The sequence below is a fragment of the Helianthus annuus genome, chromosome 4 (assembly GCF_002127325.2).
Source record: "Helianthus annuus cultivar XRQ/B chromosome 4, HanXRQr2.0-SUNRISE, whole genome shotgun sequence".
Classification (NCBI taxonomy): domain Eukaryota; kingdom Viridiplantae; phylum Streptophyta; class Magnoliopsida; order Asterales; family Asteraceae; genus Helianthus; species Helianthus annuus.
This window is the reverse complement of record NC_035436.2, coordinates 116,197,704-116,269,792: the sequence shown is the minus strand read 5'-3', so window position 1 is coordinate 116,269,792 and position 72,089 is coordinate 116,197,704. Positions and strand designations below refer to the sequence as shown.

General features: G+C 38.7%; 4 long non-coding RNA genes across 5 annotated transcripts; 3 read left to right on the top strand and 1 right to left on the bottom strand.

Annotated features, from left to right (window-relative positions):
• The first annotated feature begins 37,750 nt into the window (after positions 1-37,750).
• Positions 37,751-39,552, top strand: LOC110916498. The gene is made up of 5 exons (XR_002579806.2): positions 37,751-38,021; positions 38,110-38,201; positions 38,400-38,475; positions 38,566-38,645; positions 38,734-39,552. It is a non-coding gene; the product is annotated as an uncharacterized LOC110916498 (long non-coding RNA).
• A 358-nt stretch (positions 39,553-39,910) lies between these two features.
• On the top strand, positions 39,911-41,325 carry LOC110916499. Its single transcript, XR_002579807.2, has 6 exons — positions 39,911-40,143; positions 40,231-40,414; positions 40,502-40,557; positions 40,635-40,679; positions 40,876-40,955; positions 41,107-41,325. It is a non-coding gene; the product is annotated as an uncharacterized LOC110916499 (long non-coding RNA).
• Positions 41,326-51,321: 9,996 nt separating this feature from the next.
• Positions 51,322-51,653, top strand: LOC110917687. The gene is made up of 2 exons (XR_002580779.2): positions 51,322-51,382; positions 51,458-51,653. It is a non-coding gene; the product is annotated as an uncharacterized LOC110917687 (long non-coding RNA).
• Positions 51,654-54,964: 3,311 nt separating this feature from the next.
• Positions 54,965-56,077, bottom strand: LOC118491670. 2 transcript variants are annotated; one of them, XR_004891834.1, is made up of 4 exons: positions 55,927-56,077; positions 55,736-55,851; positions 55,197-55,474; positions 54,965-54,980 (listed from the first exon to the last, which is right to left on the bottom strand). It is a non-coding gene; the product is annotated as an uncharacterized LOC118491670 (long non-coding RNA). The 2 variants fall into 2 exon arrangements; XR_004891835.1 differs by having other exon boundaries at positions 55,197-55,452.
• Between the last annotated feature and the right edge of the window lie 16,012 nt (positions 56,078-72,089).

The following is a 72,089-nucleotide window of genomic DNA, read 5'->3' as shown; positions in this document are numbered from 1 at the left end:
TTATTCTTAACGCAGCATAAAAGCTTCCAACGCCCACCATCTTTATTCGGAAAGCAGTATAATCAACATGTACCGAAACAAGCCTGAAGATTTGATTTACACAATGTCATAGAGTTTTTAGTTGAATATGGAACATCCAAAGAGCCACAGTTTTAGACCGAAGGTGAGAAAGCAATATATACCCCAGGGTATTCAATTAATAACGAAAGAATCGTTCGGAGGTACATTGTGATATGAAATGAATCTATGTACCATTGTTTTGACACGCAACTGTGTTGAGACTGCTTTAATCGTGAATATCAAATGGATTTTTAAATAAGAAGACTATTAAATCCGTGTATGAAGTGAGTAACCAAATTAGCGCAAGCTTCAATTCTTTGAAGGTATCACCGAAAGGTGTCGAAACCAATCAAACGATTTAGTGGAGTCGTAGAACAACCAAGTCTACTACGTCTCGAAACAAAAGAATCTTTGCAGAAATGCTCGAATATGATGCCCTCAATACATCATATGGCGTCTCGAATCAAACATGTGAAAGGGATAAGTTTAAGCTATTGAACTTAGTTTCAGCGTAACCCAACAATAAACGTATGTGTCAACGAAGGAATCTCGGCATGGTTACGAAGATAAACCATGAATGTATCTTGAAAGAAATGAAGTCTCAAGAAAGTGTGTTGACTTGGTAACAAAAGAGCCAACAATTACAATAAAGCAGGTCATTCGGATTACAAATCTGTAACTAAATTTAGTAAAATAATTTTGAATTTCAATGAAGCGTTTGTTTGAATCGGAACCTCATGCGTAGAAAATGGTGCATGTGTGTCATAAAAGTTTCCGAGTCTTGAAATAATGAGTATTTGCTAAAATGAAGAAATGACCAAGTATCGAAGCAAAAGTGTGCTCGCTCTCAGCGAAGAAAATTGGCGCGATGCAACTACCATCAGGGGGTAGAGGTGCAAACATCTACTCGCTAGAAGCAAAAGTGATGATCTCAATAAAAGAAATTTAAGTACTTTCTGTTTGGCTGACTGAAATGGCATACATGCCAGGTTAACGATGTTTGATTGAGTAAACATATGTGGTTCTTAAGTGACAACCTTTACGAGGTTGGACCTGGGTTCCCAAGACCCTAAGTACATGTTTTCTAGATTCCCAGAGTTTCGTATTCTGTGTAAAATTGTTCTGTGCATCGTGTAGGAAACACCATTTTTGTGTACGTTTAAAACAAGTTATTGTCCCACACTTTCCCTGGTGTATTTTCTTCTTGAATTTTCAGCTACTTGATCATCGATCAGTCGGGAAGTACTGGTTGGATCCTCGCAGTTAGTCAAATAAGTAGTTCGTCAATCCATAGCAAGAGTCGCTGACTCTTGTTAGCTAGCTCGTCCGGCTCCTAGTAGTTTGATGTTCATTTGAAAATCATCGCCCTTTCTCTTGACGAGCAGAACTGGGGTTACCCTAAAACGGAAATTTTGGTCTGTTATCTTCCTTCTCTATCCACTATTGAAACTACATTGTCACTCCTTGCATTTCCGAAAGTGTAAGTCTCTTGAGTGCATTAACTACAGACGCGGCGCCCGAAATCAAATCGATGCGAAATTCGACTTGTCATTGAGGAGATAATTCTGGCAAGTCTTTGGGGGAGACTTCAGGACATTTCCTTGTCACAGGAATATCTTCGTGTTTTGGTCCTTTGACTCTCTTGTCCACGACATGAGTCAAGAAAGCAACACATCCTATTCGTAACAACTTTTATGCCTTCAAGCAATTTGCAATATGTAAAGGCGTACCCCGCTTCATGAGTCAAGATCGTTACCTCGTTCGCCATTGGGACGCGGATGTCAATCTCCGCTCGACCACTTGACAACCAATCTATCCAATTACCTTGTCGAAGCTTCCCTATTCCACTGGCAGTAGATCAAGCATAAACTCACGTTTGTCGTTTCCAATTTCATCGTTGGCTTCTACTAGCTTCCCGTTAGCTGGCACTATCGGGTGCGGATTATCTAACTCACTTGTTACTAAACCAAGTATACTTTCAAACTCTAAAGATGCGAAGCTAAAATCTGCAACAGTATCTAGCAGCACAGACGCCTAATGTTGAGTAATACGGGACGTACCGATATCCAAGCTTGGGTTCCTGCCGTGCTCCCCTAGCTCTGCTACTGAGCTTTTATCTTTGTGCCTGATTCTTCTTAGGACAGTATTTTCTGAAGTGTTTCTTGCTCCCACAGTTAAGACAACCTTGAGCACGTTTCTGTTTGTCACTCGCTCTGCCTTGATAATTGTCATTGTCGTTGTTTCCTCCGAGATTCTCGCTAGCATCTTGTCCTTCACTTCTATGTTCAGTATTTTGCCTACAATTTTCTTTAGGATGCCCCCTCTTACCACAGTTATCACATTTTCCATATTTACATCGCCCGACATGATAACGTAGACAATTGTCGCATTTAGGTAGGATACCCATGTAGTCTTTTCCCTTTTTGGCCTTCTTCTCGTTACTCTCCCGAGTAACCTTTTTGAAATTTACGAGCTTTCTCTTGTTATCCCCAGATGACTCTACGGGAGTCTCATTTTTCTCTTCCGGAGTGGAAAATTTTCCTTGTCTAATCGCTTCTTCAGTGAGTGCCACACTCATGTCGATTGCTTCGATGATTGTTGAAGGCTTAGATGTTGTTACCAGGCTTAGGATCTGAGGTGCCAGTCTCCCGATGAAACGTTCTATCTTCCTAAATTCTGGTTCCACCAAACGCGAAGCAACTTGTGATAATTCGCCAAATCTCTGTACATAGTCGGCTATCTTTGGACCTTCCATTTTCAAATTTCACAATTCAATTTCCAACTTCTGGACTTCTGCCCTAGAGCAATATCTTTGACGCATCAGTTCTTTCAGTTCGTCCCACGTCAAAGCATTCGCAGCTGTCTCGCCCATTGCCGGAACATGAAAGTTCCACCATGACAAAGCCCCATCTACAAATAGTCCAGCTACGTACGCGACCTGATGTTCTAGGGCACATTTGCTCAATCGTAAAACATAATTCATTTTCTCCACCCAACGCACAAAAGCTAAGGCACCCCCAGTACCATCGAATTCTCGAGGTTTGTGGTTCAAGAACTGCTCGTAAGTGCAGCCGTTGGGTGGGTTATTTCCTGGGGTACCTCCACCGTGTTCGGAGCGAAGGGCCTCGAGTTGTGCGATGGCTTGCGAGATGCGTCCTTGCAGTCCCGACTCTGCTATTGTTGGCAGAGGGTTATTGGTATCGACGTTCCCTTGTATTGGCATCTTCTAAGAAGAAGATTGGTTAGGTCAAGTCTTATGTGTTCAGGAACGGCATATAGTTGTTTAGAGATCAGATGTACATACACATAATAGGTTATCATACCAACCAATCAAGCAGTAGAAAAATCATAGTATAACCAAGTAATTTCAATAATTATGTTTAATGAGAGCATAGCAAGTAAGCACGTAGCGTTATAATTTTAGCACACACATATAGATCAACAACGTGCTTAACGAAGACATAGCGACTGAGCTTTCGCTGGTCATGGGCCACAAGGTATTGTCGCGTGTTTAATGATGATTGGGTTCTTATTAGTCCCAGGCCACAATTGTGTTGTCTTCCAAAATGTATCACATCAACAGGGACACAGAGTCACCCTTCCCTTGTCCATTAAATATATTAGTGTATCAAAATTACGTAGTCAGATGTGGTCTTCAAAAGTCTCCACAATCTCGGTTTATCATTAGTGTCCTTACCCAAATGTAGTGTAATCCGTGTAATCCAGAAACCATCTATGCTAGTGACTGAGGTGGAGGAGGAAAGAAAAGTAAACTGTTAACATGCGTGAATTCCCCCTCGAGCTTGTATACCCATCGAAGTAATTAACTGATCTGTCGCTCGACAGTAAAGAAACGAGCATCAAAAACCTGGGAAAGGTGTAATAGCAGCAGGCGAGAGTTCAAAAGGAATCTTTGATGAATGTGGAGAACCAAAGTATACTGGCAATAGACAGGGTGGAGGACGTGTTGTTAGCTCAAGCTCCAAAAACTCTGCGGCTTATATCATCAAACTGTAGCTGATGTTACAGGAGCATTCATTCCGTGTGCAGCCTCCATAATGTGAGGGATGGTAAGGGTCTAAAATTGGCATAGTGTGTTATAGGAACCATCGAAATGGCTCGTTCAACGATGTAGAGGTGAATGTAGCAAACGGTGTGGCCTGCGAGGTTGTAGACAATGCTGCTGTAGCAAAAGGGATCGTTACGCGGGTGCTGACCTGAAGTACCTCCCCGAGGTGCGGGTAAGTCCTAAGATAAAGCGATAAACATGCCTAGTGCAATGGACGTCGGTCTCCATAGGGTAAAAGGAGCATCATCAGCGGTTGTAGGTGCAAAATCAAACGTCTCAACCGGTAAGGAGATCGTCAGGTGCAGGTACTGGGTCGGATATAAGGGGTGTAATGCCTGGTAAATCAAAAGAAACAGGGTCATGATCAAGTAAGGGTGCAGGATCAGCAGGTACGACATCAGGCTGATCTAGAAGGAACAGGAGCTTGCTCAGGAGCAGGCTCTGGGTCGTGTAAAGGTGTGGTGCCTCGGGCAGGTGAATTGTGCAGTAGTCATAGTGGCGTCGTTGTCTGAGTCAGTAGTGGAAAGCTGTAATCCGGCCGTCCGTAAGGCTACATATGTCATAGACTCAAAGGGGCCTGAAGTCGAGCACATGCTAGATTCAGAGGGTAGCTTGTTAACAGGGGTCTTAAGAAGTGAAATTAGTAACAACGTTCTCAACTAACTTTCCATCATCATAGGTGTTATCAGAAGGAACATCAATAACATGCCAACATCATCATCAACTTTTCGTTGAGTAGCCTACCTTCGGAAGGAATGTCCACAGGAGGCGCATTGTCGAGGGTCGGAGCCATGGTGTGCTCACCATTGGGGTGACCAGTGATGAAGTGGTCATGGACTGAAACAAGAGTGATAGGAGGATTCTTGTTGGAGAAGTCATCAGCTAGGGTAAATCGTCACCAAAATCTGGTAGTGCGGATGGTTGCAAGTCGTCCTCGCCCTATAGTTGGTGATTTTTATAAAATGGATGATGATTTACAAATGGGCTTACATTTACAAATGGGCTTACATTTACAAATGGGCTTATATTTACAAATGGGCTTATATTTTCAAATGGGCTTATATTTACAAGTGGGATTATATTTATAAATGGGCTTATCAAAATACTTGGGCTAAGCCCAGTAACATAAATACATGGGCTAGGCCCAATATCAAAAACTCATGGGCTAAGCCCAATACCAAACATATGGGCCAAGGCCCAATAACATTAAGCCCAATAACCTTTAGGCCCAATACTATTTAGGCCCAATACTATTAAGCCCAATAACATGAATACATGGGCTAAGCCCAATGTCAAAACATATGGGCTAAGGCCCAATAACATTAAGCCATGGGCCCAGCCCAATGACATATAATTGATGAAAATACAATTATACAATTTATTCATACAAGACATGAAATCAAAAGGACAAGACCCGATGATACAACTCACAAAATACAATATTTCATATACATATATATACATTTGGTGAATTATATATATATATATATATATATATAAACAGTTTAACAAATCATACATCTAAAACACAGTTCAACAAACAATAAAGACATACAAGTCTTACACATATTTAAGACACAATACTTGTACTCAAGTCATTACAAAGACAGAAGTGTCTAACAAATCTAGGACCTTTGTAGGTCATGATACAATTCAAGACAACGGCCAGTGAGGTTACAGTTATATATAGTTTACGGAACGCAATTCTGTGAGTTCATGTCCCCCATTCATTTTAAATGCTTTATAACTTTACAACTATTGGGGAAAATACATGTTCAATTGTATGTTAAGTCATGGAATGAAACACCTTAGATCATGTGCCATTAGGGTCATACATCTAAGCACCATTAATCCAGTTTGGACCTAGGTACAGAGGGTTAGATCTAACGGGTTTTGGCGAGCCCCACTCTCGGTCGTGGACCCATACAGAAGAGTCCATTTGTGTCCCAGTCGATAGTAGTCGACACGAAATCGTCTAGATTTGGATTGCTTCCTAATTCGTCACACATATTAATGTCCTCGCGAAACATTAATGATCAACGATTTCATTGACGCTTTACATACTACATCATTACATACAGATACATCTTATACAACTCACATTTTATGGATACAGTTTATACAACTCACATTTTATGGATACATTTTATACATCTCACATTTTACAGATACATTTTATACAATTCACATTTTACAAGATACATCTTATACAACTAAACTGCATGAACTCGCCAACTTTTGTTGATGTTTTCAACATAACATGTATTTCAGGGAATTTGTGGACCATGCAGACATTTCAATCAAGGAAAGCAAGTAACAAGACTCCATGCCACAATTTGAAAGGGTTTGCCCGTTATATACCGCCTCTTTGCGGTGATATAGTGGTCAAAGCCTTGACATTTTAAGACATACATTTTGATGTATAAAACAATGACAACTAATTTTCATTTGATGGTTTGTAACCAATACATTTAACTTATGTTGCGTTCTTTTGAAACGATTATGACAATGGCATTGGAGCTTGTTTTTATTCATTTAGTATGTTCACTTATATTGTTATGCAATGAGAACCAATCAGATCACACCTCGCGCTTCCGCTATGAGCGGGTGTGCCAGGTTGGTATCAGAGCATCGATTGTAGTGAACAAGGATTCTTTCTCGAGTCTAAGTTTACAATCACTAGGGACCTCTCACGAAAACCTCTTGTTCATGTTGAACAGATTATAAATAAAATTGGACAGGTCAAAAGGTTTTAATTGCATAAACATTTTTCAAGGTCCACTACAACAAAAATTCACTTCACATAAATCAAGCGAGGACATTTCCACGGGTGAAATCTATGAGAAATAGACACATTACATTAACAGACTATGTTCCTACAATACATTACATTATCAGTTTACGCATTATAAACGGTTTACAAGTTCAGTTTATGCAAGATAGAACTCCTTGTTAGATAGGAATTTATGTGATTATATATAAATGATTTATATATGTGTTCTAAGGAATATTGTAGCAAGAACAAAATGCCTTCGACTTCGAATTCCATTGTCATCCTTGACACACATAACATGGTTAAGACACGACATCTTTTACACAAGATATGATACTCTATTTTCAAACATGACATATTTTATACAATACATCTTCCACGAGAATATCAACCTCACGTCTATTGCAGAGCTTATGGCGAACATGGTTCCTAAGTAAGACCATAAAGTATTGATCCCGTGGAAGATGGTTGCTTTCTCGCCGATGCTGAGATGCCTGACTTCAGTAGTGACGATGAGGCAGAGGTGGCGGCCTTGGACAACAATTCCATTAGTGGGACGAGGTCCCTGTGGCTCATACAAATCATAATTGACGACACTCTTGTCCAGACAAGGAAGATGAAGTACTCATCTTAAAGGTGCCTCTCCAGTTGTTATTTTAACAAATTCTCTCTATTCCTATTTCATCTAGCGTCGTGCCGTTCTGCGAGTAATGATAACGGACGTTGACACGTGAACTAGCATGAAGTTTCCTTTTATGTTGAAGGTATATAGACAATAGTGTACTCTCTCTGACTGATCGCATGCTCTGAACGAGAGAATTCTAGGGTGACCATGCAAGACAATTTATTATTACAGGGGCCCATGTAATAACAACTTGTAGTGCATGGAAATCCTGGTGGACTCTGCGGGTCAAGCTAATGATCACTGTTCATTCAAGAATTTTAAACTGTTACTTAAAATTCAGTCTTTTCTATCCAATAGAACACTAACCGAGATGGTTACTATTACACCCTACAATACAATACAGGAAGACGATACGTATTCATTCGCGTCTAAACATTTGATCTATAACACGAGTTGTTCGAGACTAGTCATCTAAACAAACAAAACTTGTTAACCACTCATGGAGGATCTTTCCTCAACATTCTAGAATTCTTGTACATGAGTTGGTTTCTTGGTGTCTATGGCACCTTATCTTACTTATTGGAAATGAATACAATAAATTCCGTTATTTAACATTTGTCCTATCCAAAGGGATTGTATGGCATGAGCCATGCTACAACTCCCTCATTGCATTCTATTTGACATCGATGAAGATCTTAATGATCTTGTTGGAGCTCGTGAAGCTCAAGCACTATTACCATATTCGTCACATGGGCAAGTACGACAAAGGAATTTCTCTACTTCGGATGATCAAAGCCTATGTAGTATGGAATGCATACTATAGGGACGGAGGCCACTGGTTGGTTTCCCCTCCTCAACAAATTATTTTGTTTTCCACTTATACATATGACCAGTACACGCAAGAGGCGCTACGCATTTTGGTTGCGGTTATCCACATTATCACCTATTCAAACATGTATGAACAATATGATCTTGAGGTCTCCATGACTGATTGCAACCTTCATTATTGGGCGCATGATAGACTATATTATCCAAATATATGTCTAGATTCTTTTATTGTTGTATATTAAAAAGATCATGGCGCCAAAAGGAAGGTTTACACCCAAAAAGGATTAACAAATCAGCATCTTACTGATTAAGTCGAACAAGAGTTCTTATGGAACAACACGAGGGTGCAGAGATTGCACAACATAAAGTTAATCAAGACGACACTAGTGACGGTACTGGTGGTACTGGTAGTTCAAGTGATTTAAATCCCGATGGATCAGGAATGAGTAGCAATGCCACACCAGAAGATGCGACCACACAAGGCCTTAATTTTAAGACTTTTTGGACTGTAAGCGGCAATACCTCGTTAATACGAGAGGTGCGGTAGGTTTTGTCTGCCACGTAAAGATAATGAAGTCGGTTAGTCATACTAGGAAACGCATTCCTGAGTAGGCAATTAGATACACAGAGAGTCTCCTGCTGAACGCAACCTTAACTTGGTGGAATCTCCAGGTACAAACGCTAGGAAGGGATACAGTGAAGAGGTTGTCGGGAGAAGAACTCAAGGATCTTATACGAGAAGAGTATTGCTCGCTGATTTAAATTCAAAGGTTGGAAACTAATTTCTAGAACTCGATCATGATTAGAGCCAATGTTGTTGGTTACACTCGATGCTTTCACGATATCTCAAGGGTTGTTTCCATACTACGTAACACCCGAATTCAAACGCATTGCGTGTTACATATGGGATTTAGCCCCGGAGATCCGAGGCATGACTGCATCGTCCCACCCTACCTCGATCACTCAAACAGTAGTTACTCGACACATTTCCAATCAACCAACGTTTCACATCCATGTTATTTGATACTGGTGCCAATTTTAGCTTCATCTCAACATTTCACATACATGAGATTCATGGCTAGGGACAGGACTGTCCTAGCTACAATTAGGGATTGGGTTATCCTACATCTAAACATATGGATTAGGTTATCCTACATTTAAACATAGGGTTCCTAAAACTTTATAGTGAAGTCCTCGCCACACAGAATTTAAAATGTACTTGGCCTAGAGCCAAGTAAGCTAGACGTCCCCTCATTCTATAGAATCGACATACGGTAAACTAGTCGAGTCAGGGAAAGTTCTTAGAGGATATTCCTTGGAACTTGGCGAGCGAAGATTCCGTATCGATCTCTTACCCGTTGAGTTGGGTAGTTTCGACGTAGTGGTTGGCATGGATTGTTTATCCGATAACCAAGCCGAAGTCTTTTGTCATGAGAAGGTCATTCGCCTACCACCACTAAACAAAGAGACACTTGTTATTCACGGAGAGAAGCACGACACACCATTGCGGATCATTAATTACAAGAAGGCACAGAAGTTCTTACGGAAAGGTTGTATTGCCTTTCTAGCACATGTTGTCGACAAGAAGGTCATTGGCCCACAACTGACAGATATTCCAGTGGAAAAAGAGTTTACTGAAATGTTTCCTGAGTACTTGCCGGGACTATAACCATATCAACAAGTCGAGTTTCATATCAACTTGGTATCGTGAACCGCACCCATAACCAAATCTCCATATCGATTAGCACCTTTTGAAATGCAAGAGTTATTCACACAACTTCAAGAGTTGTTGGATAAAGGATTCATTAGACCAAGCTTCTCACCTTGGGGAGCTCCCGCTTTGTTTGTAAAGAAGAAGGATGAAACACTCAGAATGTGCATCGACTACAGAGAGTTGAATAAACTCACCATCAAGAATCGGTATCCACTATCGAGGATTGGTGATTTATTCGATCAATTGCAAGGTTCAAGCTTCTACTCCAAGATAGACTTACGATCGGGGTATCACCAATTACGAATTTAAGAGGAAGGCGTACCGAAAACGGCTTTTTAGACTCGTTATGGTCAATACGAGTTTCTCGTTATACTTTTTAGTTTAACGAACACGCCTGCGGTCTTCATGGACTTAATGAACCGCGTGTGCAATCCATACTTCGACAAATTCGTCATAAGTGTTCATTGACGACATTTTGATATACTCACGATCGGCGGACAAGCACGAACAACATTTGAGAACCATTTTAGAAATACTCAAGAAGGAGACACTAATGCGAGATTTGGATTCATGAAGTACAATTTCTCGGGCAGATAGTGAACGAGAAAGGCATTCACGTAGACACCTCGAAGATCGAAGCAATTAAGAACCGGGAAGCACCCACAACTCCAACTAAAGTCCGACAATTCTTGGGATTAGCAGGGTACTATCAGAGATTTATAGAGAATTTTTCTAAAATTTTCTCAACCGCTAACCTCCCTCACCGAAATCGAGAAACAAGAAGAATCATTTCAACCTCAAGGATAAGTTGTGCGATGCACCAATCTTATCACTACCCGATGGTACTGATGACTTCGTAGTTTACTAGTGATGCTTCGCATCAAGGATTAGGTTGCGTACTTATGCAACGAGAGAAAGTTATCGCGTACGCATCACGTCATTTGAAAGTTCATGAAAAGAACTATACCACTTACGACCTCGAGTTAGGTACGGTGGTATTCGCTTTGAAAAATGGCGACATTACTTATATGGTACTCAGTGTACTATTTTCATGGATCATAAAAGTCTTCAGCACTTATTCAATCAAAAGGAACTAAATATGCGTCAGCGACGCTGGATTGAATTGCTGAACGACTATGATTATGAAATTAAGTACCATCCGGGCAAGGCGAACATTGTAGTAGACGCCTTGAGCCGCAAGGAACGAGTTAGAACATTAAGAGTTTGAGTATTAGAGACGACGATTCACACGGATGTTACCACACGAATTCATGATGCACAACAAGAAGCGCTCAAGGAAGAACATATTCGAGTAGAAACACTTTGAGTCACATAAAAACAATTAGTGCCGAAAGAAGATGGAACTTTATACTTTATGGGTAGAATTTGGGTTCCACTCTTTGGCGGTCTTTGAGATGCTTGGCTTGCGCGAAGGGCAAGGCCGAATATCAGAAACCCTCGGGCTTGCTACAACAACACGAGATTTCCGGTTGGAAATGGGAACGAATATCGATGGACTTCATTACGAAATTACCTAGGACCTCAAGAGGCCACGGCATGATATGGGTAATCGTTGATAGATTGACAAAATCCACACACTTCTTGCCAATTCAGGAGAAGGATAACACAGAGAAACTAGCGGAACTCTATCTCAAAGAAATAATGGCTCGTCTTGGAGTGCCTATTTCAATCATTTCAGACCGAGACAGTCCCTTTATTTCAAGAATTTGGAAGCTATTCCAACAGACCTTTGGATCTCATTTAAATCTAAGCACGGCCTTTCATCCACAAACTGACGGCCAGAGCGAACGGACAATCCAAACACCCAAAGATATGCTTCGTGCGTGTGTTTTGGATTTGGGCAGCAACTGGGATACTCATTTACCTTTGGTTGATTTTTCCTACAACAACAGCTACCATACAAGTATACCAACTGTACCATTTGAAGCTCTCTATGGTCGAAAGTACCGCTCTCTGCTATGTTGGGCGGAAGCAGGCAATAAACAACTAAGTGGTTCATAATTAGTCCAAGAGACTACGGATAAAATTTTTCAGATTAGAGACCGTATCAAGACGGCTCGCGATCGAAAGTCTCGACTTGGAAGGGCCTAGCAAGGTTCGGTAAGCGTGGACAGCTTAACCCACGATATGTAGGACCATTTGAAATTTTAGAGAAGATTGGCACCGTTTCCTACAAACTGAAGTTACTAGAAGAACTAAGTAGTGTACATGACACATTTCTTGTGTCGAATCTTAAGAAGAGTCCAACACAAGAAACGGTTATCCTCCCGGCAGATGAAGTTCACATTGATGACAAACTCCAATTCATAAAGCACCTGCTAAGGTCATGGACCGGAAGGTCCAGAAAATACGAAGGAGTCGTAACATATTAGTAAAAGTTCGTTGGAACTCTCGACATGGACCCAAATATACTTGGGAACGTACAGATCAAATCAAAACCAAAATACCCCCGCCTGTTTGAGAATACTCCTGCAAAGGATGACTCAGCTTGAATTTCGGGACGAAATTCTCAATAACAGGGGGAGAATGTGACAACTGCCACTTTTCCGTAACTTTCTTACACTTAAAGTACTCATTTTAGCTACATTTTTATGCATTTTGAACACTCGAACTGCGTATTTCGTGACATACACTTAGAATACTCATGGAATACTTACTTAGGATGCATATGATTCATTTTTATTCAGTACATTTGACACAGTTTAAACAATGCATCGAAACTACTAGAAAAGCACCTCGTAATCAAGTATTCCGACGAAAACGCAGGATCCGCAGAAACCATCTAAATGACATCTTTAGGACTCAGACGAAAATCCAACATCTAATATACATTAAACCCTAACTAGGAATTCAAGGGTTTGATTTAAAACCTTCCCGCAGTCCGATAACACTAAAAAATGCCCGAAAAGCACTAAAAGCGACGATTTCAACACTTTTTCGCAGAAATTCTGCAGAAATCAGCCATTTGATATTTTTGCAACATATAAAAGTGCTATTTAACATAGAATTCATATGAGGATACCTTCGGGTATCATCCGAACCAATAACTATATCAATTCACACAAGTTACACAACTTAGCATTCAAATAACGTCTAACCGAAACAATTCGAAATGAATATCCGAACAATATGAAATCTTTTTTTTTTTTTTTTGTGACCATCTAGTGTTAATTGGATCATTATGGTCTAGTAATGGTCATTTAACACCCTTTAAACACTTAAACACTTACCCATACAAGTTTCCTAACTTTTCACCTAAAGTTCTAACACTTAAACAAAAGAAACCAAGTTGAAAAGCAAACATGAGGTACCCCCCCCCCACCCAATTCGGTTACAACATGTGGGACCCCCCATTCTTTGCCCACTTGGTGAAATATCCTAGATATTTACCTCTTGGTTGCAACTTGTGCAAGTTGGTGCAAGTGGTGAAAGTCTTACAACTAGTAACTTTGATTTCACTAAGCACATTACCATAACATTTCACCTTTCTTTTTATACACATAAGAAACTCTCTCAACTATCATCCTTTATCCAAGAACACCCACCAAAATCTTTCACCATTTTACACTTCTTTGATGATCAAGATGGAACTTGAAGATACATAGTATGATCTAAGGATACTACAAGAAGAAGCAAGCTTTTCCATCCATTCCATAGCTTCCAAACACAAGATCAACAATTTTTTTCTTTTCTTTAATCATCATCAAGATCATCCCTAGCCATTAGTGCTAGAAGTAAGCTTCTAAAATCTCTTTTTCATACTTATTTATGTATTATTTGTTTAAGGAACATGTAATAAACTAAATAATCATACAAAATAATATGAAAATACAAAGAGGCAAAATAATAATCATGATATAAAAGTTTGTTTATTTTGTGATTCAAGGATGATTACTTCCATATTTGATCTAGTTTTGATGATTTGCATAGGAATAACTTGTTAGATGATGTTTAAAAACATAATCTAACAAGTATACATGAAAATGTTTTAAGGGTTTTGTTAAACACAAATGTTTAGATGGATGATTATAATCTTTGATTTTGTTAAAAGTATATTAGGTTTTTCACTAAAAATAATTCTTTTACAAAGTTATAAAAAGAAACATACAAGATGGGTTTTGTAAAAAGTTTGTTAAAACTAGAAGTAAAGCATGGATTTCGAACTAGTTAACATATGTTATGATCATACCAAAACCCTACATGTTATTTATTTCATCTTGTTAAGATTTTGGAATAAATCTCATATGTTTTTATTAAGAATAATATGAGAAGATTATTGGTGATTTTTATAAGAAAAATATATGTTTTATTAAACATGGCTAAGCATATATTTCAAAGGAAATATGGCCATTTTTCTAAAAAAAATCATGTGTTATAAAAACTATCATCTTTGACAAAATCTTTATTAGATTAAAAAGATTTTAAAGAGTAGTTTTTATAAAAGCAAAACTAGTTATAAATATATATTTTTTTTGAGAAAATATATATTTAGTTATCTTAACAACTTATGTGCTATGTGTTATTTGTTTGTATTAGTTATATGTATGATAACTAAGAACTTGAATATAACGGTACAAATAAACACAAGACACATTGTAACTAAAGTCTTATAAGACTCCATAAAAATACACCTTAAAAACAAGTTACGGACGATCCGAGCTTTCGGACACAACTTATGGAAAAATCAGCCAACGGAAGAATATATAAACATATCGCCATCAAGAGAAGTTACTACGACATTTGGGCGATCTTTCAATGCGGATGAATACACTACCGTTAACAAAATTTGGACATTTAGAAACTAATAAAAACTATTAAGTCTTTTTATTAACTAAAAACCCTATAGTTGGTGATTTTTATAAAATGGATGATGATTTACAAATGGGCTTACATTTACAAATGGGCTTATATTTATAAATGGGCTTATCAAAATACTTGGGCTAAGCCCAATAACATAAATACATGGGCTAGGCCCAATATCAAAAACTCATGGGCTAAGCCCAATACCAAACATATGGGCCAAGGCCCAATAACATTAAGCCCAATAACCTTTAGGCCCAATACTATTTAGGCCCAATACTATTAAGCCCAATAACATTAATACACGGGCTATGCCCAATGTCAAAACATATGGGCTAAGGCCCAATAACATTAAGACATGGCCCAGCCCAATTGTGACAACTGTGTTCTGTAACCAACGTACAATGTAAAACAATGTTGATTATCAATAAAACAATGTGTTTTGATGTTGTATTATGTGTAATCGTGTTTATTAATTTTACAATTTGATTCGATTCCGATTTCAAGCTTTAAATCACTTTCTGAAAGGTTATACACAAACTGGTGCTTAAACCCAATCAGTTTAACGCGACGTACCCTCCGGAACTGTGATGTAAGCCAAACATACCCTAAATATCCTTTATACAACTCAGAAATAAGTTTCGAAGGATTCGGTATGGCAAAAACATGTTTATTTGAACTAAGGAACTAATTACGACAAAACTGTGAAACGAACGTTGGTGACCGCCCGGATAATATTTAAATCCCAAAAATATTCTGTCATGATTAGAAATTTTATTTTAATTAGGTCCGTGTTTAAAAATAAATTAAAACGCTTAAAAACGTTATTTTTCAAGTTTAAGCGCGTACTGCATGTTTCTGCGCAACACAGTACTTCTACTGTAAAACGCCGACAACGCAGCAAATCTTGGCAACTGAAATTTATTTCAGTGATATTTTGGCGAGATTATTTTTATAGAATAATAAAAATAATTTAGAACGCCATAAACCGGGATTTAAACGCTAGATAAAATACCCGGTATCCAGTTAAACACCTGATTTTAACCTACATGAATCTTTTATAAATCTCCACCAAATCTCTACATATCACTCCATATCTTTCAAAGATCACAAAAATATTTTGTCTAGATTTCTCAAAAATTTGATTTGATATTCTTGATTTCTTTTGATTTTCTTTAGATATTAGAAGATTTTATGTAGATTTTTTTGCTTATAAATACCACCATATCTTCACTCAACACTCAAATCTCCTCTCTCTCTCCTCCCTCCCAACCGTCCCCATCTCTCTCTCTCTATCTTCAAATCTTCAAAACTTGTTCTTGAAGATTCAACACCATTTCTAGCCATATTCAAGTTAGTATGAAGATCTAAAGGGGTTTCCAAGGTGCATTCAAGTAAATTCAAGCTTCCTATCATCAAAATCTCATCACACAACCTACTTGAATCTTGAAGGTATAACACTTATGTTTAAATCATACTTTTGATTCTTGGTTGTTCTTGATGATTAAACTTTCTCTTGAATCTTGGGATTTTCACTAAACTTGAAATCTAAAAAGAAATGGGTTTTGAAACAAATAAGAAATGGTGGTGTATATATATGTATAACCGTACATATATATATATATATATATATATATATATGTGTGTGTGTGTGTATGAGTTTTGTGCTTGATTGTTGTTAAATACTTGTTTAAGTGTTACATGTTCTTGAATGATGGTAAAAATGCAAGTATTTGGTGATCTATGTATGATATGTTAAATGTTCAAGTTCATCAACAAATAACATGAATAAATCTCATATTTGATGCATCTAAACCCATATAAAATGTTGATGCTACGTTAGTATGCTTTAGGCACTTGTACATGAAGATACATGTTGATTTAAAGCTTAAGAAATGGTAAAAAGGGGTTGTATGGAAAAAATGTTTTAGATCAGGTTATAAGTGTAACATTTGTGCTTGTAATCATTGAGAACAGTTCAACTATCAATATCCCAATGTTTGTTTGGTTATGTTTTACATTTTTTTCATGTTTTGACTTTTGTTCAATTTCAAACTCTACATCGCTTTCTGGAGAATTATACGCAAATTGGTGCGTAAACGTACTCAGTTTAATGCAACAAATACTCCGGAACATCAACATATACTCAACATACCTTTAATAACATTTACATAACTTAGAAATAAGTTTTGAAGGCTTTGGTATGGCAAAAACAAGTTAATTCGCTTACAGGGACTAAACTTGACAAATTGCGAAAGTATGCTAATTTGAACTGTAACAGACATTCCGGAACATGTCCATAAGTTAAACGTACCATAAATATCCTTTACATAGCTTAGAAATAGGCTTTGAGGGGTTTGGTATGCTAAAATAAACTTTTGGATCATTCAGGGACTAAAAGTGTCAAAAAGTGCATAAGTTTGCACTTTCGCGCATAACTTACGTTTTGAATACATCCGGACATCCAAAAATTTATGTAAGCATCCTAATATTATGCCTTAGTGTTTGGCATGAGAAAAATCCATTCGTCGCGCAATTTGGATCGTTTTTCGCGCTTATGCGCATTCCGTCGTAATTAAGCGAACATCACGATCGTACGGCCAAACGAACCAACATCCGGCATATTTTTGAGCATGTTTCATGTCCTCAATGTTTAAGCATCATCTTAGGGCCTTAAAGATGGCTTAACGGGCCTTAAACATGTCGGAAATGGCCTTAAACCACAACAGGGACCTAAACTGTAAATTCTGAAACTTGTTTTCTGAACTGGACCTTCAGGCGGCCCGCGTAAGACCTGGCTGAACTCTTACACGGCCCGCGTCAGCCTCCCAAACCAGATTCAATGTTTCTGATCCACTTGCAGCAGCCTTTCGATCACCCAAAGGGCAACGCCACGTGTCAAAACCCTATGGTGGGGGCAAAATAAGCCACCACAACATTTCGACAAGTGTACGGGTTAGATCGTGGCACAATATTCAAGAAACGATCCTAACGGTCTTGCTTTTCCTATAAATACCCCCCCTTTTGGTTAAAAACCCACAAAATCTGATCTAAAGCTCTAAGTTGAGGCCTTTGCTTCATACCTGAGCTCCTGGATCGAGATTAGCTTTCGGGGACCCTTCATAAGTGTTCTTTCGTTCTTTTATCGCTTTATAGTCCTAAAGTCAAACTATGTTTGACTTTCTGCTTTGACCAGCCTATGGTCAACATGAAGTTCGTTTGAACTTCATAACGTGAGCGTGATCACGATGGTTATAGTCTCTATTGACTACACCTACTGATTACCACGTTATCTAGGCTCAGTGACGAGTAGTAGTTTCGGCCAAAATGCGCATTCTTGTGTATTTTGTAACCAAACTACTCATAGGTATCAAAACCGTTTGTTTTGATACCAAACCTGTTTTCTAAACTTAGTTAAGCATGTTCTAACATGCTTAGCCCGTCACTTTTAGTTTAGTGCTTATATAGGGTCGTAAGATAAGCGATCTAAACAATCGCTTATACTTTCGGACCCGACCCATTTGGTCGATCTTGAGGATCTGACCAAACACATTAGGTAACCATAGTATATAGGGAATAACCTTCCGAGGTTATACCCTATGGTCGCTTCGGTTAAGTAGTTGTGTGATAGGTAATTTATATGCCTTAGGTAAAATACCAAAACGCCCTTTTTACGCCAAAATCCATTTTAAGCATATGTAACATAACTTTTGGTATCTAAACTGATTTGGCAATAATATTAGACATGTTAAGGCATATTTTACTTATCATAGGGCTAGTCAGGCGTTCCGAACGCGTTTTACGCGAACGACGCGTTAAAGTAGCGTAAGCTACCTAAACGGGTCGTAATGGGTCGTAAGCACTTAGGTTTCATTTTAGAATGTAGGCTTTGTTAAACCATATTACACGAGTCTCTATACTCATTTGGTTTACAAACCCTCATTCTATCCAATCTTCCGATTTAGGTCTGGTATATTAATATAGCTACCTATGAGGTGCCGTTTGATATCCGTGATCTCTAGCATTATTTGGTTGTTACTCAAGGACTTCCAAGAAACCTCAAGTGAGTACATAGACCCCTCTTTTACTATTTTCTAAACTGTTTTAGGGTGGAACACATGTGCCTACTTGTTACTTTTATGCTTTCAATGTTTTCATATCATATGCTTATTATGTTCGTTAGTACATATATAGTACATGATTTCATTGTGTTTATGCTATGTATGTCCATTGTGTGCATACTTAGTACAATCGATTTACAATACATTTTCATGCTATGTATGCCCATTGTGTGCGTACTTAGTACATTATTTTACATTGCATTTTATGCTATGTATGCCCATTGTGTGCGTACGTAGTACATTATTTTACATTACATTTTATGCTATGTATGCCCATTGTGTGCATACTTAGTACATTTATTCATCACATGCTCACATTTTGGTATGACATTTGGTTTGTTCAAATGATACAATCTACATTCATTAACATTAGCTACGCCACTCGTTAGTAGGTAATGGTACCATAGGACTTGACAACTCCCATTCCTGAAATCTCGGGTTTGTTTGGATTGGAAGGAATGACCGAATTCGATAAACAATAACACATATAGACCTTTAATTTGTTTAAAGGTCTATCATCACAGTCACAAAGGCTTGAATGTATGAATTTTCACAATACCGCATAAATGTTTGTATCAGTATAGCATGCAATTGTTCCACAAAACATAACTTTGACTTAAACTACGTTTAATTCAATACCCTGTTTTTGTGCATTTTACCTATGGCCCAATTGATATATTTTCACATGCCATACATGATATTTTGGATACACATTACAATGATTTACATTAAACATAAACAATTTGACATTGATATACACATTTGGTGGTTTATATTAGACATGGACCTTTTGATATGGTTTACACAATAACACTTGACAATTGATTTATATATGAACAATTTACATTGGTGGTTGGTTTGGGTAAATGATTTGAGTAACGAGGCGTGTGTAATATGATACAAACATGGTGGATACGCCGCTGGTACTTCCTATATATAAGTGTTTGTATAATATTACATATCGTAGCGTTATCTAAATCATTTCAGTATAGACATATTACATTTTACACAAATAACGTATTCTTCACAAGACATTGTTTTTTACAAACAACTTATCTTATACAAACTCATTTTACGTGGTTATTTATTTAACCTTACATTTATTTATACATATCATCTGATCTTATTGTTTTTCAAATGATTTACAAGACAAAGCAAATTACAAGGTTCATGACTAAACATTTTCTCAAACATAAGTCATGAATTTTATTTTCACAAAACCTATGTATCTCACCGGCATTTTTATGCTGACGTACCTACTTTCACATGTGTTTTCAGGAGCTGTCGTGTAGGATGACGATTGTGACACTAGGGGCGGACCTGTGCCTTAGAGACATAAAACGAAGATAGACTTAGTTTAATTATGTTATAAACTCTTTATTTCCTGTTTGAAGACAATGTAACCCGTTTGTTTGATAAATAAATTATAACTTTGTATGCCATAGTTGTGAAATAAATAATTCTGTCCCAACACGCCCCGACGTTTCCGCCACGCTTGGTTGTCCCACGTGGTCGGGGTGTGACAGAAGAGTTGGTATCAGAACCAATGGTTATAGGGAATTAGGTTATTAGTAATGCTTTGACCTAGACTATAACTTTCTAGGACCCTAACACAAGTTATCTTGTGTTTAGATTTTAAAACATGCACTTCACCTATCCTTAGGTGATAACCACAACGAGAACAGCGATTTCGAATCCACTTTGAAAATTAATCATCTGTTCTAGGATGATTGATTACTAGGTTCTGAACCCTCTGTTATATGGTTTTGAACCCTTTTGAATTTTCAAAAGTCTCGTCAAAGTTTTGGGTTTTAATAGTGTGAACACGTGCGAACTGGAAGAGTGAATGCCTGTACCCTGAGTTTTCTGTCTAAGGCTAGAGTGTTCGTACAAATCCACATAATCGGACCAGTCACTCTTACCTGGGAACTCTTGGGGTGAGTGTTCACTTATAGGCGAACATGTCTTCGCGATACATTATTATTGTCCCATTTACTTTGATTTGACATTGTGTGTCGCTTATTGCTTTGCGATGCGGACGAATAACCACCATCTTTGCTTTTGTTGAATTTGTTTCATCTCATTCTCTTCATCCAATCATCTCACTCGTTTCCTTTCATGTTTTCCTCTTCTAGAATGCCTCCTCGACGCGACAATCAGGTAGCAAATGCCGAACTGGCAGAAATTATTGCACAGCAAATGGCTGCTGCACTTCCAAACCTCTTTGCTCAATGGAATCAAGCCAACAACAACAACAATGCTCCATGCAATTTCAAGAATTTTAACTCGGCTAAACCACTCAAGTTTAGTGGTTCCGAAGGAGCAACTGTGCTTCTTCAATGGTTCGAGAGCATTGAGAATACATTCCGTCACGTGCAGTGTCCTAACAATCGCAAAGTCGAGTTTTCTTCGAGTATGTTTCAGAAGAGGGCTCTTACATGGTGGAACGGGGTTATGAGGGATCGCGGTGCAGAAGTTGCTCTAGCACAGACATGGGCTGAACTTAGGGCACTAATGATGAGGGAGTTCTGTCCTCGTCATGAACAACGAGATTTGGAGAAAGAGTTTGATAACTTAAAACAATACAGTGGCGAGCACCGAGCATATACTGATAGGTTTAAGGAGTTGAGTCTGCTTTGCCCGACAATGGTTGCCCCACTCGACAAGGCCATCGAAAGGTACACCGACGGCCTACCTGACTCGGTACAAGACATCATTACTGGTAGTAACCCTACCACACTCCGTCAGGCGATCGAGTTAGCAGCGACACTGACTGAGTCGCAGATTCGAAAGGGAAAGCTACACAAAAAGGGTGACAAGGGTAAGAAGCAGGCAACTGACCAAGAAGATAGCAAGAAAGGTCAAAACAAGAAGGGAAAGGATTCTGGTTCCTCAAAGTGGTCAAGGAAGCGTAAGGCTTCCCAAAATTTTGCTGTCACTTCCCAGGTTAACCAGGCAGCTCCCAACCAACCCGCACAGCCTCTACGAAGAAACCGTATGCAGGGAATGCACCTTTGTGCAATAGATGCAACGGTCACCACCAGCCGCAATTTCCGTGCCGTATCTGTACTAACTGTGGGAAGCCAGATCATCTTGCTGGTGTTTGTCGCTTTGCTCAGAATCAGGCAGTTCAGATCCCGGTTCAACAAGTTGCTCAGCCTCTTGCTCAGCAACAAGGTCAAGCTGCACGACCTCATTTTCCTCCTGGTTCGTGCTACAATTGTGGGGATCTGACCCACTACAGAAACCGGTGCCCAAGGCTAGCCAACCAGAATCAGAATCAGGCTCAGGCTCGAGGTCGAGTCTTCAACATGAACGCACAAGAGGCACAAGCAGATGATAATGTGGTGAACGGTACGTTCTTTATTAATAATCAGCCAGCATCTGTTCTTTTTGATTCGGGTGCCGATAAGAGTTTTGTGTCGTTTTCTTTTGAACCATTGCTTCGCGTGTCTAGAACGAGACTAGGTAAACCATTGACAGTAGAGGCTGCTAGTGGTGAACCCATTGTTCTTGATTCTGTTCTTCGCAACTGCCAGTTGAACCTTAACAACCATCTTTTTCCCATTGACCTCACGCCTATGCAACTTGGAAGCTTCGACGTTATTGTGGGTATGGATGGTTAGCCAAGTATCGCGCAGAGATAGTTTGTTTTGAGAAGATCATTCGCATGCCGCTTTCGACAGGTGAGATCCTACAGGTTCGAGGTGAGAAACCTGCTGGTGGTCTCAAACTCATGTCTTGTTTTAAAGCTCGGAAGCATCTGCGAAAGAACTATGTGGCCTTTTTGGCACATGTTGTAGCAGATAAGGGCAAAGGTAAGTCTATTTAAGATATTCCTGTTGTGCGGGATTATTCTGATGTGTTTCCTGAAGAATTACCTGGTCTACCCCCAGCACGCCAAGTCGAGTTCCGTATTGATCTCGTACCTGGTGCAACTCCCATTGCCAGAGCTCCATATCGTCTTGCACCATCTGAGATGCAAGAGTTATCTAAGCAGCTTCAGGAACTCTCTGACAAGGGTTTTATCCATCCTAGCTTTTCACCTTGGGGTGCTCCCATTCTTTTTGTCAAGAAGAAGGATGGATCTTTTAGGATGTGTATCGATTATCGTGAGCTTAACAAGCTTACCATCAAGAATCGATATCCCCTACCTCGCATCGATGATCTCTTTGATCAATTGCAAGGCACTTCTTACTTTTCAAAGATTGATCTACCATATGGAAATCATCAACTTCGTGTGCATGAAGAAGACATTCCCAAGACAGCGTTTCGCACTCGTTATGGGCACTATGAGTTCACAGTCATGCCATTCGGTTTGACAAATGCTCCTACTGTTTTCATGGACTTGATGAATAGGGTCTGCAAACCTTATTTGGATAAGTTCATCATCGTTTTCATTGATGACATCTTGATATATTCTAAGACGCGAGCTGATCATGAGCAACATCTTCGTTTTACTTTGGAACTCCTAAAGAAAGAACAACTTTTCTCCAAATTCTCCAAGTGTGAATTCTGGCTTAAAGAGGTTCAATTCTTAGGACATATTGCCAACGAACAAGGTATTCATGTAGATCCCTCCAAGATCAGTGCGATTAAGGATTGGGACACGCCTACTACTCCTACTGAAGTTCGTTCTTTTCTTGGTCTTGCGAGTTATTATCGCCGCTTCATTGAAAATTTCTCAAAGATTGCAGTTCCTCTAACTGCCCTAACTCAGAAGAACAAGCCATTTGATTGGGGATTCAAACAAGAGGAAGCGTTTCTGACTTTGAAACAAAAACTTTGCGACACGCCTGTTCTAACCTTGCCCGAGGGCAATGATGATTTCGTCGTTTATTGCGATGCATCTAAACTAGGCCTTGGCTGCGTCCTGATGCAAAGAAACAAAGTCATAGCATACGCATCGAAGCAGTTGAAGATACATGAGAAGAACTACACCACTCATGATCTTGAGTTGGGTGCAGTTGTCTTCGCTCTTAAGATTTGGAGACACTATTTGTACGGAACAAAATGTGTGGTTTTCACTGACCACAAAAGTCTCTAGCATATCTTCAGTCAGAAAGAAATCAACATGAGGCAACGACGTTGGGTGGAGCTTCTAAACGACTATGACTGCGAAATTCGCTACCATCCTGGTAAGGCGAATGTCGTGGCCAATGCTTTGAGTTGCAAGGAACGTACTAAGCTTCATTGTGTTCGTGTCCAATCTGTTATTCAAGCTCAATCCGATATCCAAGCCCGTATTTCTCAGGCTCAACAATCTTGTGTTTCACAAGGTTAGATGGATAAGGAATTTCCCTACCACATAACGCCTGATCTAGAATTGAAGGACAATGGATAATCTTCGTGGACCGTTTGTGGGTCCCGAGCCAAGATAATCTTCGTACCTTGCTTATGGATGATGCCCATAAGTCTCGTTATTCTATTCATCCTGGCTCAGATAAGATGTATAAGGATCTTCGTATTCAGTATTGGTGGCCTGGTATGAAGAAAGACATCGCCTTATATGTATCAAAATGCCTTACTTGCCTAAAGGTTAAGGCTGAACACCAGCGTCCTTCTGGTTTATTGGAGCAACCAGAGATCCCAGTTTGGAAATGGGAAAACATTACTATGGATCTCATTACTAAACTCCCGCGCACAAAGAAAGGTCACGATGCCATCTGGGTAGTTATTGATCGTCTTACTAAATTAGCACATTTCTTGCCAATTCGTGAGGATTTTTCGGCTGACAAACTTGCTCAAATCTACGTGGATGAAATTGTAGCTCGACATTGTGTTCCTTTGAACATCATTTCTGACAGAGATGCTCGTTTCACTTCTCATTTTTGGAGAACCATGCAATCTGCTATGGGGACCCAACTTAATCTGAGCACAGCTTATCATCCACAAACGGATGGTTAGTCTGAAAGAACAATCCAGACACTGGAGGATATGCTTAGAGCTTGTGTGATCGATTTTGGTGGTAGTTGGGATTCACATCTTCCATTGATTGTATTCTCCTACAACAACAGTTATCACTCCAGCATCAACATGGCCCCTTTCGAGGCTCTCTATGGTCGAAAATGTCGTTCACCAGTCTGCTGGAATGAGATCGGCGAGGCTCAGCTTACTGGACCTGCCCTCATTTTAGAGACAACTGATAAGGTAAAGAAAGTTCGTGATAACCTTCAGACAGCTAGAAGCCGTCAAAAGAGTTACGCGGACCTAAAACGCAAGCCCTTGGATTTTCAAGTCGGTGATCATGAATTTTGGAAAGGTGTGATCAGATTCGGAAAGAAAGGAAAACTTGCACCTAGATATGTTGGACCATTCAAGATCGTCGAAAGAATCGGTAAGGTAGCCTACAGACTTGAGTTACCTCCTGAACTTGGAAATGTTCATCCAACCTTTCACGTGTCCAATCTCAAGAGGTGTTTAGCTGATGAGAACCTCCACATACCCCTTGACAAAATTCGTGTTGATAAAACACTGAAATTTGTTAAGAAACCAATGGAAATCATGGAACGTGAAGTCAAGTGGCTCAAACGCAAGCGCATTCCTTTGGTCAAGGTTCGCTGGGAATCTAAACGTGGACCCTAGTTTACTTGGGAACGCGAAGATCAAATGAAGGCGAAGTATCCGCATCTTTTTCCACGAGTTTCCTCTAAATAAATTTCGGGACAAATTTCCACAAGTAGGGGAGACTGTAACATTTGTGCTTGTAATCATTTAGAACAGTTCAACTATCAATAAAACAATGTTATTTGATCCCAATGTTTGTTTGGTTATGTTTTACATTTTTTTCATGTTTTGACTTTTGTTCAATTTCAAACTCTACATCGCTTTCTAGAGAATTACACGCAAACTAGTGCGTAAACGTACTCAGTTTAATGTGACAAATACTCTGGAACATCAACATATACTCAACATACCTTAAATAACCTTTACATAACTTAGAAATAAGTTTTGAAGGCTTTGGTATGGCAAAAACAAGTTAATTCGCTTACAGGGACTAAACTTGACAAACTACGAAAGTATGCTAATTTGAACTGTAACAGACATTCCGGAACATGTACATAAGTTAAACGTACCATAAATATCCTTTACATAGCTTAGAAATAGGCTTTGAGGGGTTTGGTATGCTAAAATAAACTTTTGGATCATTCAGGGACTAAAAGTGTCAAAAAGTGCATAAGTTTGCACTTTCGCGCATAACTTACATTCTGAATACATCCGGATATCCAAAAATTTATGTAAGCATCCTAATATTATGCCTTAGTGTTTGGCATGAGAAAAATCCATTCGTCGCGCAATTTGGATCGTTTTTCGCGCTTATGTGCATTCCGTCGTAATTAAGCGAACATCGCGATCGTACGGCTTAACGAACCAACATCCAGCATATTTTTGAGCATGTTTCATGTCCTCAATGTTTAAGCATCATTTTAGGGCCTTAAAGATGGCTTAACGGGCCTTAAACATGTCGGAAATGGCCTTAAACCACAACAGGGACCTAAACTGTAAATTCTGAAACTTGTGATCTGAACTGGACCTTCAGGCGGCCCGCGTAAGACCTGGCTGAACTCTTACACGACCCGTGTCAGCCTCCCAAACCAGATTCAATGTTTCTGATCCTCTTGCAGCAGCCTTTCGATCACCCAAAGGGCAACGCCACGTGTCAAAACCCTATGGTGGGGGCAAAATAAGCCACAACAACATTTCGACAAGTGTACGGGCTAGATCGTGGCACGATATTTAAGAAACGATCCTAACGGTCTTACTTTTCCTATAAATACCCCCCCCCTTTGGTTAAAAACCCACAAAATCTGATCTAAAGCTCTAAGTTGAGGCCTTTGCTTCATACCTGAGCTCCTGGATCGAGATTAGCTTTCGGGGACCCTTCGTAAGTGTTCTTTCGTTCTTTTATCTCTTTATAGTCCTAAAGTCAAACTATGTTTGACTTTCTGCTTTGACCATCCTATGGTCAACATGAAGTTCGTTTGAACTTCATAACGTGAGCATGATCACGATGGTTATAGTCCCTAGTGACTACACCTACTGATTACCACGTTATCTAGGCTCAGTGACGAGCAGTAGTTTCGGCCAAAATGCGCATTCTTGTGTATTTTGTAACCAAACTACTCATAGGTATCAAAACCGTTTGTTTTGATACCAAACCTGTCTTCTAAACTTAGTTAAGCATGTTCTAACATGCTTAGCCCGTCACTTTTAGTTTAGTGCTTATATAGGGTCGTAAGATAAGCGATCTAAACAATCGCTTATACTTTCGGACCCGGCCCATTTGGTCGATATTGAGGATCCGACCAAACACATTAGGTAACCATAGTATATAGGGAATAACCTTCCGAGGTTATACCCTATGGTCGCTTCGGTTAAGTAGTTGTGTGATAGGTAATTTATATGCCTTAGGTAAAATACCAAAACGCCCTTTTTACGCCAAAATCCATTTTAAGCATATGTAACATAACTTTTGGTATCTAAACTGATTTGGCAATAATATTAGACATGTTAAGGCATATTTTACTTATCATAGGGCTAGTCAGGCGTTCCGAACGCGTTTTACGCGAACGACGCGTTAAAGTAGCGTAAGCTACCTAAACGGGTCGTAATGGGTCGTAAGCACTTAGGTTTCATTTTAGAATGTAGGCTTTGTTAAACCATATTACACGAGTCTCTATACTCGTTTGGTTTACAAACCCTCATTCTATCCAATCTTCCGATTTAGGTCCGGTATATTAATATAGCTACCTATTAGGTGCCGTTTGATATCCGTGATCTCTAGCATTATTTGGTTGTTACTCAAGGACTTCCAAGAAACCTCAAGTGAGTACATCGACCCCTCTTTTACTGTTTTCCAAACTGTTTTGGGGTGGAACACATGTGCCTACTTGTTACTTTTATGCTTTCAATGTTTTCATATCATATGCTTATTATGTTCGTTAGTACATATATAGTACATGATTTCATTGTGTTTATGCTATGTATGTCCATTGTGTGCATACTTAGTACAATCGATTTACAATACATTTTCATGCTATGTATGCCCATTGTGTGCGTACTTAGTACATTATTTTACTTTACATTTTATGCTATGTATGCCCATTGGGTGCGTACTTAGTACATTATTTTACATTACATTTTATGCTATGTATGCCCATTGTGTGCATACTTAGTACATTTATTCATCACATGCTCACATTTTGGTATGACATTTGGTTTGTTCAAATGATACAATGTACATTCATTAACATTAGCTACGCCACTCGTTAGTAGGTAATGGTACCATAGGACTTGACAACTCCCATTCCTGAAATCTCGGGTTTGTTTTGATTGGAAGGAATGACCGAATTCGATAAACAATAACACATATAGACCTTTAATTTGTTTAAAGGTCTATCATCACAGTCACAAAGGCTTGAATGTATGAATTTTCACAATACCGCATAAATGTTTGTATCAGTATAGCATGCAATTGTTCCACAAAACATAACTTTGACTTAAACTACGTTTAATTCAATACCCTGTTTTTGTGCATTTTACCTATGGCCCAATTGATATATTTTCACATGCCATACATGATATTTTGGATACACATTACAATGATTTACATTAAACATAAACAATTTGACATTGATATACACATTTGGTGGTTTACATTAGACATGGACCTTTTGATATGGTTTACACAATAACACTTGACAATTGATTTATATATGAACAATTTACATTGGTGGTTGGTTTGGGTAAATGATTTGAGTAACGAGGCGTGTGTAATATGATACAAACATGGTGGATACGCCGCTGGTACTTCCTATATATAAGTGTTTGTATAATATTACATATCGTAGCGTTATCCAAATCATTTCAGTATAGACATATTACATTTTACACAAATAACGTATTCTTCACAAGACATTGTTTTTTACAAACAACTTATCTTATACAAACTCATTTTACGTGGTATTTATTTAACCTTACATTTATTTATACATATCATCTGATCTTATTGTTTTTCAAATGATTTACAAGACAAAGCAAATTACAAGGTTCATGACTAAACATTTTCTCAAACATAAGTCATGAATTTTATTTTCACAAAACCTATGTATCTCACAGGCATTTTTATGCTGACGTACCTACTTTCACATGTGTTTTCAGGAGCTGTCGTGTAGGATGACGATTGTGACACTAGGGCGGACCTGTGCCTTAGAGACATAAAACAAAGATAGACTTAGTTTAATTATGTTATAAACTCTTTATTTCCTGTTTGAAGACAATGTAACCCGTTTGTTTGATAAATAAAATATAACTTTGTATGCAATAGTTGTGAAACAAATAATTCTGTCCCAACACCCCCCGACGTTTCCGCCACGCTTGGTTGTCCCACGTGGTCGGGGTGTGACAATAAGCACTAAAAATGACCCTATTTGATGTATTTTAATGACATGAAACTTTGACATAAGGTTGATAGCTTTACATGTGGTACATATAGCTTAAAAAGTGGTAAAATATGCGAAATTTGCATGATTTATATGCTTTATTTAAGACCTGCACTATCATGAGTAAAACCATTATTTTATTCAGTAAATAACATGGGTTATGTTAAAATTTCAAGTTGTTTCGATTTGGGATGGTTCGGGTAACGTTAGATGCAAAACTATGCGGTAAAACGGTTGTAAATCGCCTTTTCAGAGGATTTTTGTTAAACTGTTTTAGATCAGTAACCAAACTGATATTTTTGATATAAAAACAAGTATTTTAACTTATATTAAGTTTACTTGGTGTTTGGTTAGTCATACGTGACTTCGGACGCCCAAAAATGTTACCGAAACGCTAAAATAAGTGTTTTTCGACATAACTATAATGGGTTGTTCATGGGTAAATTTTATGTGTCACAATGTGTTATGTAATATGTGTATGATGACATGATAATACTTGACAAGATTATGTGTTTTACGCTTAAGTACATATATACAAAAATAATAAAAAATAATAGCTTTTCGAGAAATCTCAAAGTTATGTGAATTTTGTTTATTAAATCATTCTTATTTAATTTAGGACGAACAAATAACTTGAGGGATTGTGTTAACATATAAAAATGCACCCAAGGTGAGTACATAGTTCCCCTATTTTACTGGTTTCAATTATTTTGGGGTGATTCATATGTATCAAAATGATTTCGATGTTTTAACGATGGTTTCAAAACAAGTAAGATGGTTTATACTAAACTAATAACGATTTCGATAATGTGAACTAATTTGTTGGTTGTAATTACATAACGAACGACATTCATTAATTTTGGCCGAACCGACCAGTATTAGGTTATGGTACCATAGGATCCGACATTCATTATCTGACCGCACCCATGGTTATGTGTGGGTTAGGTGGGTAACGACTGAATCTGATGAGTTGTTAACTTACCCTTTGGAGGTTTGTTAATGCGAGAACGAGTTGAACGATGAACGAGTCACAAAGGTTTGAATGTTATTAGCGAGACGACCAAAAGCAGTTTTCAAAACTAAAACGAGAACGATTCGAACGAGTAAACGATTTGAACGAATGAACGATATAAACAAATAAACGACGATCTATAACGAGAACGAGTTAAACAATGTCACACAACGATGTTTACGAAACTATATAAACCATACGAGTTTTATTGCGACAACGATTTAAGATTTGGTTTACGAAGACAAATGTTTTGGGTTAAGATTCAAGGCATCGAGGCTTATAAATTATAACCAATCTGTTTTGATTTGGTTACTCATTTTATGATACAAAAATTTTACAAAACAAGGTTTCTAATGTCGATTAACGAATTTGTACAAGTTATTTCGACATGCAAACGAGCCATGAATCTGACACTCTAGCAAAACCTATGTACTCGCTAGCATTTCTTTGTTGACTTTGTTTTTACATATGTTTCAGGTGATGTTGCTTAATGTTGATTGCGAATAGGATGCATGCTCACTTAGGACTGGACGAGGCCTTAGTGATTTAATAACGATGATAGACTATGTTTGACTTGCTTGTTTAACTTTAAGACAATGTTTAATATTTAATAAAACGAAACTCTTTGTATCCATGGTTTGAAACAATAATTCTGTTACAACACTCCCTGACGTTTCCGCCACGATTTGTTGTTTTACGTGGTCGGGATGTGACAGAAGAGTTGGTATCAGAGCCAATGGTTATAGGGAATTAGGTTATTAGTAAAATTTTGACCTAGACTATAACTTTCTAGGACCCCAACGCGAGTTGATTTGCGTTTAGATTTTTTTTAAAACAAAATACGAATCTGCTTCAAAAATTAATCATCCATTCTAGGATGATTAATTACTAGGTTTTGAACCCTCCCAGTTTGATTCATTTTGGCTTAGTGGCTTCTAAGTTTTCAAATATTGTCAAAGTTTGGGTCTAAATAATGTGAACACATGCAAACTGGAAGAGTGAATGCCTGTACCCTGAGTTTTCTGTCTAAGGCTAGAGTGTTTGTACAAATCCACATAATTGGACCTGTCACTTTTACCTGGGAACTCTTGGGGTGAGTCTTCACTTATAGGCGAGCATGTCTTCACCATACATTATTTTGATTCATTACTTTGATTACTCACTGCGTGTCGTTTGTTTGTTCGAGGTAACGAACAAGTGATCGCCTTCCTTATGTTTCATCGATATATTTTCAACACCTCTTTTGTTTTTCCTAATTGTCGACCTCACTCGTTTCTCATATTTCCTTGTTAGACGATGCCTCCTCGACGTGATGCACAATCTTTTACTACTGAAGAAATCGCAGCCCTTGTCTCACAGCAAATGGCTGCTGTGCTTCCAGGCGTTGTGACCCAAATCCACGAGCTATACAACAACAATAAAAACAACGCACTATGTAATTTCAAGAGTTTCAATTCTGCGAAGCCGCTAAAGTTTTCTGGGTCACAAGGGGCGACTGCACTCCTTCAACGGTTCGAAAGTATCGAGAGCACATTCAGACATGTGCAATGTCCGAATGGGCGTAAGGTTGAGTTTGCATCAAGTGTGTTTGAGAAGCGAGCTCTTACTTGGTGGAACAGAGTTATGCTAGATAGGGGTGCCGAAGTGGCATTAGCACAAACATGGGAAGAGCTTCGGGCTCTCATGATGAAGGAGTTTTGTCTCCGTCACGAAATTCGAGCTTTGGAACGAGAGTTTGACGACTTAAAACAAGATGGGGGTGAACACCGTGCGTATATGGAACGTTTTGAGGAACCCAGTCTTTTGTGTCCTACTATGGTTACCCCGTTGGATAAAGCGATAGAGAGGTATATCGATGGATTACCCGATTCCATTCAGGATATTGTGACCGGTGTTAATCCTACTACTGTTCGCCAAGCGATCGAGTTATCTGCTACCCTGACTGAGTCGCAAGTCAGGAAGGGTAAACTTACCTGCAAAGGTGATAAGAAGAAGTCGACCGAATCTGTCAAGGAAAAGGGTAAGGGTAAGGGTAAGAAAGGTGAGTCGTCGAAGAAGTCAAGAAAGCGAAAGGGTGCTCAGAACTTTGCAGTTACTGCTCAGAACCCTCAGAACCCGCCAGCTCAGCCGCCTGCGAAGAAAGCGTATGCTGGTACCGCACCTCATTGTGCTCACTGCAATGGTCATCATGTTGCACAACAAGCTTGTAAGCAATGAACAACATGTAGTAAGCTTGGGCATCTGGCCAACGTCTGTCATTTGGGTTAGAATAAGATTGTTCAGAATCAAGCTCCAGTTCAGGGGAATGCTGCTAGATTTCCACCGGGTACATGTTTCAATTGTGGAGAGCTTGGTCACTACCGCAACAACTGTCCGAGGTTGGCGAATGCAAATGCAAATCCGAACGTGAATGTCAATGTCAATGCGAATGCGAATCCTGCTCGTGGGCGAGCATTCAATCTGAATGCAAACGAGGCTCGAGCTGACAACCTTGTCGTCAATGGTACGTTTTTTGTTAACAATCGACCTGCATCTATTCTTTTTTATTCTGGTGCCGATAGAAGTTTTGTTTCATTATCTTTTGAACCTTTGCTCGCGATACCTAGAACTAAACTGAGGAAACCCTTATCTGTCGAAGTTGCTACTGGTAAACCTCTTGTTCTCGATTCTGTTATTCGTGATTGTCAGTTAAACCTTGATAACCATCTTTTTCCCATTGACCTCACACCGATGCAACTAGGGAGTGTCGATATTATCGTGGGGATGGATTGGTTAACCAAACATCATGCCGAGGTGGTTTGTTTTGATAAGATTGTTCGTATTCCTCTTCCGTCTGGCGATGTTCTGGAAGTTCGTGGTGAGAAACCATCTGGAGGTTTGAAGCTTATGTTTTGTACAAAGGCCCAAAATTATTTGCGAGAAGGATATGTTGCTTTCCTGGCACATGTCACCGAGGAGAAAGGCAAGAGCAAGAGTATTCAGGATATTCCGATTGTTCGGGATTATCCAGAGGTATTTCCTGATGAACTGCCTGGTTTGCCTACAGTTCGTCAAGTCAAGTTTCATATTGACCTTGTACCCAATGCCAACCCGAATGCGAAAGCACCTTATCGTCTCGCACCGTTGGAGATGCAAGAGTTATCAAAACAGCTTCAAGAGTTGTCTGATAAAGGATTCATCCGTCCGAGCTTTTCGCCTTAGGGAGCTCCTGTACTCTTTGTGAAAAAGAAAGACGGATCTTTTTGAATGTGTATCAATTATCGTGAGCTTAATAAGCTTACTATAAAAAAATCGATATCCGCTACCTAGAATTGATGATCTCTTCGACCAGCTGCAAGGTGCTTCATGCTTTTCCAAGATCGATCTGCGTTCTGGGTATCATCAACTTCGTGTATTCAAAGAAGATATCCCCAAAACTGCATTCCGTATGAGGTATGGGCACTACGAGTTCACTGTCATGCCTTTTGGTTTGAAAAATGCCCCAGCTATCTTCATGGTCTTAATGAATAGGGTTTGTAAACCTTATTTAGATAAGTTCATCATTGTGTTCATCGACGATATTCTCATTTATTCAAAGTCTCGAGCCGACCACGAAAACACCTTCGTTTGACCTTGGAGCTTCTGAAGAAGGAACAACTTTTTGCTAAATTCTCCAAGTGTGAATTCTGGCTCAAAGATGTTCAGTTTCTAGGTCATATAGTCAATGAGCAGGGTATCCATGTGGATCCTTGCAAAATAGCAGCTATTAAGGATTGGAATACACCGACGACACCTACAGAGATTCGATCGTTTCTTGGTCTTGCTGGTTATTATCGTCGATTCATTTCTAATTTCTCAAAGATCGTGGTTCCACTCACTGCTTTGACACAGAAAAATAAGCCTTTTGAGTGGGGACCCAAGCAAGAAGAAGCATTCCAAACGCTGAAACAGAAGCTCTGTGATGCTCCTATTTTATCTCTACCTGAGGGAAACGATGATTTTGTAGTCTATTGTGACGCATCGAATCTAGGACTTGGTTGCGTTCTTATGCAACGAGGTAAAATCATAGCTTATGCGTCTAGACAGCTGAAAGTTCAAGAGAAGAACTATACGACTCATGATCTTGAGTTAGGAGCTGTGGTTTTTGCGCTTAAAATATAGAGACACTACCTCTATGGAACGAAGTATGTGGTTTTCACAGACCACAAAAGTCTCCAGCATATTCTTAATCAGAAGGAGCTGAACATGAGGCAATGACGTTGGGTTGAACTCTTAAACGATTATGATTGCGAGATCCGCTACCATCCTGGTAAGGCGAATGTCGTAGCAGATGCGCTTAGTCGAAAGGAACGAGTCAAGCTTCATTCTGTTCGAACTCTATCTGATGTTCAATCTCGTGTCCTACAAGCTCAACGATCTTGTGTGATCAAAGGCTTATTGAAAAATGAGCTACGGCTTCAACTTGAGCTTAAACTCGAAAGGAAAGACAATGGGTTGCTATATTTCCAGGATCGTTTGTGGATTCCGAATCAGGACAATCTTCGCACCTTGGTAATGGACGAATCTCACAAGTCTCGATATTCTATCCATCTTGGTGCTGATAAAATGTACAAGGATCTCCGTACGCAGTATTGTTGGCCTCGTATGAAGAAGGATGTTGCCTTGTATGTATCAAAATGCCTGACTTGTCTCAAAGTCAAGGCTGAACATCAACGATCTTCTGGGTTGCTTGTACAACCAGAGATACCGGTTTGGAAATGGGAAAACATTGCCATGGATCTCATTACTAAACTACCGCGTACTAGTAAAGGTCATGATGCTATTTGGGTGGTAGTTGATCGTTTGACAAAATCTTCTCACTTCTTACCAATCCGTGAGGATTTCTCTGCTGAAAAGCTTGCCAAGATCTATGTAGACGAGATTGTATCACGACATGTTGTTCCTTTGGGTATCATTTCTGATCGTGATGCTCGATTTTCATCTCATTTTTGGGAGACCATGCAATCTGCTATGGGAACCCAACTGAATCTAAGCATTGCTTATCATCCCCAAAAAGATGGTCAATCTGAGAGGACAATTCAAAATTTGGAGGATATGCTTAGAGCATGCGTGATAGACTTTGGTGGTAATTGGGATTCTCACTTGCCATTGATCGAGTGCTCATACAATAATAGTTATCATGCTAGCGTTAATATGGCACCATTCGAAGCTCTCTACGGTCGAAAAAGTCGTTCACCTGTCTGTTGGAATGAGACCGGTGAAGCTCAGCTTACTGGACCCGAGCTCATTCTGGAAACCACAGACAAAATGAAGAAAATCCGCGATAATCTGGTGACAGCTCAAAACCGTCAAAAGAATTATGCGGATATGCGACGCAAGCCCTTAGAATTTCAAGTCGGAGACCGTGTCCTACTCAATGTGTCACCTTGGAAGGGAGTGGTGAGATTTGGAAAGAAAGGAAAACTTGCACCACGATATGTTAGACCATTTAAGATTATTGAAAGAATTGGAAAGGTGGCCTATCGACTAGAGCTACCTCCAGAGCTTGGAAATGTTCATCCGACTTTTCACGTGTCCAATTTGTGAAAGTGTTTAGCTAATGCTGATCTTCACATTCCTCTCGACGAGATTCAAATCGATGAAACAATGCACTTTGTCGAGAAACCTGTGGAGATAGTGGAACGTACATTCAAACAGTTGAAGAACAAACGAACTCGATTGGTCAAAATTCGCTGGGAATCCAAACGTGGCCCCGAGTTTACTTGGGAACGTGAGGACCAGATGAAGATGAAATATCCGCAATTGTTTTCACAAGCTTCCTCTAGTTAAAATTTCAGGACGAAATTTCCTAAAGTAGGGGAGACTGTGACAACTGTGTTCTGTAACCAACGTATAATGTAAAACAATGTTGATTATCAATAAAACAATATGTTTTGATGTTATATTATGTGTAATCGTGTTTATTAATTTTACAATTTGATTCGATTCCGATTTCAAGCTTTAAATCACTTTCTGGAAGGTTATACGCAAACTGGTGCTTAAACGCAATCAGTTTAACGCGACGTACACTCCGGAACTGTGACGTAAACCAAACATACCCTAAATATCCTTTATACAACTCAGAAATAAGTTTTGAAGGATTCGGTATGGCAAAAACATGTTTATTTGAACTAAGGAACTAATTACGACAAAACTGTGAAACGAACGTTGGTGACCGACCGGATAATATTTAAATCCCAAAAATATGCTGTTATGATTAGAAATTTTATTTTAATTAGGTCCATGTTGAAAAATAAATTAAAACGCTTAAAAACGTTATTTTTCAAGTTTAAGCGTGTACCGCGTGTTTCTGCGCAGCACAGTACTTCTACTATAAAACGCCGACAACGCAGCAAATCTTGGCAACTGAAATTTATTTCAGTGATATTTTGGCGAGAATATTTTTATAGAATAATAAAAATAATTTAGAACGCCATAAACCGGGATTTAAACGCTAGATAAAATACCCGGTATCCAGTTAAACACCTGATTTTAACCTACATGAATTTTTTATAAATCTCCACCAAATCTCTACATATCACTCCATATCTTTCAAAGATCACAAAAATATTTTGTCTAGATTTCTCAAAGATTTGATTTGATATTCTTGATTTCTTTTGATTTTCTTTAGATATTAGAAGATTTTATTTAGATTTTTTTTGCTTATAAATACCACCATATCTTCACTCACACTCAAATCTCTTCTCTCTCTCCTCCCTCCCAGCCGTCCCCATCTCTCTCTCTATCTCCAAATCTTCAAACCTTGTTCTTGAAGATTCAACATCATTTCTAGCCATATTCAAGTTAGTATGAAGATCTAAAGGGGTTTCCAAGGTGCATTCAAGTAAATTCAAGCTTCCTATCATCAAAATCTCATCCCACAACCTACTTGAATCTTGAAGGTATAACACTTAATCATACTTTTGATTCTTGGTGGTTCTTGATGATTAAAGTTTCTCTTGAATCTTGGGATTTTCACTAAACTTGAAATCTAAAAAGAAATGGGTCTTGAAACAAATAAGAAATGGTGGTGTATATATATATGTATAACCGTACATATCTATACTACTTTAATAAGCATATAGGAAGGGCAGAAATGGTCATTTGCCACTTTACAAGTCTTTAAAGCATATTGTATAACCAGCTAAAGCACAAATGTTGAAACTGCTAAAGCAACAAAAGTTTGGGCGGCCAAACAAATTTTGGGCGGCCAAATGTGGATTCAAATTTTGAATCCCTTTACTCATCCCAACACGCTTTAATCGCCAGATCTGTCTGTTCCTATTCTTTCTTAGAGAAACCTAAAACACAAACCCTCCATCTACTCTCACTCTCTCTTGCGATTCTATACCTAGAATAAACTCATCTCTGGATCCACTTTCAAGTCGACCCCAATCACCGATTTCCTCTGGTTATGCTAAAAACGTCTAGGGATTTGCAGATCTTGAAAAGAGAAGAGAAATATAAAGAGAACGTTGCGGGCTATGACCTCCGACGACGATAAAGCAGGTCATCACCTAAGTTCAGCACATAAGCAGGTATTGACGGTCCGATAATGCAGACAACAACAGATGTATGTTCTTCCATGGCTTTTAACATTTAAATCAGTTATTTTTGTCCATTTAGGGTTTGCTGTGTTAAGGGATGGCCAAAGAAGGGATTACATCATCATCCCAGCATCAGCAACTTTCTTTCTTTTCAAAACTGCAGCATACCAGGTAAAAGTTTGATTAATTGGGCTGCTTTTGTTAGTATTTTTATTGTAATTTGTTTACGGTCAGAAATTATTTTGATTATTTGTGATTGATGTGAGATTGTTTGGGTAGGGTTGGGGATTTAGGGTTTAGGATGTGAATTAGGGTTTGAACTGGTTTTATTCTGAGTTTAGAGCTAAAGTTGGTTTTTTGATATTGCAGGAGTATAATAAGACTAAACATCCACAACTTTTGTATGAAGCTAGGAGTACAATGTTCACTCTGAATGATATGATTTGTAATGTTTTATTTTCACTTGTAGGTGGTATACCTTCCATAAGGTCCGGTGTAGATGGAGAGGATAATGTTTTAATTATTGATTTGCTAGGACCGAGTCTTGAGGACCCGTTTGTGTATTGTGGGAGGAACTTCCATTTGAAAACAGTCTTGATGTTGGCTGATTAAATGGTAAGTTGTGTATATACCATATTTGAACATTGTACCTCTTTTATATGGATGTCACCTTCTAGGTGGATTTATGGTTTTTCACAATCAGGTGCTAAAAACGCTCTGCACCAGCCTGAGTGGGCCTGAACCAGCCTTGTGGTTCCTTTGTTTGACTTAAATCCACTCTATAGTCATCTCTCTTGCCAAATTTCATTAAAACCACACTAAAAAATATAGTACACTTAAAAAATATATATTAGATCTATCATCTGTATGATCAGTATTTTACCCAGAGCGATCAGGAGAAGCTGCTTGCTAGGTACTCTTTTATAACTAACTTGCATGGAATTTGTTTGATTGTCTGATTTTTCTGAATGCTATGGGGCTCTTTTTGTTTCTTTGTAAATATGGAGTATTTTTTAAGAACGGGTATCTGTAAGTTTGGAGCATCTTGTAAGTTTCACAATTCTAGACATACGGGTGGATCTTTGAGTGACGGTTTTACTTTTTTATTTGAAGTTATTGGTCTAAATGATTACCTGGTAGCTAATGTCGTTATTTTTTACCATGTTGAGGTTAGTCAAAACTGTTTTTTCTATAATTATTTTTAATTTTTGAATTAAGTGATATTAACACTTGTATTGTGGAGGTTAAAATTGATCTAAGTTACAGGGTCTATGATGCTGGTCTTTATGGCGGATTTATGTGTGGCCGGGGGGTAGCCCGGTATACCCCTCAATTTTTTCCGCGAAGTGCAATTTTATGTTAGGTAAAGATAAAAATGAAATGAAGTTTTGTGGTTGACGGAAACGAAAGTTTCCTATAGACTGCAGCGATGTTTTCCGATGGACTGCAGCAGCACTTGTTATTTATTGGAGAAGATGAAGTTATATGTTTATATTAATATATTTATATGGTCACGGGGAACATGAATGAAAATCAAACTGCAAAATCGAATTAATAAATTGGTCAAACTTGAATTATATTTATCCATGCAATATGGATTTGGGCTGGGTCGAAGTTGGGTATTATTTGAGTTCTTCTTTCAGTGTGAGGTGTGGTGGGTGACTTGGGTTTTGGGTTAGAAGATGACCCGACAGAAGAAGACGCTTGCGGTTGTCAATTTGGATAGTATTTATGTGAATTGCGTGCGTGTTTGATCCAATTGAAGATGACCCCACAGAAGAAGACGCTTGAGGTCGATAGTTTCTTAATTTTCTGTATTTTATTTCAATTAACTTTTTTTCTGGAATATAATTTTGTGAATTCTGTTTTTGAACCTGCAAGCGGGAATCCAGCCAATATAATTCAGTGCTTGAAACATGTGGACTTAAAGGATGTTGCAAGACCCGTTGCGTTTCTAGCCAAAATGACGGGTCATGGGCCACTGGTTGTACAACTCCTTGGCAAGGGTCTGCTGAATCCAAATTCAATGAGACGGTTACTTGATAATTCTTCACCAAGGGAAGTCAAACTGGATGTTCTAATGATAGTTTCAGATGTAGCTCGTATGCATAAGGTCTGTCACTCGGTCTTTATTGACTTGACTAAGTATGTTTTTGATATTGATTATTTATATATTATTAGGAATTTTAATCATACACAGGATTTTTATGAGCACATAAAGGGAGCAGACATCTTGGAACACTTGAAAGGCTTTCTTACACATGAAGATCCTAATATACGTGCTAAGTAGTGCAGTGCTCTAGGAAACATGTGCCGACATAACTCCTACTTCTATAGCTTGTTGTCTTTGACTAATACTCGGGCATTTTTTTCTTGGATTGTTGGTACTATCCTTTTGAATACCACAATTGCGTTTTAGTAGTCTTAACTTTCAATCGCACATGTGGTTAAAGCGTTTTGTGGTGGTGCAGAGCCTTCATTATTAATCTTGGGGATATGATGGAACGATGGACAAATTGTTGTTCAGGTAAGTTACTCTTTTTATGGTTGGAATTTTTCCCATTATAACACAAAATGAGCGTGTTCTGTATCTTTCTGTTGCAGATAACACTACGCCGAGTTATGCCAACTGGGAAAGAGCGATATTCTGTAATTACTTACTTATTAACCAATTACACTTACATCTGTTTTTGTGCTTTATTTAACCATTTTTTTTACATAAAAACCCACCCAATCTAAGGTTTTTCGTTTTGAAGTTATAGCATTTCATTCTATGGCTTGAAATAAACATGAGCTGGGCTATTGTTTTTTTCCAACTGTAAACAACTCACAATATGATATGCAGATGGCGTTGTTTTTGGATCCTAATCCTGATTGTATTGTTGAGTGTTTGAAAAGCTGCTGCAGCAACTCATCTCCTCCAAGGTATGTGTGTGCGCGCGCTACCATGAAAATGTGGCATTACTGAGTTACTGACCGCATCGTCATTTTATCTGTGCTTTAAAGCGGTAAACTTGAGTTCAATTCTTTGGTTAGTATGAAATTGTTGAAACATAAAGATCGGTTTGGTTTGTAGGTTTCCTCCAATACATAGTGGAGACCACCTGAGGGATCGTATCAATGCTGCCTATTCCTCTTCCTCATAGAATGTATTTGCAGTGGCTATCTTAAAAGTCTTGAGTTATTGTATAATCAAAGATATAACTTTATAAAAAATGTTTTATGTAGTGTGGATACAAGATTTTTTACTACCCCAATGATTTTAGTTCTAGGTGTAACTAAATGTTCATTTTTATGTTTATTTATATAGTGATATCTAGAAGACTTTTTATCATCATAAATTACCATCATTTTTAGAGATGGTCTTTACTCTTCCGTAATCAAAACCATATGAACAACAAGATTCCAATTATTCAAACGTAGATGCCAAGAGATCTTAGAGTGCATGGCATACGACTTTTGTTTGTTGATATAATTTCAGTACATTGAAGTGCTATGTTCGTATTCACAATGAAGTCATCTGGGTTTTGTTGAAACCATTGATATCATCTACAAAGAGATTATTAACATCTTTTAAAGATGAATGAAGACTGAAGTTCATATTTGAGGATATGCTGGTACTGCATTACTCGGAGCACTTTATAAATGAAATGCGTTCACAACTTGGTGCACTTGATCTTGGAGTTTGGATTAATCATTACGTAAAAAGTCACAATTTTTCGTTAACTGTTGAGTTTGGATTAATCACTACGTAAAAAGTCACATTCTTTCTACAACTTGGTGCACCAGATATGCGAATTCCATATCTTGTGAATTAGAATCAAACATGGTTAATTAAACTCTCTCAAGCTTGACTTTGTTTTGTTAACCTCTCTCAAGTTTGACTTTGGTTTGTTGGAATTAATCCGAAAATGATTCAGTTGGTATTGCTGCGAGTTTGTCCATGTGTGATTGAACATATGCAAACGGAAAATACAATTCATGTTTAAGATTAATACATTGATTTTTACCTTATTTTTCTAATTTTCTGGGACAAACAAGTAACAAATTCGACTAAACATATTCGGTTGTTTATTAGCGTTTCTCAAAAAAAAAATCAGTTGTTTCTTTTTAGGTGAGCCTTTCAATTCAGTTGTTTAGGTGAGCTTTTAAAACGGGCCTTCAATGTTTTCTAGAAACCACATGACAAAATCAATGCAAAGTTGTTTGTGCTTTTTGGAGTCTAACCCAGTGCGAGTATTATAACATCGTCATTTGTTCTAATTATGTCAATAAAATCTTTTTTTTAATCTTTCTAGAGTCCCTAAAGTTTCGTTATAATACTATGTAATTATTGAGTTATTAGGTCATCAATGAAAGTGTGTCTGGTTTATTAAATTTTTTAATCTTAAGGCATTGTGTAGTCGTCATAAAGCCCTTTGGGGGGCGTTATGCGACAAGTGACGAAACGCGTAAGAGAGGGGCTTTATGAGACTTTGTATTACAAGAGGGTGTAGTGGTAAGGGAGTTATATAACCCCTTCAATTATACATACATATGTTTGTATATATATATATGTGTGTGAGTGGGGGATAAAGGGCAATGCCGCTATCACTATAACGGGAGATGCAAAAACCCATCCCATAGCGCCCGCCGTAGTGGTGTTGGTGGCACTATCGGGGTGCCATATTCAAATTTGGTGTGATATACTGCCCCATTACACATAGACTAAGAAGAAGCGGGTCGAATGCTTTTTTGCTTAAAAAGAAACAGGTCGAATGCCTTTTTAGTTAAAAATAAGCGGGTCAAATGCTTTTTCGGTTAAAATGATACGGGTCGAATGCTTTTTCGATTAAAAAGAAATGGGTTGAATGCTTTTTCACTTAAAAAAACGTTCTTTCGCTTAAAAAGAAGCGGGTCAAATGCTTTTTCAAATGTATAAAATATGTAAGTTTTAGATTATTATTTAAATATATAACCTTTACCATACTACCTAACCAAGGATGGACCGATCGGTGATAAGAGCCATGTCTCGACTAGAGTCATGGGGACGTACGGATACACGGCTCCCGAGTATCTAGCCACCGGTATGCACATGGGGTTGTGTCAAAAAATCCAAAATTTATCTCTAATATTTTTTCGTGTTTTTCCCGTTATAGGTCATTTAACGTCTAAGAGTGATGTCTATAGCTTTGGGAAAATGGGCTGGTTGGGTCGATAGGTTTTGTGTGGACTTAAACATGCCTACTTACGTTGATTCAAGACACTTGTTCAACATATTTACCTTTTTAATAAATAATTACTCTTAGATATGATCAACACATATTCCCTAAACTAAATTTCCAAATAAAATAACTAAAAGAGGTTTTAGCATTAAAAGTATAAGTTGGACGGTTGTTGACGTTTTTCATTAAAATCAAGTTGTGAATATCCCATTTGGCATATCTTTTTGGATTGCTATACCGAATGTCGTACCAGTACTCTAAGGAGCCAAAACCACACAGGCGTACAATACAGTAAATTACGAAGTGATTGATGGACTAACTATAAACAACCTCCGTACATAGCCCAAAACTCACCAACCTAAGTGATATATGTCCCGCCGCATCGCGCGGGTAAATGACTAGTATATATATACATATATATGTGTGTATGAGTTTTGAGCTTGGTTGTTGTTAAATACTTGTTTAAGTGTTACATGTTCTTGAATGATGGTAAAAATGCAAGTATTTGGTGATCTATGTATGATATGTTAAATGTTCAAGTACATCAGCAAATAACATGAATAAATCTCATATTTGATGCATCTAAACCCATATAAAATGTTGATGCTATGTTAGTATGCTTTAGGCACTTGTACATGAAGATACATGTTGATTTAAAGCTCAAGAAATGGTAAAAAGGGGTTGTATGGCAAAAATGTTTTAGATCAGGTTATAAGTACTAAAAATGACCCTATTTGATGTATTATAATGACATGAAACTTTGACATAAGGTTGATAGCTTTACATGTGGTACATATAGCTTAAAAAGTGGTAAAATATGAGAAATTTGCATGATTTATATGCTTTGTTTAAGACCTGCACTATCATGAGTAAAACCATTATTTTAGTCAGTATATAACATGGGTTATGTTAAAATTTCAAGTTGTTTCGATTTGGGATGGTTCGGGTAACGTTAGATGCAAAACCATGCGGTAAAACGGTTAAAAATCGCCTTTTCGGAGGATTTTTATTAAACTGTTTTACATCAGTAACCAAACTGATATTTTTGATATAAAAACAAGTATTTTAACTTATATTAAGTTTACTTGGTGTTTGTTTAGTCATACGTGACTTCCGACGCCCAAAAATGTTACTGAAACGCTAAAATAAGTGTTTTTCGACATAACTATAATGGGTTGTTCATGGGTAAATTTTATGTGTCACAATGTGTTATGTAATATGTGTATGATGACATGATAATACTTGACAAGATTATGTGTTTTACGCTTAAGTACATATATACAAAAATAATCAAAAATAATAGCTTTTCGAGAAATCTCAAAGTTATGTGAAAATTCTAAGTATCGGAGAAACTTGGGTATTTTTGTGAATTTTGTTTATTAAATCTTTCTTTTTTAATTTGGGATGAATAAATAACTTGAGGCATTGTGTTAACATATAAAAACGCACCCAAGGTGAGTACATAGTTCCCCTATTTTACTGTTTTCAATTATTTTGGGGTGATTCATATGTATCAAAATGATTTAGATGTTTTAACGATGGTTTCAAAACGAGTAAGATGGTTTATACTAAACTAATAACGATTTCGATAATGTGAACGAATTTGTTGGTTGTAATTACATAACGAACGACATTCATTAATTTTGGCCGAACCGACCAGTATTAGGTTATGGTACCATAGGATCCGACAAATCCCGTTATCTGACCGCACCCATGGTTATGTGTGGGTTAGGTGGGTAACGACTGAATCTGATGAGTTGTTAAGTTACTCTTTGGAGGTTTGTTAATGCGAGAACGATTTGAACGATGAACGAGTCACAAAGGTTTGAATGTTATTAGGGTGACGACCAAAAGCAGTTTTCACAATTAAAACGAGAACGATTCGAACGAGTAAACGATTTGAACGAATGAACGATATAAATAAATAAATAAACGACGATCAATAATGAGAACAAGTTAAACAATGCCACACAACGATGTTTACGAAACTATATAAACCATACAAGTTTTATTACGAGAATGATTTACGATTTGGTTTACGAAGACAAATGTTTTGGGTTAAGATTCATGGCATCGAGGCCTATAAATTATAACCAATCTGTTTTGATTTGGTTACTCATTTTACGATACAAAAATTTTACAAAACAAGGTTTCTAATGTCGATTAACGAAGTTGTACGAGTTATTTCGACATGCAAACGAGCCATGAATCTGACACTCTCGCAAAACCTATGTACTCGCTAGCATTTCTTTGCTGACTTTGTTTTTACATATGTTTCAGGTGATGTTGCTTAATGTTGATTGTGAATATGATGCATGCTCACTTAGGACTGGACGAGGCCTTAGTGATTTAATAACGATGATAGACTATGTTTGACTTGCTTGTTTAACTTTAAGACAATGTTTAATATTTAATAAAACGAAACTCTTTGTATCCATGGTTTGAAACGATAATTCTGTTACAACACTCCCCGACGTTTCCGCCACGATTTGTTGTTTTACGTGGTCCCGGTGTGACACCAATGACATATAATTGATGAAAATACAATTATACAATTTATTCATATAAGACATGAAATCAAGAGGACAAGACCCGATGATACAACTCACAAAATACAAGATTTCATATACATATATATACATTTGGTGAAATATAGATATCTATACTACTTTAATAAACATATGTGAAGGACAAGATGGTAATTGAACAAGGTGTTGAAAAAACACTTAATGCACAATGTACAACTGTTAAGGCACAAGAAAACACAAACCCTTTTACCCTTTACAAGGGTATACATCTGCCGTCCAAATGTTTTACTTTCTCACACGGATCAACATCGGGACCGTCCATTTGACTTCACACGGATCACCATATGCTTTCTCTCTCAATGCTCACACATCTCACAAAACAACATCAGATCTTCTTCTCTCTCTCTTCTCTCTCTCTTCTCGGCGATCTAGGGTTTCATGAGATCTATCACCAGATCCGTTTGAATCTATCACCAGATCCGTTTGATGAGCAGATCTAGGGTTTCATGAGATCTATCACAAGCTTTATCTGGCAAGGGATCCACAGATTTGAACAAGGGATCCGTTTGATGTTCTGATGTTGTTGCAATGAGTGTTATATATCTTACCATGTTCTTTTGTGATTCTTACTTTTCTGGTGAAGCGGTTGACGGATGTTCGAACGACGAAATCTGAGGTTTACGAAGGATTTTTGCATGTGTTTTGTGATGAATCGACTCAGGTTAGGTTCTAAATGTTGATTTATCTTTAATCTTGATGTGGATTTGTTAGTAGATAGATGCGGTTATTTCAAATTATGTTGAAAGTTTTGTGATATTTGAATTTGTATTTTTGGTGATGATAGTTAGGTTAATTTCAGATATGACATAGTGAAAGGATAAATTGTTTTTGTAGTTTTGATTTTACTTTATTCTGTTATATTTTGATCTTTTCCTTCATTTTTGGGACTGATAAGTGTCATGGTTTTGTGAAAATCTGAGGTTTATGAAGGATTTTCGCATGTGTTTTGTGATGAATCGACTCAGGTTAGGTTCTAAATGTTGATTTATCTTTAATTTTGATGTGGATTTGTTAGTAGATGCGGTTATTTCAAATTAGGTTGAAAGTTTTGTGATGTTTGAATTTGTATTTTTGGTGATGATAGTTAGGTTAATTTCAGATATGACATAGTGAAAGGATAAATTGTTTTTGTAGTTTTGATTTTACTTTATTCTGTTATATTTTGATCTTTTCCTTCATTTTTGGGACTGATAAGTGTCATGGTTTTGTGAAAATCTGAGGTTTACGAAGGATTTTCGCATGTGTTTTGTGATGAATCGACTCAGGTTAGGTTCTAAATGTTGATTTATCTTTAATCTTGATGTGGATTTGTTAGTAGATGCGGTTATTTCCTACATCGGATGTTTTAGTTAGGATTTACCTTTTTAATTTTTTTTATGTTTACTTGTTTGTTTATATGTCACATGCAGATTAGTAAGACAAAGGTGTTTCTAAGGGCCGGACAGATGGCAGAGTTTGATGGTTGTCGGACTAAGGTCCTAAGTTATACGACCTAGATGGCTTGGATGTTTCCCAAGTGTTCTATGATGCATAAGCTGAGCCTGTGAGGCTATGATGCATAAGCTGAGCCTGTGAGGCTATGATGCATAAGCTGAGCCTGTCGACTCTATGATGCATAAGCTGAGCTTGTGTTCTTAATATGTCTGAACTGAAACTGTTAAGGCTATGATGCATAAGCTGAGCCTGTGAGGTTACATATGTGTTTCTTGTGCTTAAAACACTTGTACATCATGCTTTAAAGGTTGTTTAAGTTTAGTGGAAAATTACTCTTGTACATCATGCTTTAAAGCGGGGTTACATAACACAATAGACTGTGATGATGATTGTATTTTGAGGGTACATAGAAGATCCGAGTAGCATCTTGGCGGGGCAATATCCAGGTTGCATAGTTCTCACTTTGCAACCGTGTGTTGCAGCCATGGCTTTACCCGTACTTGTGTTCATCTCTCAATTACATGTCTGAGTCTTCCAGTTGTAAAAGTATTATCACAGATTCACAGATCTAAAAGTACATGTCTGAAAGACAGATGTTGATTTATCTTTAATCTTGATGTGGATTTGTTAGTAGATGCGGTTATTTCAAATTAGGTTGAAAGTTTTGTGATATTTGAATTTGTATTTTTGGTGATGATAGTTAGGTTAATTTCAGATATGACATAGTGAAAGGATAAATTGTTTTTGTAGTTTTGATTTTACTTTATTCTGTTATATTTTGATCTTTTCCTTCATTTTTGGGACTGATAAGTGTCATGGTTTTGTGAAAATCTGAGGTTTACGAAGGATTTTCGCATGTGTTTTGTGATGAATCGACTCAGGTTAGGTTCTAAATGTTGATTTATCTTTAAGGCTATGATGCATAAGCTGAGCCTGTGAGGTTACATATGTGTTTCTTGTGCTTAAAACACTTGTACATCATGCTTTAAAGGTTGTTTAAGTTTAGTGGAAAATTACTCTTGTACATCATGCTTTAAAGCGGGGTTACATAACACAATAGACTGTGATGATGATTGTATTTTGAGGGTACATAGAAGATCCGAGTAGCATCTTGGCGGGGCAATATCCAGGTTGCATAGTTCTCACTTTGCAACCGTGTGTTGCAGCCATGGCTTTACCCGTACTTGTGTTCATCTCTCAATTACATGTCTGAGTCTTCCAGTTGTAAAAGTATTATCACAGATTCACAGATCTAAAAGTACATGTCTGAAAGACAGCTTGCTTGCTGCAGTCTCTATAAAGTACTATACGATATATCACTTGGATGTTTCCCAAGTGTTCTATGATGCATAAGCTGAGCCTGTGAGGCTATGATGCATAATAGACTGTGATGATGATCCAGGACAAGATGGTAATTGAACATCCGTCAAGCTCTTCCTCACTGTGATGATGATCAATAGAGAAGATCTAATGTTGTTTTGTGAGATGTGTGAGCATTGAGAGAGAAAGCATATGGTGATCCGTGTGAAGTCAAATGGACGGTCCCGATGTTGATCCGTGTGAGAAAGTTAAACAACCTTTAAAGCATGATGTACATCATGCTTTAAAGGTTGTTTAAGTTTAGTGGAAAATTACTCTTGTACATCATGCTTTAAAGCGGGGTTACATAACACAATAGACTGTGATGATGATTGTATTTTGAGGGTACATAGAAGATCCGAGTAGCATCTTGGCGGGGCAATATCCAGGTTGCATAGTTCTCACTTTGCAACCGTGTGTTGCAGCCATGGCTTTACCCGTAGTTGTGTAAATCTCTCAATTTATCCATGTGAGAAAGTTAAACATTTGGACGGAAGATGTATAACCTTGTAAAGGGTAAAAGGGTTTGTGTTTTCTTGTGCCTTAACAGTTGTACATTGTGCATTAAGTGTTTTTTCAACACCTTGTTCAATTACCATCTTGTCCTTCACATATGTTTGACGGATGTTCGAAGGACGAAATCTGAGGTTTACGAAGGATTTTCGCATGTGTTTTATGATGAATCGACTCAGGTTAGGTTCTAAATGTTGATTTATCTTTAATCTTGATGTGGATTTGTTAGTAGATGCGGTTATTTCAAATTAGGTTGAAAGTTTTGTCATATTTGAATTTGTATTTTTGGTGATGATAGTTAGGTTAATTTCAGATATGACATAGTGAAAGGATAAATTGTTTTTGTAGTTTTGATTTTACTTTGTTCTGTTATATTTTGATCTTTTCCTTTAATTTTGGGACTGATAAGTGTCATGGTTTTGTGATAATTATGATATTTAGGTCATTTTTGGGGATGATAAGTGTTGTAGTTCAATGAAAATTATGATAGTTAGGTCAATTTTAGATATGGAATAGTGAAAAGATAGATTGTTATGTACTTTTGATTTTAGTTTGTTCTGTGGGATGTTTTGATATACTTTTTCATTTCCCAAGTGTTCTATGATGCATAAGCTGAGCCTGTGAGGCTATGATGCATAAGCTGAGCCTGTGAGGCTATGATGCATAAGCTGAGCCTGTCGACTCTATGATGCATAAGCTGAGCTTTGTTCTTAATATGTCTGAACTGAAACTGTTAAGGCTATGATGCATAAGCTGAGCCTGTGAGGTTACATATGTGTTTCTTGTGCTTAAAACACTTGTACATCATGCTTTAAAGGTTGTTTAAGTTTAGTGGAAAATTACTCTTGTACATCATGCTTTAAAGCGGGGTTACATAACACAATAGACTGTGATGATGATTGTATTTTGAGGGTACATAGAAGATCCGAGTAGCATCTTGGCGGGGCAATATCCAGGTTGCATAGTTCTCACTTTGCAACCGTGTGTTGCAGCCATGGCTTTACCCGTACTTGTGTTCATCTCTCAATTACATGTCTGAGTCTTTCAGTTGAGTGTAGTTGAGAGTTTGTAAAGTGTGAGTAGAGTGTAGATATCTCTGAATTATTTATAGAGACTGAAGCAAGCATGCTGTCTTTCAAGCATGGTGTCTTTCAAACAGTGTATGGAAGAGTGTTGATATATTATAGAGACTGCAGCAAGCAAGCTGTCTTTCACACAAAATTAAAGTGTTGCTTTTTCCTGAACTGAATTTAATTAGTTATACCTTTGGTTAACGACTGTCACGATCACTATTATTACAGAACAAGCTCACTCCGATCTTCTGGCAGCCGGAGAAAGTGTATCTGCTTGGAGAGTCTCGGAATCGGCTTTAGTGACGCTGAACGCTGCTTCATTAGAATAAAGGTTTTTATATTTGCAACTTGACAAAATGTGATTTATATTAAATTTATTTTAAGTTAATAGTGTACTGGTTATAACTAATATCAAATCTTTACTAATACTTGATTTCTTTTTATGATGGTTGACTTTGCGAGAACTAACGGAGCTTGTGTTCTTAATATGTCTGAACTGAAAGTGTTTGAGGCTATGATGCATAAGCTGAGTCTGTCAGGTTACATATTTGTTTCTTGTGCTTAAAACACGTGTACATCATGCTTTAAAGGTTGTTTAAGTTTAGTGGCAAATTACTCTTGTTGTGTACTCCGGATTTTGTGTTCTTAATCTGTCTGAACTGAAAGTGTTTGAGGCTGTGATGCGAAAGCTGAGCTTGTGTTCTTAATCTGTCTGAACTAAAAGTGTTGAGTCTATGATGCATAAGCTGAGCTTGTGTTCTTAATCTGTCTGAAGTAAAAGTGTTTTGAGTCTGTGATGCAAAAACTGAGCCTGTGTAATCTATCTGAACTGAAAGTGTTTGAGGCTGTGATGCAAAAGCTGAGCCTGTGCAAGGTTCGCTCGGTCCAACAACTCAAGCAAATGTTTTCTTTGCATTTTAGGGGGAACATGTGTGCTTCTCTCCCAGGGCATACAAAACATAGGTTATTGGCGGCAGCTCGCCATATTTAACATATAAAAAAACTTTATATGTTAAATTTGGCGGACTGCCGCCAATAACCTGTGTCTTGTATGCCCTGTGGAGAGAAGCACCCATCTTCCCCCTAAAAAACATAGAAAACATTTGCTTGAGTTGTTGGACCGAGCGAACCTTGCATAATGCGTCAAGGGAAACTATTGGTCGAGCGAGACATTTGTTCAGGTATCCTTATTTCATGATAAAATGATTATGAATAGCTGTGCATAAACTAATCGCAAGTTTGTTTGGTATATGCAGGGTAATAGGGAACAGAGGTTGAACCTGTGGTTTGACGCAACAAAGAACTTCCGTACTTACTCTATTCTATGACTACTGCAGTGACACCGGTCGGCTTGAATCGAGCCCAAATCAGTTTTCTGGATTTGAAATGATAGCCATTCAAGTTTATAATAAAAAGCAATCATGCTGTAGTGAACTACTTTTAAAAAAAAAACAGATGTATGTATGTATGCATGTTCTGATTATATATTAGAAACCACCTACATATTTCTGATGCTTGAATGGGAACGACTATTGGACCAACAAAAACAAGATAATTTCATATTTATGATGCTAGCTACCAATATGTATTCATAATTGATTATCTTGTATACACTTGTACGAAGTGTCATGCACAACAAAAGGTAAAGTTATTCTTTGTGTGCATTGCCACTCAAGTTCATTGTTTGGGTCAACTAACGGGTCAAAATAGGCTTTCGAACTCTAAAAATGGATCTTCGGAATCAGTTAGTTGTAGCAAGAAAATGGTTGGTTGGGTTATGTGGTTAACTTTACTAGATATGCCATCACTTCATCTGTTATAAAACACAATATTGACCCATCGGTTGGCAGGTTTCAAATCTTGACTTGACCTTTAGAGCATCTGTATTGGTAAATATCTGCCAACGTACAGTAAGTAATCAGACAGCGTTACCTTTTCAACACTTAACATTTTAATGTTGTTTTTGTAGTTATGTTTAATACAAGTATAAATAGTTGGACAAAGGAGTGTTGTTGTGTTGGTCCAAACCGACATGTTATAGGTTGTATTTTTTTTTAATAAAGATGGTAACTTTATTATATTCGGCAATGTATATGATTTGAATTACACTTTTTTTTAGATTATATTCGGCAATGTATATGATTTATAATCATTAACTTATGAGTTTTTAAGAGATTACAATTTAAATTACATAAGGTACTAATAGATCCTACTTGACCCGGATTACATCTCTAAACAATGAAACCCTAAAATCTTGAGCCATTTTTCTCTCTAAATTCACTTGCTACAATTTATCGCGCCATATTGAAATCGAAGAACAACAAACCTATAGGTGATAAACTAACGGTAAACGAGTATCCTATTGTAAATCGTCACTCCCGCCAAACCTATAGGTGATAAACTAACGGTAAACGAGTATTCTATTGTAAATCGTCACTCCCGCCACATCGCGCGGGTAAATGGCTAGTATATATATATATGTATATATATATATGGTAGGGATCCTAAGAGAAGTCCACCCTATATGAGAAACTTGAGAAGCATTCTGGACCACACATTTTTCTAAGCCCTTCGTAATATACACATATGTATAGTTTAAAATTGACTATATACATATATGTATATTGAGTTATACACATATGTATATAGTCAATTTTAAACTATACATATGTGTATATTACGAAAGGCTTAGAAAAATGTGTGGTCCAGAATGCTTCTCAAGTTTCTCAACTAGCCTATCACTTCTCACATGATCCTTATCCTCTATATATATATATATATATATATATATATATATATATATATATATATATATATATATATATATATATATATATATATATATATACTAGTCGTTTACCCGCGCGATGCGGCGGGAAACATATCACCTAGGTTGGTGAGCTTAGGGCTATGTACAGGGCGGTTCGGTTTTGACCCATAACCAAAACCAAATTCGCGATGCAACGGAAAAAACATATATTTTTTAGGGCTAGTAGGAAACCCGCGTAATGCGGCAACGGCAATATATAACGTGGTACTCGTTTTCTATTAGGTTAATAAGCTTGTCGTGATATATTGTATACTACGTCTGTTAGTTTTCTTATTCCTAGCGTCACTATTGCCTATCTATGTCATGAGCCTAACCTGTATGTCCATCAACCCGACTTGGATCTTCAGATTGCATGAAACTTTGAAAAACAAAATGTCATCAGCGAAACCTGCATGTCCATCAACCCGACTCAGATCTTCAGATTTAGATGAAACTTTGAAAAACAAAACGTGATGTATACAATAGACCAAAATTGACCATTGTATAATTTGGGTTAGACTTTTTTTAAACGAAATCTACAATTTTTTTTTGTGAATGGATCATGATTCTTATCGAATTTAGTAAATAGAATGGAATAAAATATGGAATTAGGCCTTATTTCCAATTAAGACGAAAGATTTAAAAAAAACATCACATGGATTATTGAATCAATTCATTCATTTATGGCTTATATGCTAGTCAGAAGCAAGGTAAATAGGAAAAACAAGAACCAATTCTCAGTTAAAAAAAAATAAACGGATTGGAACATTATATTGGGTTGTTTCTTTTCTTATATCGAACGTGTCACTAAATACAGCTAAAGGGAGGACACACGAATAAGAAAATTTCAGTAATAAGCATAGTAATTTAGAAAAAAAAAATCACAAACTAACTTATATTTTTACATACAATGAAATTCTAAATTATGAGTTGTGGTTTTATTGGGTTGGGTCTAAACTTATTGGGTTTGAACCGTGAAGGGTTGGCTCACTCGCGTAACAAGATGTGCAGGTTAAGTCGTAAATAAAGAGGTTATATGGTTAATTCACCAACTTGTTAGAATAGAGTAACTCATCAACTTGTCTATAAACATAGCCTACTTAAGTCATTTTATCACATCCAACTAACCAACCGGGCTACACAGGGCGTATCTCTATGTCTGAGTTACATGACTTGATACTTTTGAAATAAATGAAAGTTCCGTTAATATCAACCCACAGCCCCAGCCGAGTCTAAACTCTAAAGGGACACAAAGTCACATAGTGCATTTAAGCTAAGCTATAAAAATACATTGCTTAATTAAAATGAAAACTGAGATTTTATAACTCAATTTACTTTTTACACTATAGCAAATAAACCGAAAAAGTGAAATTAGTGAAACAGCTTAGGAAAGTAAAAAATATTATAAACCCACAAAATGGCATCGAATATCCAGGCAGCTCACCATATTTGCCGGTATGAATAGAATTGCAACACGAAAGTGAAAAGTCAAAACATATGTCAACTAAAAAGTCAAATTTCTGAATAATATTCTTCTGCAATAGATCCGGAGTTTCCAATTACCTAACCAACATCAAACTTGTGATTTTTCATAAGCTTCTTCTACACAACAAGAAAATCCACTTCAGGTATGTCAAATACCTATCCGACATCAATCTTGGTATGTCGGCGGCCCTCCTTGATGTTATAAGAAAATAAGCATGCCCCACGATTATGACAAATGTTGTTGCGGAAAATGCAATGGAGTCCATAACATCCAAGAGAATTCCCAAAATGTTAAATGGAAAAAAAGCACAAGCTGAGCTAGTTAGAATCCGAACCCGCTATAGAAGATCAATCAAACCTGCTTGTAGGCCAGCCTATCAATTTCATCATGTTTTGCTTGTAAGGTCTTTAGCGGCTCCCTCCTCGGGTCATCATCTGGTGTTAGCGCAAGGGGCATTTCCCTTCTGACCAGATCCACCACCTAACTGTTCAAAACAACAGTAATTTTTCAATGATATTAGTTGGGTCTGCATTCCATATAGGATGAATTATGGTTTGAAAAAAACAAATGAAGCTGCAGTTGCGTTTAAATAAAGATGTCTGCAATATTTCTAGTACTGTTAACAATGAATAAAAGTAAAAAAGAGAGGTATTTATACTTATTATACTGTTAACAAATACATCAAAAGAAAACTTCATACCTCCTCAATATGATCCCATCATCAAAACTTGGCCTCGGATCTGTTTCTAACATCATTTAACTATATATGAAGGCGAGCAGTAACAATCAAGTTGTTATCGCCGGCTCAACAATGCTTCTGGCTTCTAAAAAAGCTTCGTGGCTTTTAGAAGACAATTTATCCAATGTAGCCATATGAATAACTCCAATTATAGCAACTAAAGGCACCACAACATGTGTCACAAGTGCTAATTGCCAAACTGCTGCGAATCCCACTCCTACAGATCTTGCAACCCCAGCCTAATAAGTATCAAAGTTATCGAATTTTAACCACATTGTAATTTGTTAGACATGTAATTAACGTATTTGGGATGTCCAGCTTAGATTTGTGGGTCGAATCCACAACCACATTAAGCTGAACGAAAGGTGTTCAGGTCGAGTTGGCGAGTTGGCCCACCTAACCTATTTATTTTTTGACTTTTAAAATATATATTTATGCTATAACTTAAAATGATTGGGTATATATTTATAAGATGTTACCAACTATGAACAAAAAGCAACCTCATTGAGTGTCTTTTCTCAAGCTTTAAATATCGTATCAGCAAATCGATTTTTTAAAACAGCAGCCTGGTACGACTTCCCAGGCGAAAACTGACCAGAATTTGGAGCACTATCTCCTATATTACGCAAATGAACGGCGGTTAGCAAAAACCATATGAACCAAAAATAATAATTTCACATATGATGCTCACCGTCATATTTCTGGCTATCAGATTCAACAGAGTTCGGTTTCTGCTGAGACATATGTTCCACTTGGTCCAACCCGCTAACTGACTCTGAAAGTTATGCATAACAAACAACCATGAGTAACAAAGCAACATGTGAAACATTTAAATAATTTAAATGCATGGAAGTAAAACGCAATGGAAGCGAGTTGTGCTAGGGTTGTAAACGAACCGAACGTTCAGCGAACTGTTCGACGGGATGTTCATTTGTGTTAGCCTGTTTATTAAACAAACCAACACGAACAAGAAATTCCATTCATTAAGCTAAACGAACGAACATGAACATTTGTTTGTGTTCTTGTGTTTGTTTGCGCTCGATAAGTGTTCATGAACAGTTCATGAATATGTTCATATTATCGTTTACAGCCCTACAACACAATTTTTGGTCCATTTTGAAAACTTTGATATAGATAATTAATTTGTTCATCATGATTAAAATAAGCAATACTGTTAAAATAAACTAAGGGCGGTTTTCAACCTTATTTGAAATAAAACACAATTTTGTTGCAATTACAAATAGCACTAAAAAAGATAATATGCAGGCATGTTGTTCAAAACTTCCATTTTTTGCAATTACAAATAAGTAGATGTGAAATATTACAAGGTGGGGCATTTTTAGTATGGGAAGCGGGTCAGGTCAGATTGACCTGCACACACTTTTTGTCCATTTGGAAAATTTTGTTATTTGTGATTACAAAAAAAACAATATTAAAAAAATAAAGTATGGCAACTTTCAACCCGTTTAAGATAAAACACAACCTAAATTGACCAATTCATAAGTGATTGGGTTGCAAATCGACACCTTTAAGCACAAGTAACTGTAGAGTAAAGCACTATAAAGATAACATAATAACCAAGCATATTGTTTAAACCTTCCAGTTTTGTGGAGCAACTTTGTCCATGAACAGAACATGATTATCCCACTTGTCTGCTACAGCCACCAATAGCTTTCTAGTGAAGCTGCATTTAGATAAACAAAAAAAAAACAAAATCATTACTATTAGGTCAGCGAACTTTTAGAGCTAGAATCAAATTCCTCACCGCAAGATTAATTTACTGTAAACTAACTTTGGAGGGGCTGAAAGAACTTCTTCCTCTGAAATAACAAAATCAAACTTGTCATCGAAGTAATAAAAAACAGGTAATGTGAAGTGTACCAGTTAAATTACCAACTTCAGATGCCTTTTCATCTACTCTCATAAGTTCATCAGCTTCTTCAGCTGTCTCAGTTTTCACGGGAGGTCCACCAAAGCTCATGTGATTGGCCATCCCTTAACGCAGCAAACCCTAAATGGACAAAAATAACTGATGTTAAGTGTGAAAAGCGATGGAAGAACATACATTTGTTGTTGTCTGCGTTATCGGACCGTCAATACCTGTTTATGTGCTGAACTTAGGTGATGACCTGCTTGTTTTCGTCGTCTTAAAGAAGTTCATACATTCGTATACCAACTGAGCAAAAGCCCTAAATGAGACCACCTGCACAACATAGCAAAGAGAATATGATGGCAGATGCTCTAGATCTAACCCCGTGGTTCAGCGTTGTTGATGAATTTGAGAGAGAGAGAGAGAGAGAAAAGGAGGTTACCTTCATCGATCTGGTGAAATCCTCACGGATCTGGCGAGATCCGAGAGAGAGGCCTGACGAAGTCGCAAGCAATCGCCATAGAGAGAGAGAGCAGAGGATGAGAGGATGAGCGGCGGACCAAATGATAGAGAAGAGAAACCCTAGTTTGTGTGTCTGTGTTTAGTTTAGAGGAAAGGGTATAAGTGGAAAGTGAATTTTTCTGGTGCTTAAAAGACTTGTACATCATGCTTTAGGAGTGTTTTAAGGAAATTTCAATGACTTTAAGAAGTCCTTTGGATATGTATATTATATATAGTATAGATATATATATATATATATATATATATATATATATATATATATATATATATATATATAACAGTTTAACAAATCATACATCTAAAACACAGTTCAACGAACAACAAAGATGTGACACCCCAGGAAAACCAGTGAACGCTATAACTTACCTTGCTTCCTCAGTGAGTGCATACCAAATTTCGGGACGAAATTTCCAATTAGTTGGGGATAATGTGACAACTCGAATTTTAGACTTGCTTTGTGTAACGATATGTGTTTATGTGAACCTTATTTGATTAAATGAATGTTACGGTTAAATGTTTAAATGTTGCGTTATTGGATCACACAACACTACACCCGAACCATAAATCAATTGGGCTTTACTATTGTTTGCAAACCCACTCGGTCCATGTAAGGGACTCGAGATCACAAGCCGGCCCAAGTGAGGTCTCGGCACACAACACTACACCCGAACCATAAATCAATTGGGCTTTACTATTGTTTGCAAACCCACTCGGTCCATGTAAGGGACTCGAGATCACAAGCCGGCCCAAGTGAGGTCTCGGCCCACCCTCACCTCACACGTATATGTTCATACACACATCTTAGGGTTTTAGTTTTACAATCTTTGCAACACACACACAAACTCTCTCTCCCTCTCATTGCTTGGAACCCGACGGCACAAGAATTCTATTCGGATCACCCTCGTTTCTTCTTCAATCCGGTTAGTGATTATGTATTGATTGATTGTGTGTTATGATTATATGTTGATGATTGCTTGATACCGAAACTTGTTGTGTATGATATTATTAGATTGGGTCGATGATAGATAATGTTCATGTAATTGGCTTGCTCATGAAATCGGATATATGTGTTTTGCATGATGTTAATCGGCTCATGTGTATAGTCAAGGGTCACAAGAAATCGGATGGTATGATATAAGTTAAATGGTAATCGGAATGCTTGTAATCAGTCGATGTGCTAGACGATTCGGATTAAATGTTATGATATATGTTCATGCGAATTGTTAAGAATTGTTCATATGATTGTTAGGGTTCATGAGAGTTCTTGATAAAATACCTTGTTTGATCGATATCATGCTAAACGAATTGTTAGAAATCTGTTGATTGAGTTGAGTATAATTGGAAACTATTATGTGATTGTAACCGATCTGCATGAAATCAGGAAAACCAGTTACATACAAACGACACACGGTTGCGACTCAGATTGCGAGTCGAAACCTCGTGGTCACGACTCGAAACCACAACAGCACAAGCCGAGACCATGGTTGCGAGTCCCGTTGCGACTCGTAACCGGACCATGACGAACCGAGATCTCCATTGCGACTCGTAACCAGCTGTTGCGACTCGTAATCTCCGGTTGCGACTCGAGATCTCCGTTGCGACTCGAGACCATCATTTACACGCACACTGTTTTGGGCCTACGCTGTCACGGGCCCAACCTTATGACTTATGATTCTGTTTAACTGATTGCTATTGGACTGCTTATATTTATTGGGCCGACTACTTGGACTCGTTACTTGATATGAACTGCTGATACGTTTATGTGATTTGCCATGATCATACTTGATACCATACTTGATACAAACGTGCTACATACGAACCTAACTTGCATAAGTAACCATGATAGGACGTGGTTGATCCCTTACTTGTATACTTGGGCATTTTATTGTCTGCCGAGCAAACCCAGGTGAGTTCACACTCCTACTAAGGCATGGGATTCTCGGGTCGTGGGAATGGGATAAAGGTTACAATTAACTAAGAACGTACATATGCTTTTCCTAGACTATCACCTACCATGATCCTCGGATGTCAGGACGGTTCCGTAGGTTAGGATAACACCTACGTGGTCATATGCCAATTACTGCCTCGGATGTCAGGCACGCACGTAAAACCTACGTGTACGCATTACTTACTTCTATCCTCGGTACAAAGGATACGTACGTGAAACCCACGTACACCCCCGCATCTCCTATCCTCGGTTGTGAAGGATACGTACGTAAAACCTACGTACACCCCATACGCGCTACTGTTCTCGGAAGAAGAGCAGGGATGATACGAGTAGTTGATACGAATAGTCTAGTGGACACATAACATGGGAAGCCCCCACCTATATAACTTACTATCGGCCCAGTAGAGCCACCCTTTACTTACTGTTACGCACTTATTTACTGTGAACTCGCTCAACTAGTTTGTTGATCATTCTGTTACATGCCTTGCAGATCGTTAGGTACATGGAGCTTGCACAAGGAGGAGCCGGTCGTTGTGGACAAGGATCGTATTACTTTGTTAGACACATATGACATTTCAGTATTTTAACTTGGGTTTACAATAATGTTTCCGCTACTTAAACAACGCTTGGTTTTGAAACATCAATCATGTCATGATGAACTACTTTAATGACTTTTATTATTATTAAGTGTTGTGTTTGATATGATTGATGGCTTGATCCTGGTCACGTCACGCTCTCAAGCGGTGGTACTCCGCGTGTGGATTTTGGGGGTGTGACAGATTGGTATCAGAGCCATTGGTTATAGAGAACTTGGTTTTAATATGGGAAAACGTTTTTATTAAAACCGGACTATAACCAGAACAGTGCTCTCAACGATCCACAACGACGCTTCGCTCCACGTGCAAGACTCGATATTTTCGGTAATAAGGTTTATGTTTATTGCTTACTTGCTAGAATTACTTAGAACTTTGCTCGTGGTATGCTTAGACTACAATGCTCACTATTTGCTATTGCATAAGAACCCTTACGTGCTTACACTTTTCTGTCATCGCACTATTCGCGAACTTTTCTCACCTATTTCGCCTTTGACATGAAGATCAATGGCTGGAAGAATTAACATGACACAAGCCCAGTTAGAGGCTCTTGTTCAAGCCCAAGTTGCTGCGGCAGTTGCAGCAGCTCAAGCAGGTAGTATATCCTGCAGTATAGGCACACACTAGGATCCCTAGATCCTACATTCACTCTTGTATTTAACTTGCCCTATTCGTACACAATAGGTCAACACGCGCAGCAGCCTGTCTGCACTTTCAAGAACTTCATGGACTGTCGTCCCAACTCTTTCAGCGGCACAGAAGGAGCGGTTGGACTCCTCCACTGGTTCGAGAAGCTAGAATCAGTATTCGAGATGTGCGAGTGCCCTGAGGCTCGCAAGGTCAAGTTTGCTACTGGCACCTTGGAAGGAATCGCGCTAACCTGGTGGAACGCGCAGGTGCAAATTCTTGGGTTGGCAGCTGCTAACGCCACCCCATGGAACGATTTTAAGGAACTCATCAAGCGTGAGTATTGCACGCGTGAAGACATTCACAAGCTGGAAGAAGAGCTATATAATCTGAAAATGGTTGGGTCAGAGATCGAAGAGTATACTAAACGGTCGAACGAGCTGGCCGTTCTGTGTCCTACTATGGTGGACCCTCCATACAAGCGCATTGAGTTGTATCTCAAGGGATTGGCGCCAGAAATTCAGAGCCACGTGACGTCGGCTAACCTCGAAAACATCCAGGAAATCCAACGCCTCGCTCATCGCATCACCGATCAGGCAGTGGAACAGAATAAACTGCCTAAGCGTGTCAGTGCTACTACTACAGTCACTCCTTCAGCTACTCCCGTTACCCTCAGTGACAACAAGAGGAAATGGGATGGGGATTCAAGCAAAGCATCAGTTTCGGTTCAGTCCCAGAATCAGCAGCGAAAGACTGACAACTATCAAAGCCCTAACCAGCAGTCGTCAGGTAGCCACAGGCAGGGTGGATATCGCGGAAATCTTCCAAAGTGCAACAACTGCAACAAGCACCACAACGGTCAGTGTAACAAGGGGCGTTGTCAAAGATGCCTCAAGATGGGTCACGAGGCCAAAGACTGTAGAAGCCTTCGTCCTGCGAACCAGAATCAGCAGCAGCCTCACGCTCAGCCTAACCAACAACAGGGCAACAAAGGATGCTACAATTGTGGTGCTGAAGGCCACATCAAGAGACACTGCCCACAGCTCAACAGGAACCAGAACAACAACAACAACAACCAGGGCAACGGCAACAACAACAATGGGGGAAACAACAACGGCAACGAGGCAAGGGGCCGTGCATTCGTACTAGGTCGTGGCGACGCAGTGAACGATCCCAATGTTGTTATGGGTAAGTTTCTCCTCGACAATATTTACGTTACTGTTTTGTTTGATTCGGGTGCGGATACAAGCTATATGTCTGTGAAAATGTGTCAACTGCTAAAACGTGCACCAACACTTTTACCCACCAAACATGTAGTAGAGTTAGCTAACGGTAAAAGTCTAGAAACCACGCACGTAGTTCAGGGTTGTAACCTTATTCTAGCTGGTCAAGCCTTTTCTATTGATCTCATTCCCATAGTTTTGGGTAGTTTCGACGTCGTGATTGGGATGGATTGGTTGTCCCAACATCAAGCAGAAATCCTATGCAGCGAGAAGATTATTCGCATTCCTCGTTCTGGTCAGGAACCTCTCGAAGTTCAAGGCGACAAGAGTGGTGCAGTGGTTGGCATCATCTCATTCTTGAAGGCTCAGAAGTGCTTACGTAAAGGTCACACAGCCATTTTGGCTCTTGTTTCAGACGCATCAGTAAAGGAAAAGAAATTGGAGGATATTCCAATTGTACGTGATTACCCTCAGGTGTTTCCTGAAGATTTACCTGGCTTACCGCCTCATCGTCAGGTTGAATTTCAGATCGAGCTCGCTCCAGGAGCAGCACCCATAGCTCGCACACCATATCGTCTAGCTCCATCAGAATTGGAAGAACTGTCAAAGCAGCTGCAAGAACTCTTGGAAAAGGGTTTCATTCGTCCAAGCTCTTCGCCTTGGGGAGCTCCAGTACTTTTCGTGAAGAAGAAAGACGGTACGTTCAGGATGTGCATCGACTACCGTGAACTCAACAAGGTGACGGTGAAGAACCGTTATCCTCTTCCACGCATAGACGACTTATTCGACCAGTTGCAAGGGTCGTGTTACTATTCCAAGATCGACCTACGGTCAGGTTATCATCAACTGAGAGTCCGCGAGGAGGACGTCTCTAAGACAGCATTCAGAACTCGCTATGGTCACTACGAGTTCTTGATTATGCCGTTCGGGCTTACGAACGCACCTGCAGTATTCATGGATCTTATGAACAGGGTGTGCAAACCCTATCTCGACAAGTTCGTCATTGTTTTCATCGACGACATTCTGATCTACTCCAAGAGTCAGGGGGAACACGAGCGACACCTACGCCTTATATTGGAACTCCTTCGGAAGGAACAGCTGTACGCTAAGCTTTCTAAATGCGACTTCTGGCTTCGTGAAGTCCACTTCTTAGGCCACGTGGTAAACAAGGATGGGATTCACGTCGATCCATCTAAGGTAGATTCGATCAGAAACTGGCCTGCACCGCGTACACCGACAGAAATACGCCAATTCTTGGGTTTGGCAGGATACTACAGACGATTTATTAAAGACTTTTCAAAGATCGCACAACCACTTACGCTACTGACACAGAAGGGTGTCACCTACCGTTGGGGCAACACACAGGAGACTGCTTTTCAGTATCTAAAGGATAGGCTCTGCAGCGCACCTATTCTTTCATTGCCAGAGGGCACAGATGACTTCGTGGTATACTGTGACGCATCAATACAGGGTCTGGGTTGTGTATTGATGCAACGTGATAAAGTGATAGCCTACGCTTCTCGGCAACTCAAGGTTCATGAACGGAACTACACGACGCACGATTTAGAGCTGGGAGCTGTTGTTTTCGCACTTAAGATATGGCGACACTACCTGTACGGTACCAGGTGCACGATTTACACCGATCACAGGAGTCTCGAGCATATCCTTAAGCAGAAGGATTTGAACATGCGTCAACGACGATGGGTCGAGTTACTTAACGACTACGGATGCGCCATCAAGTACCATCCAGGCAAAGCCAATGTTGTGGCTGACGCTCTAAGTCGAAAGGACACCTTACCGAAGCGCGTGCGAGCGCTACAGCTTACGATTCAGTCTAGCTTTCCTGCACAGATACGAAATGCTTAGGTAGAAGCATTGAAGCCCGAAAACGTCAAGGCTGAAGTCTTACGCGGCTCACGGCAACAAATGGAACAGAAGGCAGACGGCGCCTACTATGTAACGGGGCGTATTTGGGTCCCACTTTATGGCGGTTTACGCGAACTTGTAATGGATGAAGCTCACAAGTCTCGCTACTCAGTACATCCAGGGTCAGATAAAATGTACCACGACATCAGCACTACTTATTGGTGGCCTAGCATGAAGGCCCACATTGCTACGTACGTTGGAAAGTGCTTGACCTGTGCGAGAGTCAAGGTTGAATATCAGAAACCAGCTGGTCTACTTCAGCAGCCTAAGATACCGCAATGGAAATGGGAAGAAATTTCCATGGATTTTGTTACAGGCTTACCTAGATCTCAGCGTGGGAACGATACAATATGGGTCATAGTTGATCGACTCACCAAGTCTGCACACTTCCTGCCGATTAAGGAAACGGACAAGTTCTCCACTCTCGCAGACGTCTATCTTAAAGAAGTTGTTTCGAGGCACGGAGTGCCCATCTCTATTATTTCGGATCGCGATGCACGATTCACGTCAGAGCTATGGCAGGCAATGCATAAATCTTTCGGCTCACGATTAGACATGAGCACAGCATATCATCCTCAGACGGATGGGCAGTCTGAGCGAACGATCCAAACTCTAGAAGACATGCTTCGGGCATGCGTTATCGATTTCGGCAACGGCTGGGAAAAGCACCTCCCTTTGGTGGAGTTTTCGTACAATAACAGTTACCATACCAGCATTCAAGCCGCTCCATTCGAGGCATTGTACGGACGTAAATGCCGGTCACCTCTCTGTTGGGCAGAGGTGGGGGATAGTCAAATTACGGGTCCAGAGATTGTTGTGGATGCCACAGAAAAGATAGCACAGATACGGCAACGCATGGCGGCAGCACGCGACCGTCAGAAAGCCTACGCGGACAAGCGTAGAAAGCCTTTGGAATTTGAGGTCGGAGACCGGGTTTTATTGAAAGTTTCACCCTGGAAGGGTGTGGTACGTTTTGGCAAACGGGGCAAACTGAATCCGCGGTACGTCGGACCATTCGAGATCTTAGAAAAGATTGGCAAGGTAGCCTACAAGTTGAACCTACCAGCTGAACTCGGAGCAGTTCACAATGTCTTTCATGTATCGAACCTAAAGAAGTGCTTATCAGATGAAAACCTCATCATTCCTTTTAAGGAACTCACTATCGACAAGCGGTTGCAGTTCGTCGAGGAACCAGTAGAAATCACGGACCGGGATGTGAAGGTCCTCAAAAGCAAGAGAATCCCTCTTGTTCGAGTTCGTTGGAACTCCAAACGTGGCCCAGAGCACACCTGGGAACGCGAAGACAGGATGACAGAAAAGTACCCCCAGTTATTCGAAACCAATGCTACCACTACTGAGGCTGAAGCTACTACTTCGGAATTTCGGGACGAAATTCCAGATCAACGGGGGGAGGATGTGACACCCCAGGAAAACCAGTGAACGCTATAACTTACCTAGCTTCCTCAGTGAGTGCATACCAAATTTCGGGACGAAATTTCCAATTAGTTGGGGATAATGTGACAACTCGAATTTTAGACTTGCTTTGTGTAACGATATGTGTTTATGTGAACCTTATTTGATTAAATGAATGTTACGGTTAAATGTTTAAATGTTGCGTTATTGGATCACACAACACTACACCCGAACCATAAATCAATTGGGCTTTACTATTGTTTGCAAACCCACTCGGTCCATGTAAGGGACTCGAGATCACAAGCCGGCCCAAGTGAGGTCTCGGCACACAACACTACACCCGAACCATAAATCAATTGGGCTTTACTATTGTTTGCAAACCCACTCGGTCCATGTAAGGGACTCGAGATCACAAGCCGGCCCAAGTGAGGTCTCGGCCCACCCTCACCTCACACGTATATGTTCATACACACATCTTAGGGTTTTAGTTTTACAATCTTTGCAACACACACACAAACTCTCTCTCCCTCTCGTTGCTTGGAACCCGACGGCACAAGAATTCTATTCGGATCACCCTCGTTTCTTCTTCAATCCGGTTAGTGATTATGTATTGATTGATTGTGTGTTATGATTATATGTTCATGATTGCTTGATACCGAAACTTGTTGTGTATGATATTATTAGATTGGGTCGATGATAGATAATGTTCATGTAATTGGCTTGCTCATGAAATCGGATATATGTGTTTTGCATGATGTTAATCGGCTCATGTGTATAGTCAAGGGTCACAAGAAATCGGATGGTATGATATAAGTTAAATGGTAATCGGAATGCTTGTAATCAGTCGATGTGCTAGACGATTCGGATTAAATGTTATGATATATGTTCATGCGAATTGTTAAGAATTGTTCATATGATTGTTAGGGTTCATGAGAGTTCTTGATAAAATACCTTGTTTGATCGATATCATGCTAAACGAATTGTTAGAAATCTGTTGATTGAGTTAAGTATAATTGGAAACTATTATGTGATTGTAACCGATCTGCATGAAATCAGGAAAACCAGTTACATACACACGACACACGGTTGCGACTCAGATTGCGAGTCGAAACCTCGTGGTCACGACTCGAAACCACAACTGCACAAGCCGAGACCATGGTTGCGAGTCCCGTTGCGACTCGTAACCGGACCATGACGAACCGAGATCTCCATTGCGACTCGTAACCAGCTGTTGCGACTCGTAATCTCCGGTTGCGACTCGAGATCTCCGTTGCGACTCGAGACCATCATTTACACGCACACTGTTTTGGGCCTACGCTGTCACGGGCCCAACCTTATGACTTATGATTCTGTTTAACTGATTGCTATTGGACTGCTTATATTTATTGGGCCGACTACTTGGACTCGTTACTTGATATGAACTGCTGATACGTTTATGTGATTTGCCATGATCATACTTGATACCATACTTGATACAAACGTGCTACATACGAACCTAACTTGCATAAGTAACCATGATAGGACGTGGTTGATCCCTTACTTGTATACTTGGGCATTTTATTGTCTGCCGAGCAAACCCAGGTGAGTTCACACTCCTACTAAGGCATGGGATTCCCGGGTCGTGGGAATGGGATAAAGGTTACAATTAACTAAGAACGTACATATGCTTTTCCTAGACTATCACCTACCATGATCCTCGGATGTCAGGACGGTTCCGTAGGTTAGGATAACACCTACGTGGTCATATGCCAATTACTGCCTCGGATGTCAGGCACGCACGTAAAACCTACGTGTACGCATTACTTACTTCTATCCTCGGTACAAAGGATACGTACGTGAAACCCACGTACACCCCCGCGTCTCCTATCCTCGGTTGTGAAGGATACGTACGTAAAACCTACGTACACCCCATACGCGCTACTGTTCTCGGAAGAAGAGCAGGGATGATACGAGTAGTTGATACGAATAGTCTAGTGGACACATAACATGGGAAGCCCCCACCTATATAACTTACTATCGGCCCAGTAGAGCCACCCTTTACTTACTGTTACGCACTTATTTACTGTGAACTCGCTCAACTAGTTTGTTGATCATTCTGTTACATGCCTTGCAGATCGTTAGGTACATGGAGCTTGCACAAGGAGGAGCCGGTCGTTGTGGACAAGGATCGTATTACTTTGTTAGACACATATGACATTTCAGTATTTTAACTTGGGTTTACAATAATGCTTCCGCTACTTAAACAACGCTTGGTTTTGAAACATCAATCATGTCATGATGAACTACTTTAATGACTTTTATTATTATTAAATGTTGTGTTTGATATGATTGATGGCTTGATCCTGGTCACGTCACGCTCTCAAGCGGTGGTACTCCGCGTGTGGATTTTGGGGGTGTGACAAAAGACATACAAGTCTTACACATATTTAAGACACAAGACTTGTACTCAAGTCATTACAAAGACAGAAGTGTCTAACAAATCTAGGACCTTTGTAGGTCGTGATACAATTCAAGACAACGGCCAGTGAGGTTACAGTTATATACAGTTTACAGAACACAATTCTGTGAGTTCATGTCCCCCATTCATTTTAAATGCTTTACAAATTTACAACTATCGGGGAAAATACATGTTCAATTGTATGTTAAGTCATGGAATGAAACACCTTAGATCATGTGCGATTAGGGTCATACATCTAAGCACCATTAATCCAGTTTGGACCTAGGTACAGAGGGTTAGATCTAATGGGTTTTGGCGAGCCCCACTCTTGGTCGTGGACCCATACAGAAGAGTGCATTTGTGTCCCAGTCGATAGTAGTCGACACGAAATCGTCTAGGTTTGGATTGCTTCCTAATTCGTCACACATATTAATGTCCTCGCGAAACATTAATGATCAACGATTTCATTGACGCTTTACATACTACATCATTACATACAGATACATCTTATACAACTCACATTTTATGGATACAGTTTATACAACTCACATTTTATAGATACATTTTATACAACTCACATTTTACAGATACATTTTATACAATTCACATTTTACAAGATACATCTTATACAACTAAACTGCATGAACTCGCCAACTTTTGTTGATGTTTTCAACTTAACATGTATTTCAGGGAATTAGTGGACCATGCAGACACTTCAGTCAAGGAAAGCAAGTATCAAGACTCCATGCCACAATTTGAAAGGGTTTGCCCGTTATATACCGCCTCTTTGCGGTGATATAGTGGTCAAAGCCTTGACATTTTAAGACATACATTTTGATGTATAAAACAATGACAACTTATTTTCATTTGATGGTTTGTAACCAATACATTTAACATATGTTGCGTTCTTTTGAAACGATTATGACAATGGCATTGGAGCTTGTTTTTATTCATTTAGTATGTTCACTTATATTGTTATGCAATGAGAGCCGATCAGATCACACCTCGCGCTTCCGCTATGAGCGGGTGTGTCAGGATTCATCTGTCCGAGCTTTTCACCTTGGGGTGCTCCTGTCCTATTCGTGAAAAAGAAAGATGGATCATTTAGGATGTGTATCGATTACCGTGAGCTTAACAAGCTTACCATCAACAATCGATATCCCCTACCTCACATTGATGATCTCTTTGATCAGCTACATGGTGCTACTTGCTTTTCGAAAATTGATCTTCGTTCTGGGTATCATCAACTTCGAGTTCTCGAAGAAGATATTCCCAAGACAGCTTTTCGTACGCGTTATGATCATTATGAGTTCACAGTTATGCCCTTTGGTTTAACAAACGCTCCTGCTGTTTTCATGGACTTGATGGATAGGGTTTGTAAGCCTTATTTGGACAAGTTCATCATTATTTTCATTGATGATATTTTGATCTATTCTAAGACTCGAGCTAATCATGAGCAACATCTCTGTCTTACAATGGAGCTCCTAAAGAAAGAACAACTTTTCGCCAAATTCTCCAAGTGTGAATTCTGGCTTAAGGAAGTTCAATTTTTGGGACACATCGTCAACAAACAAGGTATACATGTAGATCCCGCCAAAATCAGTGCGATTAAGGATTGGGATACTCCTACTACTCCTATCGAGGTTCGTTCATTTCTTGGTCTAGCGGGTTACTACCGCCGTTTCATTGAAAACTTCTCCAAGATTGCGGTTCCTCTCACTACTTTAACTCAGAAGAATAAACCTTTTGAGTGGGGATCCAAACAGGAAGAAGCTTTCCAGACCTTGAAACAGAATCTCTGCGATGCACCTATTTTAACTTTACCTGAGGGCAACGATGATTTTGTTGTGTACTGTGATGCATCTAATTTAGGCCTTGGCTGCGTTCTTATGCAAAGAAACAAAGTGATAGCTTATGCATGAAGACAACTGAAGATACACGAGAAAAACTACACGACTCATGATCTTGAGTTGGGTGTAATAGTCTTTGCTCTCAAAATCTGGAGACACTACCTTTACGGTACAAAGTGCGTAGTGTTTACTGATCACAAGAGTCTCCAGCATATTTTCAATCAGAAAGAACTTAACATGAGGCAACGACGTTGAGTTGAACTCCTTAACGACTACGATTGCGAGATTCGCTACCATCCTGGTAAGGCGAATGTCGTGGCTGACGCATTTAGTCGTAAGGAACGTGTCAAGCTTCATTGTGTTCAGGTTCGATCTGATAATCAAACCCGCATATTTCAGGCTCAACATACTTGTGTTACACAAGACATGATGGGTAAAGAATTACCGTGTCACATTAAGCCTGAGCTTGAACTGAGAGACTTTGGGATATTCTATTTCATGGGCCGTTTGTGGGTCCCAAGTCTAGACAATCTTCGCACCTTACTTATGGATGAAACTCACAAGTCTCGTTGTTCTATTCATCCTGGTGCAGACAAGATGTATAAGGATCTTCTAACCCAGTATTGGTGGCCGGGTTTGAAGAGAGACATTGCCTTATATGTTTCCAAATGCCTTACTTATCTTAAGGTTAAGGCAGAACATCAACATCCCTCTAGATTATTAGAGCAACCATCGGTTTGGAAATGGGAAAACATTTCTATGGTTCTCATTACTAAGCTGCCACGCACTAAAAGAGGTCATGACGCCATTTGGGTTGTTGTTGATCGTCTTACAAAGTTAGCACATTTCTTGTTGATCCATGAGGATTTATCTGCTGACAAGCTTGCTAAGATATACGTTGATGAAATTGTATCTTGACATGGTGTTCCTTTGAACATTATATCTGACAGAGATGCTCGATTCTCGTCTCGCTTTTGGAGAACCATGCAATCTGCCATGGGTACCCAACTTAATTTGAGCTCAGCTTATCATCCACAGACAGATGGTCAATCTGAGAGAACAATACAGACACTGGAGGATATGCTTAGAGTGTGTGTGATTGATTTTGGTGGTAGTTGGGATTCGCATCTACCGTTGATCGAATTCTCCTAGAACAATAGTTATCACTCTAGCATCAACATGGCTCCTTTCGAAGCTTTATACGGTCGAAAATGTTGTTCACCGGTCTGCTGGAATGAGATAGGTGAAGCTCAGCTTACTGGACCTGAACTCAGTCTAGAGACTACAGATAAGGTCAAGAAGATTCGTGATAACCTTCAGACAGCTAGAAGCTGTCAAAAGAGTTATGCGGATCGACGATGCAAGCCCTTAGAGTTTCAAGTCAGTGATCACGTCCTACTCAAGGTATCTCCTTGGAAAGGTGTGATTAGATTTGGAAAGAAAGGAAAACTTGGACCACGCTATGTTAGACCATTCAAGATCGTTGAAAGAATTGGAAAAGTAGCCTACAGACTTAAGCTACCTCCTGAACTTGGAAATGTTCATCCAACATTCCATGTGTCCAATCTCAAAAAAGTGTTTAGCTGATGAGAATCTCCACATACCACTTGATGAAATTCGTGTTGATAACACGATGCACTTCATTGAGAAGTTGATCGGTTCTGTTTAAACATAATGGAAAACATGAAAACATACCTGATTGCAGCAGTACAGGCGAGCAGAGAATCCAAATGGAGACGCAGCAATAAGATTTGACATGATTGTCATCTTGGTCTGGTTCCTCCTTAGGGTGGAATCTAATGATGGTGGTGATGAGAAACCGACAAGGGAATCGGTTATGGAGAGGAGGTCAATTGATGTTATGAGAGTAATTAGGTTATGTGTCTAACCCTGAAACCTCTACATTAGTCTCCTTATATAAGCACCCAGGAGGAAACCCTAATTAGTTAATAAGGGTAATTGGGCCCATCAACAATTACCAACTAATTATTTAATAGGATTGTTATATATTTTGATCCATATAATGTAAATGATTATAATGGCTACTAGATTAAATATAAAATAAATATATTTAATCTTACATTCTCCCACTTAGCCGAGTAATCATTTACTATGAGTATTAGATAAGCCTGATCAGGAGTTAACACTCATTTTAGCCTTAAACAAGTACTATAGAAGAGAAATACAGCCGTTGAATCATTATGCCACTCAGGACCCCCATTAGTCATACTATAGCCTTAATTTAAAACCTAATCGTCATGATCAAAATATGCATAAGCCCTTTGTTTGATTTGTAATTTATTTCTCTATATGCCATTATGTCGACTTGACACATTCTTAGAGACATACAAAATCAAACTGATGAGGAAAATTAACTAATACTTAGTCATTCAAACTACGATATGCAACTGCGCACAACCATTAATTAATACCCGTCTATGAGCT